This window comes from Hylobates moloch, unplaced genomic scaffold, assembly GCF_009828535.3.
Source record: "Hylobates moloch isolate HMO894 unplaced genomic scaffold, HMol_V3 SCAFFOLD_3, whole genome shotgun sequence".
In the NCBI taxonomy this organism is placed as follows: domain Eukaryota; kingdom Metazoa; phylum Chordata; class Mammalia; order Primates; family Hylobatidae; genus Hylobates; species Hylobates moloch.
The window spans coordinates 126,008,036-126,080,124 of record NW_026652278.1 but is presented as its reverse complement, the minus strand read 5'-3'; positions in this window follow the sequence as shown (position 1 = coordinate 126,080,124).

Here is a 72,089-nt window from a genome sequence, read left to right as displayed (position 1 = left end):
ATGAAATCACAGGGGCGTCAAAAACTGTCTTCCTGCAGCTTAGTCAGTTTCCAGGAGGAAGGTGATTCTTAGGACTAAGTGACATCTCTTCGTCTATTGAAATGCTAAATCTGAAAAGTATCTCAAAGATCAATTCTTTAGGCTTCACAATAGTGATGTTATCTACAGGAGTAGTTGGGGAAGTTATATATCTTGCAACCTCAGGTTATGTAACTGTGTGGCAGCAACTGACTTATAGGAAAACACACTAAGCAATGGCAGCTCATGTTTAATTGTGCTTATTCTTTAGCAAAGTTCAAGCCCCTAGCATAGTTCTAACCTTGTCTCATGAATGCAGCTTCAATCTCCAAACTAGGCCAGGTAGGGAGGGCAGCTTACCTTGCCTCGAAGTCTACCTATAAACTAAATTTCCTTCATAGTTATCTTGGCTTCCAGACTAGAATGGGCAAAACAAAAACCAACCAACCAACCAACCAAACAAAAAACAATTTAACCTGTGAGGTTAGAAGCAAGATGGAATCAGTCATGTTAGATTTCTTTTTATTTATTTGTTTGTTTATTTTTGAGAAGGAGTTTTGCTCTTGTTGCCCAGGCTGGAGTGCAGTGGCACGATCTTGGCTCACTGCAACACCTGCCTCCCAGGTTCAAGCAATTCTTCTATCTTAGCCTCCCCAAGTAGCTGGGAATACAGGCACATGCCACCACACCTGGCTGATTTTTGTATTTTTAGTAGAGGCGGGGTTTCACCATGCTGGCCAGGCTAGTCTCGAACTCCTGACCTCAGGTGATCCACCTGCCTTGGCCTCCCAAAGTGCTGGAATTACAGGTGTGAGTGACAGCCCCTGGCCTTTCTTATTATTTATAATTCTGCAGAGAAAGTTGAATTATTCTGTTTTATACATTTGCAGAAGGATACAGAACTTTGGAATGTTTGGAATTAAAGTTTTCTTTCCCTTTGTACATATTTATTTTTCTATACAGACTCATTTTTGCCAACAGCTAGTCTATTCGGTTTCATTGTGGTGCTAGGCTTCATCTACTTAAATGCTGGCTCTATTTCTACATCAAAGCTACTGTGTGAGAACATTTTCATGTACACACAAATCTTTAATTATCAGTATTCAACAAGAATTAATATGAGTTGTGAGAATATGGGCAAGTCACTCACCTCTTAGTGAGCTTCCCCATCTATAAATTGATGATAACAGTATTATCAAACTCCTAAATTTGTTGTGAGGAGTGAATGTTAATTCAATGAGTTGGTGGTCTGGCACCTGATAGGCACTTCGTTGGTGACTGCAAACTATTAGAGTGTTTCTACTTTACGTAGTGTATATCCTTGTTCTCTGATAATTTGAACTAATAATAAAGATAATCCCAAACATATTTTGCTAACAGCCCTTATCATTTTACTTTGGAACAAAATATTCAAAGAACTTGAGAACCCATTATGTGTGATTCCTTCTTCCTGACCTTTACCATTCAGGATCTTAAAATACTGGAACAATGGAGATAAGTAGCTGTGTACTCCCTTAACAGAAGAAGTTTAATTTTCAGTTAGTGTTACTCCTTGTACATTAACCTGTGATTGCAAATACACAAAACAGAAGTGCTCTTTTTTAATCCTTCTTCTGCCAACAGATTAGTTTGTTTCTGTTTTATGTGTATGGCCAACTCCTTCCTTATAGTAAATGAAAATTCTTTGAAAATTCTGATATATCGCTAATCCTAGTCTGGGTCATATTAGTGTCTGTTTTGGTATACTTAGGGAAAAGCTTAATAAATCTATATCACAGAAGGAGCTGCAAGCCAAACGCCATTTTATTTTATTTTACGTATTTATTTTTTTGAGACAGTCTTGCTTGGTCGCCCAGGCCGGAGTGCAGTGGCGGGATCTCAGCTTACTGCTACCTCTGCCTCCCAGGTTCAAGCAATTCTTGTGTCTCAGCTGCCCAAGTAGCTGGGACTACAGGCATGCACCACCACACCTGACTTTTTTTAATTTTTTTTTTATTTTTAGTAGAGACGGGGTTTCATCATGTTGGCCAGGCTGGTCTCGAACTCCTGACCTTAAGTGATCTGCCTGCCTCAGCCCCTCATAGTGCTGGGATTATAGGCATGAACCACCGAACCCAGCCCAAATGCCATTTTAAACTGGTAGTTTAATTGACTCTGTTTTTCCCGTGGTAAAATAATATTACCTGTGTTTTTAAGCTCCTAATGCTATAATGAGTTGCAATGATGTCACTGAAACCACATCATGTAAATTTTCACAGGGATATGTTTATAACATTTTATTTTCAGTACAGTTAAACTGCATTTTGTTTCTCATGTTTTCACATCACTGGAAATTAAGCATCTATAAAGAGCATCCTCATGCAACAACCTTCTATTTCTGGAAAATAGGTTATTTCATTTCTTAAGATCCCAAGATGAGATTTCCCTCTCTCACGCCATCTGGCAAGATAATAAGATAACATCTAAAATCAATAATTTAATATGATCCTGGCTAAAACCTAGCCTCAATGAGAATTAATGACATATGGCTGAAGCTTAAGAGGAAAAAAAAAAAGAAATAATGTTACTTTAAAAAAATGTACATTCAAGAAAAATTTTGTTTTTACAAAAACGGAAATAAAGTATAAAAAGACTGTGACATTTTCAACTCGGAAAATTGCTGATTGTATGTCCTGAAAATACTTTTGTAGTAATCTTTTCAAAAATAAAATAGTTTGTGTTTAGTTGGCAAAGCTTCAATTTTTAAAATTGAATAATAAAGCAATATTTTAATTAATTAAAATTTAAAGGTAAAATGAGACAAGTTTGTATAATAAATACATACTTTGAGTGAGCAAGGTAGTTTAAATGGAAAATATATTATAAAGACAAAGAAAATAAGAGCAAGTATGATCGAAATAAGTAACACAGATTCTGTATTTTTATTTCTATTTGACTTGTGCATATATTTTAAATCGAAATGAGAAAAGGGCATGTTTTAATGAATTTCTCAAGATGGATCCTAATCTCTAAACATTGTATGTATTCATTGTGGGTAGGGGTGTGAGTGGGACTGATATTATACTTAATCATATTGTAGTTGGAAATAACATCTTTATGATTTCAATCCCTTGACATTGATTGAGGTTGCTTATTTTTTAAAATTTAATTTAACTTAATTTATTAAAATGGACAAATACTAATTGTATACATTCATGGGTTATGTAGCCGTGTTTTAAGACATATATAGTGATTAGATCAGAGTAATTAGCATACCCATCTTCTCAAATATTTATCTTTTTTATGTTGGGAATGAATATTCAATATCCTCCTTCTAAAGCTATTTGACACTATAAAATATGTTTTTAACTATAGTCATCCTACAGTGGCATACAACACTAGAACTTATTCTTCCTTTGTAGCTGTAATTTTGTCTCCTTTGATTCAGTATATTGTCAATATTTCAGAATGCTCTGTTTATGAAAACAGTGTCTTCTGCAGCTGTTCAATGTGCAAGTTACATGTGTAGGTTAGATCGAGCTTGTTATTTCTGTTACTTAAATTATGTATATCCCTACTGATTTTTTTAATCTGCCTAAACAATAACCTTAACAGTATACTTGAATTTTTCACAAGAATTGTGGTTTTGTCTAAATATGCCTGTATTTCTGTTAATTTTCCTTTATATATGTCAATCTGTGTTATTAGTTCATACAAGATTGGAATTGTCTTAGCTCTATGTTAGTAAAAGCTTTTGCCTTTTTCTTATGTACTAATTCTCACCTATAGGAATTATGTTGCCTTAACCTTTCTAGGGTTAATATTTGTATGGCATATTTTTTCTGTAATTTTCCTTTCACACTTTCAGAAACCTCAAATTCTACATTTGTTTCTTAATAGTATAAAGCTATTTCTGTTTGCTTGTTTTGATTTTATCCATTGAAAAATTCTGTTTTTAACTGTAACATCCCATTTATGTCTATCATAATGACACAAATTTGGATTTAACCGTAAAGTGCTATCCTGTATTTCCTATTTGCTCCACTTGTTATGTTTTCTATTACATTATTTTAAAATCTTATTTACCAATTTTTGGTTCTGAAAATATTAGTATTCATACTTGTCTTTTTATCACCATAAACTCATGGTGAATTTATGTGTTGTCTTTTAATACAAGGATCTAAGAATATTTTAACAAAAAACAAGATCTTTTAAAAATTAGATACTATTCTTTTCAAATATTTAAATTTTCTTTCTGCTATATTTAGGTATAATTGACAAATTAAAGTAATTTATGTACTGTAAAATGTGATGGTTTGATATATGTATACATCATGAAATAATTACCATAAACTAGCTAGTTAACCTAACATCTGACTTTTACATTTCATGAAACATTTTTATTATTTTATAAAATGAGTGTTTGAGATATTTAGCTTTGTATTTGTAATCTTCTTTGGTCTTCATTTCTTTCTGTATCTCAGATTTTTCAACCAATATGAGATTCTGCCAGGGGCGAATAGTTTTTCCTTTTCTCAAACTGTATTTTGTCTGTTATAGATTCTATGTTTTCCAACTCCTTGACTGACTCTGCTACATTCTATTATTTTTTAGTTCTGTCATCTAAGTTCCTCTCTTCTTTCTGATTGTGTCTAACTTGAAATTAAATAGTAATTTTATTTTTATATTTTTAATTTTTAGAAATGGTACTTATTTTTTGTAAATTTGTTTGCTTTTAAATGATACAGAATTATATTATTTTATTTCTTGATGTACAATGGAGTTTGATACTTTAATAATTAATATATTTTAGTTATTTTGAGTTATAATTCGGCTTCCTATGTTCCTGCTGATTCTTGCCTGTTGTACTTTGGTTCCTTACTTAGTGGTTTTTAAAAAATGTTTTTCTGCCGAGCGCGGTGGCTCACGCCTATAATCCCAGCATTTTGGGAGGCCGAGGCGGGTCGATTGCGAGGTCAGGAGATCGAGACCAGCCTGGCTAACACAGCGAAACCCCGTCTCTACTAAAATTACAGAAGAATTAGCCGGGCCTACTGGCGGGTGCCTGTAGTCCCAGCTACTTGGGAGACTGAGGCAGGAGAGTGGCGTGAACTCGGGCGGCGGAGCTTGCAGTAAGCGGAGATCTCGCCACTGCACTTCAGCCTGGGCAACAGAGCCAGACTCCGTCTCAAAAAAAAAAAAAATGTTTTTCTATTCATTTTTCTTAATAATGTATCTATTTAAATTTTTGAGACCTGGGATAATAGTTTTTTAAGAAATTTGGAAGAACGGTTTTCTGTAACTACTTTACAGTAAACTCTTCACATGTGTAATGATAATATAAATTAAGGCTGCAAACTTGTGTAAGAGGTACAATAAGACTTTTCAGAAAGTGCTTTTTTCTCTTTTCCATGAAGTATCCTATGTGCTCTCTGCTACATGATCGGAGTTTCTCCATTACACTTAGGTATACCCTGGACTTGGTCTTATTTTTACCCTAGGCACATAAGGCCACAAAACTTGATATTAAAGTCTATTCAGGGTCCAAGAGTAGAATGTTCTTGTTTTGAAAAAATTTAAAGTGTGTATGTGTTGTTATCATAAAAATATATTTGTACTCTAATACCAAATTTAAACCGTTATAATATGCAAACTCTTCTATTAAATATAAGGGTTTTCCAATTGACTACAAAAAAAGGATAATTTAACTTTTTATTTCCAAAACCTATTTCTGTTTCCATGCATTATTGCAATAATAGCAATGGAGTGTACCAGCTCTGATGACTATAGAGGGTTCTTTTTTTTTTTTTTTTTTGAGACGGAGTCTCACTCTGTCACCCAGGCTGGAGTGCAGTGGCGCAATCTTGGCTCACTGCAAGCTCCGCCTCCCGGGTTCACGCCATTCTCCTGCCTCAGCCTCTCCAAGTAGCTGGGACTACAGGCACCCGCCACCACGCCTGGCTAATTTTTTGTATTTTTAGTAGAGACGGGGTTTCACCGTGGTCTCGATCTCCTGACCTAGGGATCCACCCGCCTGGGCCTCCCAAAGTGCTGGGATTACAAGCGTGAGCCACCGCGCCCGGCCTACACAGGGTTCTTTATGCTAAGAGTCCTTAGGTTAGTGGTATGATTTGATAGTCATGTTGGAAAAATTGTGTCAGCTGCAGTGTAACATTAATTGAAAATGATGCAGTAATAGAAGTATTAGTTAAATGCCTCTGGCTAAATAGTTACAGTCCACAAGAGGCTCTTACACTATTGAGTGTAAAAGTGTCACCTGAAGACCTAGTAAATCTGCCATTGCTGGATTCTAATTGGGTAGGTCTAAGGAGGGATCCTCAAATTTGCATTTTAAATAAGTTTCTAAGTGCTACTGGTCGCTGTCTTAGAATACAGTAACTTGTAAGAAACTGATCTTAACCTACTCCTTCATAAATATTAAAGAATGCGACTACTCATATGTACTCTCAAGTGGATGCACTGTCAGGGGCAACCACAGGAGGTACTGATAAAGAATTATATAAAAACCAACAGCAAAGTAAGGTTAACACACCTACTGATGCAAATCGAATAGCTGTTGATGCTTTACTAAGAGTATATAATAATACTAGACTTAATTCTAGATAAAAATACTGAAAATCACCTATAGCTTCAGAGTCACATGTGAGCTACCTGCACACATGCTCTTGGATTTATTTTGTTAATAATAAGCTTAACTATTTATATATTTATGAATAGGCATGTTTTCTTGGTTTTTGATTCCTCTTTCCCCTGAAAACTCTGTAGAGTATTACATAAGCAAAGAGATTATCTCACCTCTCTTGCTTTGTTCTCCTTGCCTGTGTCTCCCCTGTCTGTTTCTGGTTCTTTTCTGTCTCCTGTGTTCTTTTCGGTCTCAACACAACAGATAGCTCTTTCATTGGCTCTAACTACTTCATGGAGAGGTGAAGACAGTGACCCTAATGCTTCATACAAGCGAGTCAAGAAAAACCACAGTCTTGCACAGACCTGTCTCAAGGGAGGATAGAAAGCCATTCCTTAGTTCTCCAAAGACCAGGTTACATATTTATTACAAAACTTTATTTAACACTCAGTGCTGAAAGGCTGGAAGAGCACCACAAAGAGAAAACTTAACATTGGAACCTAGAAGGTAATTATACTAACCTTCAGAGCTCAGGGGCAAAATCTTCTGTAGCAATCGCTCGCTTCTATTTCCCAGCCCATTCCAGGGTACTGCGCTGCCTCAAGTTTTGCTTTTTATAATATTCCCAGCAGAATATCTCCAGTTTTCTGCCCAAAGGTACATTAATCTTTATTTTTCATTTTTTTTTTATATGTACATGGATCCTCTTTAACAGAAGGGCTTAATGGGTGTAGGAAAGAAAAGCAAAATTTAAGATGACTGTTGGTCAGAGATATATTGACTCCAAAAGTAATAAAGTTTGGCCTCTGGGCCCATCCCTTAATATATGCATGTTCCAAGGTTTTTGGAAGAATTCTAGCTCGTGTCTATAAGTTTATGTAAAAATTGAAAAAAATAAAATATTTTACCAGTAATTGGTTAAATCCACTGTTACTTTCCACTCTGTATTTTTTTTTCCCTCCACCAGATCTTCTCTTATTTTTGGCAGTATTGAAATCACCAGAGTTGTGTGTGTATGTTTACAAGGAATCCAGCCTGCAGCCTGGGCAAAATTGAGTAGGAGATGCACTGTTACTTTCCACTCCGTATTTTTTTTTCCCCTCCATCAGATCTCCTCTTATTTTTGGCAGTGTTGAAATCACCACAGTTGTGTGTGTGTGTGTGTGTGTGTGTGTGTGTGTGTGTGTAGAAGGAATCCAGCCTGCAACCTGGGCAAAATTGAGTAGAAGATGTATTTAGTTTGGACATAGTCTAACGTTACTTAAATGCATATTTACCACTGGCTGTCCTCAGGTAGAAAATATTTCTAGGAATATTCCATCTGCCATTGGGCCATGAAGGTACTTAGAGACTTGAACTTGTAAGGGAGAAGCAGATTTTTAGATGAACAGTGTCAGAAGGCAGTCAGTGGAAAATTATTTCAATCATCAGAAAAATCTGAAGATACAAAATCAGAGGATACAGTTCTTAATGACGAATAGCCAAACCTGCCAGGAATAAACTTGGAATTGCAAAGACAGGATTTAAGATTCAGTGTACATTATTTTCCTTTTTCTTTAACTAGAATCACATGAAATTAAATTATTTAGAAATCCTAGTCTTACTTTTTGTTTTAGGGAAAAAACTGATAGTGATACTATGGAAATAAAACCAGCCCCCAGAATAAGCATGGGCTTTTATTGAGACCTTACTACAGCAAGGGAATAAGCCATTATCAACTGTGTTTGTCAGGCTCAAAGACAGACAGAAAAGAGGGAAGATTTTAAGCAAACAAAAGAGTGGGAAGAAAAGGAAAGGCCTTAGTGATGCTCGGACTGTGGTTTGTTTGCAAGGAGAAGCTGTAGGTAAATAGAAGCAGGACATTCATTCTACATGAATGGTTAGGGGTGCATGCTTGGGTTTCCTTGGTTGGTTCTAAATTGGAAAAATGGGCAAAAATTATCTCTCAGTTATTAATCAGATCCTAGCCATTTGGGGCTGACTGATACAGGGGTTCTTGTTTTGTTCCTGAACTGTTGCTAGAGATAGTGGGTCTGACTCCCTGGACTGGTTACAGTAGACAGTAGTTTGGCTTCCTGGTCAAGTTGCTACAAATTATAGATTAGAGTTCTATTTTATATGTATAGTCTGGCTATTGTTCATTTGTATTTTTAATCTCTCAGTACTATAAAGACTGTTTATGACTGAGTACAAAGTCATCTTTTCTGTAGAGCCAAAAATATTAGAATATGTCTTCTGTATCTTATATATCTTGCACTAATGGCATCTGGCATTTTGGAATGCTTGTGGTGTTTGTCAACTTCTTTAAATTTATAATTTGTTGTGATTACTTTCTCATTGCAAATACCATTTTAAACTAAAATGTGTATTCGTAATTTTATATTTCTTGAGGAGCCCAATCCCTAGACTTAAAAGCTTTGAATCCAAATTTTTAGATCTGCTTCTGAAAGATTTTGGCTTGTGCAACTGGTCCATTTAGTGCTATTTATCTTTATGCAAATGACTGGTAGAAAAGAAGTGGAAGATCTTAATTTTCAATTTTTACTTTGACATTTTCATATTTAGCCTTGTATTAGGCACTTAAATGAAGATGTCAGGTACTTTTTTAACTTAAGAGTCTGAATATTTATGAAAGCATGGTATTGAACTAGATCACATTAGGAGCTAGAACAGATAGAACGGTGAAAATAGCCTAGGACCGAGATTTGAAGCCTGTCAACATCTAGAAGTTTGCTAGAAGGAAAAAAATTCATTTTAAAAAGAGAGAAGTTGGTAGAAAAGCACTGAAATTTTTCTGTATTGCTTGGATTCACCTTTAGAGTTAAGAGATCCCTTGTTTGAATCAAATATTTCAATGGGTCTTCTCTGTTCAAAGTTAAAATCAAGATCCCATTTAGGTTATGTTCAGTAGGGTGCTAACTGCTGTGCATGATAATATAAAAAGATTTCTTTATTGTGTGCCTGATAATAGGTAACATCTTTCAACTGTGATTGCCTTCAGGAGCTTTTTCTCCTTTATATAGATTTGTACTTTGCTGCCTGTGTAAATTGTTATTGGAAGCAATTGTATTGTCTCCAGGAGATTAGGAATAGATCCATAGGAAACAGGGCTTATCTGAAACTTGTATCATACAGGAACAGTGAAGTTGATCAGACTGATAATGTCAAACCATTCTGGACATTTTTACCATATTTCTTATATGATAGCAATCCAGATTGAATAACCCAAGCTTTGCAAATTGCACTATTGTCAGCATTCTCTTTTAGTGTTTTTTTTTTCCCTTTCTGAAAGAAATGATTATTTTACCTAGAAATTAAAAGGGATATTTACAATTCAGGGTTATGATGCCTTGATGGGAGAGTCATTTGGTAATGAAGCAGGACGAATGAGGGTAGAAGCATTTGGGAAGGAAGCGGCACATAGGAGGGGACTGCAAACAGGATGAGGGGTTTGAGGAAGCTTTCCCAAATAAACTGACTTCCAAACTGAGAGCTTAATTAGAAAAAAAAAAAAAAAGAGGGGGAACACAAGCACGTGGGTGATACTTCTAGCAGAGGAAATAAACATAGAAATTCTACAGAAAAGTGTGATTATAAGACTGTGTGAAAACGAGGAAAGGTAAGAAAAATAAAACTGGATCATAGAATTACAAAACACACTACCCAAAACAATGCAGCTGCCGAGGTGACAGGGTTAATATCAGGTAATCTCTGTAGGGATATAGCATACAAAGTGTAAGAATTTAAATTTTTCATTAAAATTTTTTTATTCTATTTTTAGTAATAATGATTAAATTACCTTGAAACATGAAACAACACAAAAATTCTGTTTGTCAAAAAATGTAATAAAATTGTTAAACTGTATCACATAATAATAATAAATAATAATAGCAATAATAAAATTGTTAATTGAAAAACAAATCTCTACATAGATAAGGAAAGACTTTATTCAAAGAGATTATTTCACAAAGCGGGGAAGTATAGTTGTAATAGGAACAATGCAAGGGCCAAGAGATGTGAGAGGATGTCAAAGGTAAGGCAAAAAGGTTTTTTCGTTGTTGTTTTGTTTTGTTTTTTAAATAGGGAGGAGTGAACAAGGTTGGAGGAAGTGGGTTAGGGGAAGTGAAGTGGAAGGGTCGTATGATTAGACAGTTGATCAGGGAACGTGTTTTCTTGAGGTCAGTCCATTCTCTGGAGGGGCTATTAAGGAGGAATTGAATATGAGCTCAGGCTAAGGGCTGAGGGGTGTCAAAGTTCAGGAAGCTGAAGGAAGGAGAGAAGCTTAATTAAATTTGGTTGAGTCAAGGTAGCAGGTATTTTGTCCAGATCGGTCAGTGTGCCCAAATAGTACCATTAATCATCTATGAGGCAAAGAATGGTAATTTGCGGTGGGGGGTGGGGGGGCTCTGTGTTTGGCTCTCTCATAGGTAAACAATGGAATCATCCTTGAGTTTTACTTAAGTAACGTGGAGAAGGGTAGCTCCTTGCTTTAAGCCATTTCTGGAATACAAATAGGTGGGGAGAGTTCTTTGAATGTCACTGATTTCCAGAATGACAGGGCTCAAGTAAAGTTCAATTTGTCATTCAGGGAGAAAAAAGACAGACAAATGTGAACAATATAAACAGAGTTTTACAAAGGCCAAAATTCCTACACTTAGGAAGTCTTAAACGCCTATGTTTAGGTGACAGACCAAAGCTATGAATCTCAGAGAAAGGGATGTGTTAAAAGACTAAATATCTCATCACAATCAAAGGACAAATGTACTTTTAGCATGGGATTCTACAAAAATAAATAAAAAATGGTTAGCAAAAGGATAGATGAATTTTAAGATTTCAGAAGTAAAACAAATATGGTTTATAAAACGGAGCAGTGTAGAGTCATGAGAATGGTTTTCTGAATGAAGACCAGTTTGTTGAATGGGTTATCTAATTAGATGTCAAGTATGTCTGTCAGGATAGCCTAGGATAAGCCAAGGTCGCCAACAGCCCCTGCATCTCAGTAACATAAAATAACAAAGCTTATTTCTTGCCCATGGTTTGTGTCTATTATGGTTCAGCAGAGAAGCTCCATTCATATGTCCACTCAGGTACACAGGCTAACGAAGCAGGAGCCAACAACAAAATTGTTGGTTACTGGATAAGAGAGGATTGTTTCAGCCCAGAAGTGACACAAATCTCTTCAGTTTATGAATCACAGGTTTTCAAATGGTCCCATCCCACATAAGAGATCCAACAGCACAATTCTTCAAAGAAAAAAGAAAGCTGGAAATATTTGGCGAACAGCTTTAATGGCTACTACAGTGCCCCACATATTCAGCTAACTTTGTTTCCTGTAGTTAGAAAATAAGGAGATACTTTCCAAGTGAGAGAAGCCGGTTCTTTCTGGTCAGGGCATCAAGCTCAAAGCCCAGGATTGTTTTATGATGTATCATTGTTTCTGTCTCAGGGGTTATGCTCAGCAGTCTCTAACTTCAGTCTGAATATAGCTTATTTTGCTCTGTACACCAAAATAACAAGTATTCTGACTGCATCCATCTGATATATGGGGAGAGAGCAGGGAGGGAATATCAGTAATACACACTGAGAGAGGAGAGTAATGGACGACACAGCAACCAACAAATGTTCTGTATTTATCTCTTTAGGCAGAAATTATGAGTGCCCACTCCTTGGGGATGAGGATTATCCCCTCTTGAGAGGAGCTCCATGGTCCATTGCTTTCATGGCTCTCAAGCTGCTCTCTGAAGAAGACTCTTTTTTTCCCCCCATTCTTTTACTTTGCCATATTTAAACAGGAAAAGTAGATAATATGGCTTCCTGGAGGTTGGGCATCTGGTTGTCTCAGCTTGTTTCAAGCCTGCACAAGTATCAGAGTGCGAGAATGATTTAAAGTCCCAAATTGTCACAACTGTTTTTCAGTCCAGTCAGTACAATCTGCTAAAACATAATGCAGACCACTTAAGCCATTTAAAAATATTCCATTAAAAAATTTAAAAAAATAAGCAGGTAAAATTCATTTTCCTAATCTACGTTATTTAACCCAAATGTGTAAAATGTTATATTTTACAGTCAATATTAAATGATCATGAATGAGATATTTTACTTTTTTTTTTTTACTAAGTCTGAAAGTGCAGGGTATATTTTACATGTACAGATATCTCAATTATGATGCTACATTTTCAGTGGAAACAGGCTTTCCAAAATATAAAATTGTGTTTAACAAAAAAATTTAACATGCTTCAGGATTTTAATTTAAATTAATCAAAATAAAATTTTAAAAATTCATTTCTTTCATCACATTAGCCACATGTCACACTCAATAGCTCCATGTGGCTGGTGGCTACCACCTTGGAGATCCCATATCCAGGACCATGATTTTCTCAGTAGTACAAATTTCTCAGAGCTATTCTTTGTGAGGTGCTGATAGTCATACTCACAGTCCATTGATAAACATGCCTTTCTTCTATGTCTCTTTCTCGACATAATCTGCCTCTGTTACCTAAGAAATTATACTTCTAATTTCTTTTCATTGGGCCATTTTGTCTAAGGGAGAAGTGTGCCGGATGGTACCTAAATTCTTTCACATGTCTTACCACCTGTTGTGGCAGCCATAACATTCATTTGAATCTTACAGCAAGGATGTATTCTAATCAGCCCTTACACTTAAAGGCCTTCTTAGTTTTGTATTTTATAAGTTGGTGATAAGAAACAGCTACATCTTTCAATCCTACCAGTCTCTGAAGTTCTGGATTATTTTTATTCTTCCTTCTGCTTTCAATCATGCAAATATTTTCTGAGCTCATCCCTTTTTTATAGTAATTTGTCAACTATAGCCAAAGCACACTGCTAGAATTTTGTTCTTCGATCTCTTTTCTAGATCTGTTAAGTTCATAAAATATATTTTGTCTTATAGTGGTGAGAATTTAACTATTTTGCCACTGTGTAATAAGGATTGTCATACTTCCACTTTACGATAACAGTTTCCAACCACAACCAGCCCACCCATTAGCCAATAACACATATGTTAATTCAATTTTATAACAACATATAAGTTACTCAGTGGCAGAGTAGGCTAATTCATGCTACATTATCAACACATCCATATCTCAGTGGGTTAAAACAAATGTGTATATTTCACTCATGCTGCTAGCCCCTCACTAGTCTGCTTAAGCATTCTATTTTTCATACCTATTTAGGGATCTTGGCTGAAGCAGTAAACACTACCAACAAGTATTACTTCTTGTCATGCCAGAGGAAAAAAGCACTCTGGAGCATCTCAAACCAGCAATTAAACTATCTGGCTAGAAAGTAACACAGAACATTTCTGCTCACAATGCTTTTGTCAAAACAGATGAGTCTCACATGTGATCCTAACATGTCAAAAAGAAAGTGGTAAGTCAGATATACTTTGTGACTAATGTTAATGACAGTCATAACAATTATGATAACAGAATTCAAGAAAAAAAAACCAGTAAGACAGATGTCTATGACCTCAATTATTATGGAAAATAATTCGAATAGACATTAGTAGAATAAACTAGTCTAGACGGAATGGGCTTCAAAAACATTGTGGCCTTGTACATAAGAAGATGGAGGTCAAAGGTCTGGAAGTGACTCAAAGTAACAAAAGTAATGCTGACTCTTTTCCTTCTCCTCAATCAACTCCTGACCTGGGAATTCCAAATGACATGGTGAACAAGTATTCTCCACCAGAGGGCTTAGGGGATTTCTAGTACTCAATTAGGAAAGAACAGAGAGATATTTTCTGTTACAAGCTTTTATAAGGAAATTATTTGCAATAGAAAGAGAGTTTCAAAATGCATGCTGAGGTGATTTTGGGTGGAAAGCATAAGTGTAATTATATAAGATATAGAAAGAAGCACAGAACGGCCACTGAATTTTGTTTATTGTCTACAGTTAAGAAACATGGGTGATACTAATTGATTCCAGGATTCCACATAATAGTAAGAAATAAAGTAAACTTTTAAGTTATAATGTTCACAAAAATTATAAAAAAATTTCTTGTCTATAATTTCTGATGCCTTTGAGGAGATTAAGCTACAAGCTCCTAGTATTGATCTCTTTTAATATTTTTAGGGTGGAGGTAACTCAAACTCTTACTCTTTGTAAACCCACTAAAGGCAAATGTCTCATTGACCTATCCACTAGTTAGGCACCAAAATTCAATCAATAGTACATGACAACTCCAGAGTAACCTCTGTCAGAAAGTTTTCCTGACTTACTCAGGATGAGAATCATGACCTCTGAGCTCTTACAGCTGTATGGGCCTACATCACTTACCTCTCCTTCTCCTTGAACTGCTCAGTTGTCTTTCAACGTAGCAGCCATTTAAAAACAGATATTAGTTTGCACCACATCTTTACTTAAAACTCTATGATGGGTTCCAGTTTAATCTCAGGAGATGCAATGCCAAAGGCCTTGCAATTGCCCACTAGTTTTTACATGATCTCATCTCCTTTTTTTCCCCCTTGTTCATTCTGCTCCTGTTACCCTGACCTCTACATTTTTTATTACATTCATTAGGTGCACACTTGCCTTAGGGATTTTGCACTGGCCTTTTCTTTGCCTGAAATACTCTTTCCTGAGATATCTATGTAGCTAACTACCTCATGCTTTTCAAGTCTTGCTAAAATCATCTCTTTTCAAATAAATCTTACCAACACAGTTTAAACTGCAGTGTTTATAAACTGGAACACCTTTATTCCATTCTATTTTTTCCCTATTGTAATTTTCAATTTCTCATATGCAATTTAATAATCTTATATTATTGTGTTATTCTTTTTTTTTTCTTTTTTTTTTTTGAGACGAGTCTCGCTCTGTCACCCAGGCTGGAGTGCAGTGGCGCGATCTCGGCTCACTACAAGCTCCGCCTCCCGAGTTCACACCATTCTCCCGTCTCAGCCTCCCAAGTAGCTGAGACTACAGGCACCCACTACCACACCCAGCTAACATTTTGTTTTTGTATTTTTAGTAGAAACGGGGTTTCACGGTGTTAGCCAGGATGGTCTCGATCTCCTCACCTTGTGATTCGCCCACCTCGGCCTCCCAAAGTGCTGGGATTACAGGTATGAGCCACTGTGCCTGGCCTGGCCTATTGTGTTATTCTTGTATGGTCTGTTTTCCTTATTATAAAACAACGTTTATAAGAACCGTTATTTTTGTATTTTTGCCTCGTTTCTTTCTTTTTTTTTTTTTCCAGGAATGGGTAAGAGGGCTAGTTACTTAATAATTATTTGTGGAATGAATGATCGTAGCTTAACATTGATTTACTCCTCTATCTTCCCAACCAGACTTCGTCCAGGAACAAAATCAAATCTTATTTACCTTGTTTTTCAACTGGGTTTGAACAAAGAGACAAAGGTCAGAAACAAATTATTCCAAAAAGACCTAAGATGGTGTATAAAGTATATGACATACTTATCTTTGGTGCTTTTAAAATGAGATTTTTATAAAGTGTAATATTTTTAAAGTAATGCACTCATTACTAACTTTAAGTAAAATTGAAATTTAACACATTTTTGTAACACTAGAGGTGTGATTTACGTTTTATTTAAAATAGAGATGTTAAGTAAGAGACAATACAATTTGTCCAATTTACCTTTAGTTATCTATATGTGCAAGATATGAGGATAAAAATGATCTACTGAGTATAAAATAATCTACACTAAACTTGTTTTTGGAAAAATCCTAGTGGAGATACATAATCACATATATTGTCTAAAAATGAACACTGATCTTTTCATTCTTTCTTTTCTTTTTCTTCCTTCCTCTATTTCACCCTTCCTTCCTTCCTTCTTTCTTCCTCTCTACTCCATTCCATCCATAAACATTGACAACTGATTTTTCACAAACAGACAAAAGTAATTTGATAAAGAAGGTATAGTATTTTCAAGCAATTACCCTGGAATAGTTGGACTTTCATACGCAAAAAATTAAGCTTAACTGATATTTTAAACCTTGTATAAAATTAATTCAAATAAGATTATACACCTAATATTAGAATGGAAAGTTATGAAACTTTTAGTGGAAAATGTAGTAAAAATTATTTGTGGCATGCTGTGTCCAGAATTGGTGGGTTCTTGGTCTCACTGACTTCAAGAATGAAGCCGCCGACCCTCGCTGTGAGTGTTACAGTTCTTAAAGATGGTGTGTCCGGAGTTTGTTCCTTCTGATGTTTGGACGTGTTCAGAGTTTCTTCCTTCTGGTGGGTTCGTAGTCTCACTGGCTTCAAGGGTGAAGCTGCAGGCCTTCGCGGTGAATGTTACAGCTCTTAAGGTGGCGCGTCTGGAGTTGTTTGTTCCTTCCATCCGGAGTTGTTTATTCGTCCCGGTGGGTTTGTGGTCTTGCTGGTCTCAGGAGTGAAGCTACAGACCTTCGTGGTATTACAGTTCATAAAGGCAGTGCAGACCCAAAGAGTGAGCAGCAGCAAGAGCAAAAAAACAAATCTCCCACCATGTGGAAACCCACCCTAGCTGGTTGCCGCTGCTGGCTCTGGAAGCCTGCTTTTATTCCCTTGTCTGACCCCACCCACATTCTGCTGATTGGTCCATTTTACAGAGAGCTGATTGGTCAGTTTTGACAGGGTGCTGAATGGTGCATTTACAAACCTTGATCTAGACACAGACTGCTGACTGGTGCATTTGCAAGATTTGAGCTAGACACAAAAGTTCTCCATGTCCCCACCTGACTCAAGGGCCCAGCTGGCTTTGCCTAGTGGATCCCGCGCCAGGGCCACGGGCAGAGCTGCCCGCCATTCCCATGCAGGTGCCTGTACTCCTCAGCCCTTGGGCAGTCCCTGGGACTGGGTGCTGCAGAGCAGGGGCAGTGCCCGTCGGGGAGACGCGGGCCACATGGGAGCCCACTGGGGGAGGGGGAAGGGGGGAAAAGTGGGGGGAAAGGGGGGAAAGGAGGGGAAAGGCAGGGGGCAGGGGGAAGGCAGGGGAGAGGAAGGCAGACAGAGGAGGGGGGCAGGGGGAGGGGGTGGGGGAAAGGGGGGCAGGCGGGGAAGGGGGGCGGGGGTGGGGGGGGAACCTGGGGCCAGGTGGGCTGCAGGTCACCAGCCCTGCCCCGCAGGGAGGTGGCTGAGGCCTGGTGAGAATTCCAGCGCAATGCGGGTGGGCTGGCAGTTCTGGAGCACCCAGCGCACCCTCTGCAGCTGCTGGCCCGGGTGCTAAGCTACTCACTGCCCGGGCCGGTGGTGCCAGCCGGCCGTTCTGAGTGCAGGGCCATGGAGCCCGTGCCCACCTGTAACTCAGGCTGGCCCGTGCACAGCCTTGATTCTCGCCTGCGCCTCTCCCTTGACACCTCCCTGCAAGCAGAGGGAGCTGGCTCCGAACTCAGCTAGCCCAGAGAGGGGCTCCCACGGTGCAGTGGTGGGCTGAAGGGCTCTTCAAGCATGGCCAGGGTGGGCACCCAGGCCGGAGAGGTGCCAAGCAACCGACAGCTGCCAGCACGCTGTCACCTCTCAATGCTATATATAAAATAAATAAGAATTAAGCATCATCAAAATTGGTTCTGTGAAACACTCTGTTAAGAGGATTAAAATATAAAAACATGAGATGAGAAGAAATATTTGAAAGTTACATAGCTGATAAATAACTTCTATCTGTAAATATAAAGAACTCTCAAAACTCTAAGAGAATGAAATAACCAAACATAATAATTGTCAGAAGATTTGATCACACAGTTCATCAGAGAAAATGGCTAATGAGCATATCAAGAGATGCTTAATATCATTAATCATTTGGGAAATCAAAATTGCAACCATACTAAAATACCACTACATAGTCATTAGAATTAGTAGGAAAAAACTGACAGTACTTAGTGCTAAGTGTTGGAAAAGAATTCAGAACAGCTGGAACTGTCATATATCACTGATCAACTTAGAAAAACAGTACAGCTGCTATGAAAAAGGCTATGGCAGTTTTTATACAGTTAAACATTCACTCACTGCATTACAGCAATCCACTCCTATGTACTTTCCAAGGGAAATGAAACCTATGTTCACACAGATAGCTGTAAGTACATAATATCTTTATTCATAATTATCTACAACTCGAAAATCCCAAGTGTCTCTCACTTGAGGAATGAATAAACAAATGATGGTGCATCTATAATGAAATTATATTCAGCAACAGAAAGGAATAAAATATTGATATACAAAATAAATTGCTCATAGTTATAGATTGTCGGTGTTTTTCTGAAAAGATAAAGATGTCTTTTGATTTTCTTTGTGGGATTAAGTGTACTTTGTAAGATCATGATCTCCTGAAAATAAAATTATGTAACTTCAATTAATAAACAAAAAGAGTCATAACATACTAAATTCTGTACAACTTTGGTGAGGTGGCAGTTTTTTAATCCTTGATTTAAAAAATAGAAATTCTGAAACTTTTGGAATTCTCCGAAACAGAGGATACTATGTGCTATATAATGAATGGCAGTTGCTTAGAGAGAGCTCACAAATTAACTGTAGCTTAATCAGCACATTCATGTTAATTTGGCCACCTATGTGAAGCTGAGAGTATTTCTCAGTTTTGAGGGGAAAATCAGCGCTTACTTAAAAGCAGTCTCTTATTTATTTGGGTAATGTATGCGGATACCCCAAATTTAATCATATCTGCCTATAATATTTAATAATAGTGTAGTAAACATGTAAACGAAGGACCTTAACCATGTCACACTTCAGAAGTGGTTGATGCCCATTATTAGGATTTTCAATTACCATCCAGATTATAATCAACAATCATGATAGGAATAGAATTCACTATTAAAAGCGCCTAAGCCTCTTTTTCTTAGATAATAGAGTCACTCACTTGTATTCTCATCCATTGAAGGGGAGAAGGAAACCTCCAGTGTATACTATGCAGTAGGTTCTATGTCAGAGGTATTGACATTACCTAATGCAATATACATATATACATATAACATTTTATGCAGTAAATTGATTCTCTATTTCTAAAATGTGGAAGTTGAGTCTCAGAGGGATCATCTTATCCAAAATCACATAGTTCGTGAGTGTTGCAGCTTAAAATGTGTACTTTTTTTTTTTTTAATCTTGGAAATGCCCACCTCAATTTGAAGACTGAAAAATATCTGCACAGGGTCTCAGCAAGTCAATTTAGTCAATTTATGTAGCCTAGAAGGCAATGGTAGTAGAGCAGGGTGGTAGAACTTTCTGACAGCCTAGGTATTAATATATAATGAGAAATGCTCTTTAGCACCTTTTAGCTAAATTGTATTGATAAAATTTAGGCATAGCCTATCTAATCTACATATAACATATATATATATACACACACATTCGTATACATACATATATGTTTTCAAAATCTAACTCTTTTAAACACAAATTTTAAGCCAGATAATATACTCATTGGATGAATTTTAAGGAAAAGTTTGAGTAATTATTAGTAATTAACACTAAGATTATTTTATTTAATTTTAGAGAGTATTGTATTTTTTGTCTGATTTTATCACGTATTGCTGATGTCTGTCCCTTTTTCATTGTGAGAGACTGAACTGTCTGCCAAGACAAAGAAGAGAAATTACAAAAAGAAAAAAAAAGAATCTTTATAGTCTTATAAATAGCATTTATAAGCCCGAGTTTTAACATTAGTATGAAGTAATTACCTAATGGAAAGGAGTAATAAAATATGTCAAGTGATAACTCTAAGCTATTACATCTCCTTTTAAGAGTTTATATAATCTGGCTAAGCTAGTTTAATTTTTTATGTAACTATTCAAAATTGAAGGCTAAATTAGCCTCTTCTTACAAACTCCAAGCTGTTTAAGAAGGTTGTTTAAAATTGAAGCATAGTAAGACACCTAATATCTTTAGATCTACCACATAGTTGAGATATTTTTATTTACTATGCTTACATTTAGCCTTTTTCTTGATTAATAAAAGTGGTAGGGGAGATTCCAGCATGGATATGAATGATCCCATCCTCACAGGAGTCAAATACATACTAATAACATTTAATGAGAACTATGTACCAAGAGCTGTAAAAATTGTGCTAAGTGTATTACCTTATTTCATATTTACACCAACTTTATAGGCACGTGCTATTTTTTGTTGTTGTTTTTGAGACAGGGTCTTGCTCTGTCACCCAGGCTGGAGTGCACTGGTGCAATCACAGCTCATCACAGCCTCAATTTCCCGGGCTCCAGTAATCCTCCCACCTTAGCCTCCCCGGTAGCTGGGATCACAGGCACATGCCACCATGTCCAGCTATTTTCTTTTCTTTTTTAGTAGAGACAGGGTTTCATATTGCCCAAACTGGTCTTGAACTCCTGAGCTCAATTGATCTGCCCTCCTCGGCTTCCCAAAGTTGTGGGATTACAGGTGTAAGCCACTGCGCCTTGCTGGTATGTGCTATTTCAATCTAGTTTGTTTGTAAGGAAACTGAGTATTATTAGGTTAAACCATTTACATGTTCGAACTTAAATGTAAACTTGAGGTCTGCTTGACTCTATTAATTGCATTCTTTGACTTTTCTATCCTCAAATACAATCCATGTCATCTACAGACAATTTTTAACATAAGGATTTCAAAATTGTCTTCAAATGCCTACTTCCTATTTAGCCAAGTTTTTCAAATGTATAAGGCTCTGATTTCACAGATACCAGTTATTTTAAAGATTCACAAAAGCTCAACAAATAATTGTTACTTGGATGAATCTCTCTTCCTATCCTGCAATTTTAATCATGAAGCAATTTGTGGCTATAAAGAAATTAAAAGTGTATTCCACATTCACACAGTAAACTATGGAGCCAAGTTTTGAAATCATAATTTCTTGCTTCAACTGCCCTACTTCAGTTAACTTTATTAATGATCAAGAAAGACACCACAAATATACATGAATATAATAAAGCATATTGCTCAATTTAGTGGAAAAAAATGTTAAGATAAATAGAAATCAAGAGGTGAGTGGCACATCTCTGACTTAGAACAGTGCTTCATAGATTACGACATCAAAAGAGACATAGAAAATGACATTTCTGTGGCCCAGTGAGGTGACTTGACCTAGGCTGTTAGTGGCTATAGGAGAATGGCCCCATCATCCTAGCCAAATGAGGCAACTGGTTACTCAGTCTCCACTTGACCAGCCCAAGCGCTGTAAGGCCAGTATCTCAGCACACCTGTAAATAGGCTGACATACATTCAGCCTGATTTTTTAAAGGCACTTAGTTTATTAAAATATTAAAATACTCCTGTTTCTTTTGGTCAGTAGCTAGTTCACCCAGTCCCCCAAATACCCTTACCCACAGGTCTTTCCATTGTCCTACAACAGAACGGGGAAATACCAGCACCAGGATGCCTCCAGCACTCCTCTTCCTTTTCGGCCCTCTACCTGTGACCCAGCAGTCTGTTCTGACACACTAGTTAGAAACTGCAGTCTTAGAAAATTTACTTTAATGGTTAAGTGTTGGATTATTTTCCTGGAAATTTATGATTAATTAGTTATTTAAAATCCTGTTTAGGCACTCTAAAACAATTAAATGTTATTTGAAGTAATTACCTAACCATTGAGCATCTCTTAATAACACCATACAGTTATAAAATATAATCCGTTTTTTTAAAAAAATCTACTGCTATAATAGAATTACTATATGTATCATCAATGGTGAGATTATTACCACATTGCTGGTAGAAATGTAAAATGGTATAGCCACTCTGAAAAACCATTTGACAGTATCATGTAAAACTAAACATACAAACCAGCAATTGCACTGTTGGTCATCAATGCCAGAGAAATGAAAATTTATTTCACTCAAAAACCTGTATAACAGTTCTCATAGTAGCTTTAGTTTTTATAGGCCCAAAACTGGAACCAATCCTTCAACAAGTAAATGCCTAAACAAACAGTGATACATCCATAGTATGGAATATGGAATACTACTTAGCAATTAAAAGATATAGACTATTGATACTCTCAAAACCGGAGATGACTATTCAGAGAATTATACCATGTGGAAGAGGTTACAAAATTTATGATTACATTTATATAACACTTTTGAAATGACAAAATTATAGAAATGGAGATCACATTAAAGATTGCCAGGGGTCAGGGATAGGGAGAGAGGGGTAGGGTAAGAGGGAGATAGGAGTGATTATAAAAGGACAATGTCAGGTATCCTTGCAATGGAACTGCTCAATATGTTAACTGTATTAATGTCAATATCTCGGCTGTGATACTGTATTGTAGTTTTTCAACATCTTATCATTGGTGGAAATTAGGTATCAAGTACATAGAAACTATTTGTATTGTTTCTTTTTTAATACATATGTTACATATTTATGGGGTACTTGTGAGTGTTTCATGTATAAAATATGTAATGACCAAGTTAGGATGTGTGAGGTATATATCACCTTGAATATGTATCATATCTTTAAGTTGGTATCATCTGAGGACCTCTCTTCTAGTTATGTTGAAATATAAAATATATATATATATAGTTGCTTAGTCACCACAGTCTGCTATTAAACATCACAACTTATTACTTCTATATTATTGTATGTTTGTATCCATTAACCAATCTTTCTTCATCTCAGCTTCCCTGTCTCTGGTATCTATCATTCTATTCTCCATGTTTGTGTGATCAAGGTTTTTATCTGCCACATATGAGTGAGAACATGCCCTATGTTTTTCTGTGCCTGGCTTATTTCACTTAGCATAATGGCCTTCAGTATAATCCATGTTGTTGCAAATGACATGATTTTATTCTTTTTTATGTCTGAATAGTATTTCATGGGACATAGACCACATTGTTTTTTATTCATTTGTTCATTGACATACACTTAGGTTGATTCCATATCCTTGCTATTGTGTATTGTGAATAGTGCTGCAGTAAACATGCAAGTGCATGTTGCAGGTATCACTTTGATATATGGATTTCTTTACATTTGAGTAAATACCTAGTAGTGGGATTTTTGGATCATATGTTTGTTATATTTTAAGTTTTTTGAGTAATCTTCATTCTGTTTTCAAGTGGTTATGCTAATTTACATTTTCACCAATAGTGTATATGAGTTCTCTTTTCTCTACATCCTCTCCAATATCTGTTATGCTTTGTCTTTTTTTTTTTTTTTTTTTTGAGACAGAGTCTCACTCTGTCACCCAGGCTGGAGTGCAGTGGCACAATCTCGGCTCACTGCAAGCTCTGTCTCCCGGGTTCAAGCGATTCTCCTGTCTCAGCCTCCAGAGTAGCTGGGACTATAGTCACATGCCACCATGCCCAGCTAATTTTTGTATTTTTAGTACAGATGGGGTTTCACCATGTTGATCAGGCTGGTCTTGAACTCCTGACCTCAGATCCACCTGCCTCTGCCTCCCAAAGTGCTGAGATTACAGACGTGAGCCACCACGCCTGACCACTGCTTTGTCCTTTTAATAATAGCCATCCTAACTGGGATGAGATGATACCTCACTGTGGTTTTGACTAGCATTTTTCTGAGGATTAGTGATGACAAACATTTTTTTCATATACCTGTTGGCCGTTTGTATGTCTTCTTTTGAGAAATGTTTATTCACGTCCTTTGCCTATTTTTAATGGGATTATGTATTTTTTAGTATTGAGTTGCTTGAGTTCCTCGTATATTCTGGACATTAGTTCCCTGTTGGATGAGAATTTTGCAAATATTTTCTCCCATTCTATATGTTGTCTCTTCACTCTGGTGATTATTTTGTTGTGCAGAATATAAATTTTCATTTGTTTATTTTTTATATTGATGCCTATGCTTGTGAGGTCTTAGCCATAAAATATTGCCTGGCCCAGTGGTCTGAAGAGTATTATCTATGTTTTCTTCTATTAGTTTTGTAGTTTTGGAACTTTTTTTTTTTTTTGAGACAGAGTCTCGCTCTGTCGCCCAGGCTGGAGTGCAGTGGCGCAATCTCGGCTCACTGCAAGCTCCGCCTCCCAGGTTCACGCCATTCTCCTGCCTTAGCCTCCTGAGTAGCTGGGACTACAGGTGCCCGCCACCACGCCCAGCTAATTTTTTTTTTTTTTTTGTATTTTTTAGTAGAGACAGGGTTTCACCATGGTCTCGATCTCCTGACCTCGTGATCCGCCCGCCTCGGCCTCCCAAAGTGCTGGGATTACAAGCGTGAGCCACCGCCCCCAGAACTTATATTTAAATCTTTAATCCCTTTTGAGTTGACTTTTGAATACGGTGAGCAATCTGAGTCCAGTTTCATTCTTCTGTATGTGGTTATCCAGTTTTCCCAGCACCATTTATTGAAGAGGGCGTTCTTTTCCCAATGGATGTTCTTTTCTGCTTTTTCAAAGATCAGTTGGCTGTTGGCTGTGAATATGTGGCTTTATTTCTGGGTTGTCTACTCTGTTCCATTTGTCTGTTTGTTTTTATACCAATATCATGGAATTTGGTTACTTTACTGTAGCATTGTGGTATGTTTTGAAGTCAGGTGATGCTCAGGATTGTTTTCACTATTCCGGTCCTTCTTGGTTCCATACAAATTTAAAGATTGTTTTTCTATTTCTGTCAAAAATGGCATCAATATTTTAATAGAGATTGCAATAAATGTGTAGATTTCTTTCTTTTAGACATATTTTAGACATATTTAGTCATATTAATTCTTCCAATCCATGAGGATGAAATGTGTATTTCATTTGCTTATATCATCTTCAGTTTTTTTCATCAATGTTGCAGTTTTTCTTGTAAAGATCGTTTACTTCCTTGGTTAAATTTAATTCTAGCTTTTTTAAAATTTTTATTTTTGTAGCTATTGTAAATGGGATTGCTGCCTTGATTTTTTTCCATCAATTACACTATTGGCATTTAGAAATACTACTGATTCTGGTTTGTTGATTCTGTATCTTGCAACTTTGCTGAATTTATCAGTTCTAAGAGATTTTGGTGAAGTATTTTGTTTTTTCTAAATATAAGATAACATTGTTTATGAAAAGGTATGTTTTGACTTTCTCCTTTTTAATGTGGATGCTTTTTATTTCTTTCTCTTGGCTAATTACTCTGCATAGGACTTCCAGTACTATGTTGAACAGGAGTCGTGAAAGTGGGCGTTCCTCTCTTGCTTCAGGTCATAGAGGAAATGCTTTCAACTTTTCTTCATTCAGTATGATGCTGGCTGTGATTTGTCATACATGATCTTTATTATTTTGAGATATGTTCCTTCTATGCTTATTTTGTTGACAATTTTTACTATGAAGGGGTGTAGAATTTTATGAAATGCTTTCTTGGTATCCATGGAGATGATGATATGGTTTTTGTCCCTCATTCTGTTGATTTAATGTTCTATATTTATGATTTGCATGTATTAAACCATCCTTGCATCCTTGATATTAATCACAATTTATCATTGTGTATTATCTGTTTGATACACTGTTGGATTTCATTTGCTACTATTTTTGAACATTTTTGCATCTGTTTATCAGGGATATTGGCCTTCAACTTTCTTTTTTGGTTGTGTCTTTTTCTAGTTTGGTATCAGGGTAACGCTTTCTTTTTTTTTTTTTTTTTCAGGGTTGGAATTCTTTGTTTTATTTTCTTTTTTTTTTCATTTTTTTATACTTTAAGTTTTAGGGTACATGTGCACAACGTGCAGGTTTGTTACATATGTATGCATGTGCTATGTTGGTGTGCTGCACTCGTTAGCTCGTCATTTGGCATTAGGTATATCTTCTAATGCTATCCCTCCCCCGTCCCCCCACCCCACAAAAGGCCCCAGTGTGATGTTCCCCTTCCTGTGTCCATGTGTTCTCATTGTTCGGTTCCCACCTATGAGTGAGAACATGTGACGTCTGGTTTTTTGTCCTTGAGATAGTTTGCTGAGAATGATGGTTTCCAGCTTCATCCATGTCCCTGCAAAGGACATGAACTCATCATTTTTTATGGCTGCATTGTATTCCATGGTGTATATGTGCCACATTTTCTTAATCCAGTCTATCATTGTTGGACATTTGGGTTGGTTCCAAGTCTTTGCTATTGTGAATAGTGCCACAATAAACATATGTGTACATGTGTCTTTATAGCAGCATGATTTATAATCCTTTGGGTATATACCCAGTAATGGGATGGCTGGGTCAAATGGTATTTCTAGTTCTAGATCCCTGAGGAATCGCCACACTGACTTCCACAATGGTTGAACTAGTTTACAGTCCCACCAACAGTGTAAAAGTGCTCCTATTTCTCTACATCCTCTCCAGCACCTGTTGTTTCCTGACTTTTTAATGATCGCCATTCTAACTGGCATGAGATGGTATCTCACGGTGGCTTTGATTTGCATTTCTCTGATGGCCAGTGATGATGAGCATTTTTTTCATGTGTCTTTTGGCTGCATAAATGTCTTCTTTTGAGAAGTGTCTGTTCATATCCTTTGCCCACTTGTTGATGGGGTTGTTTGTTCTTTTCTTGTAAATTTGTTTGAGTTCTTTGTAGATTCTGGATATTAGCCCTTTTTCAGATGAGTAAATTGCAAAAATTTTCTCCTATTCTGTAGGTTGCCTGTTCACTCTGATGGTAGTTTCTTTTGCTGTGCAGAAGCTCTTTAGTTTAATTAGATCCCATTTGTCAATTTTGGCTTTTGTTGCCATTGCTTTTGGTGTTTTAGACATTAACTCGTTGCCCATGCCTATGTCTTGAATGGTATTGCCTAGGTTTTCTTCTAGGTTTTTTATGGTTTTTGGTCTAACATTTAAGTCTTTAATCCATCTTGAATTAGTTTTTGTATACAGTGTAAGGAAGGGATCCAGTTTCAGCTTTCTACATATGGCTAGTTTCTTCACAGAATGAATTACGGAGAATTTTCTCCTCTGATTTTTTGAAATAGTTTGAGGAAGATTTGCTTTAGTTTTTTATGTCTGTAGTAGAATTTCCTAGTGAATCCATCCAGTCCTGGGCTTTTCTTTGTAAGGAGTTTTTTTTTTATTACTAATTCAGTCTCACTACTTGTTATTGGTCTGCTCGGATTTTTTGTTTCTTCTGATTCAATCTTGGTTGCACATTTCCAGGAATTTATCAATTTCCTCTAGGTTTTCTGTTTTGTTAGCATATAATTGTTCATCATAGTCTCTGATGATCACTAATGATGTCTCCTCGTTCATTTCTTATTTTGCTTATTTAGGTCTTCTCTCTTCTTGGTTAGCCTACCTGGTAGTTTATCAATTTTATTCATATTTTCAAAAAAACAAATTTTCTTTTTATTAATCCTTTTTTTTAAGTTTCTATTTTGTTTAGTTCTTATTGCATCTTTATTGTATCTTTTTTATGCTGATTTTGGATATGGTTTGTTCTGGCTTTTCTAGTTCTTGAGGTGCATGATTAGATAGTTTATTTGATTCTTTTTCCTGTTTCTTTGATGTAGGCGTTTATTGTTATAAACTTCCCTCTTAGCACTGCTTTTGCTGCATCTCACGGGTTTTAATAAATTGTGTTTCCATTGTTATTTGTTTGCAGTCTTTTTTTGTTTTCCATCTTAATTTCTTCATTGGGCCAATGGTTTTTCAGGACTATGTTGTTTGGATAGTTTCCAAAGTTTCTTTTGTTTTTTGATTTCTAGTTTTTTCCATTGCTGTCTGAGAACATTCTTGACATAATTTTGCTGTTCACAATTTTGTTGAGACTTGTTATGTAGCCTAACATGCTGTCTACCCTGGAGAATGTTCCATGTGCTGTTCGAAAGAATGTATATTCTGTAGTCATCGGATAGAATGTTCAGTAAATATCTGTTATGTTCATTTGGTCCTAAGGTCCAGTTTAAATCTCATGTTTTCTTGTTCATTTTCTGTCTAGATGATATGTCTAATGCTGAAAGTGGGGGTGTTGTGGTCCCCCACTATTATTGTATTAGAGTCTATCTCGCTCTTTAGATCTAGCAATATTTTCTTTATGAATCTGGGTGCACCAGTGCTGGGTACATATATATTTCTAATTGTTGTATCCTCTTGTTAGATTGATCCCCTTATTTTCATATAATGACCTACTTTGTCTTGTTTTACTATTTTTGGCTTAAAGCCTGTTTAATCTAATGTAAGTATAGTTACTCCAGCTTGCTTTTGGTTTCTGTTTCTGTGGAGTATTTTTTCCCACCTCTTTAATTTCAGCCTATATTTGTCTTTATAGTGCATTTCATGTGCAAGCCTGGGCATAGAGTCTACACTGCCAGTGGGGGTGTGGTTACTACTCAGCCCCAGACAGGCAGCCCCCTAAATGCAGCAACAGCAGCTGCAGCTGTGGTGGTGTGCAGAGTGAGGTAAAGGGTCATACTCTCTATGTGTCAGCCTGAGCATAGAGGCCACTCTGCCAGTGGGGGCAGGGTTAATGCCTTCAGCCCCAGACAGTGAGCTCTGAGGCTTGCCCACCTGAGATCCTAATGGCAGCAACTGCTGTAGCAGTGTGCATGAGGGAGGAGGGGATTCTACATTTCAGCTGGAGCCACAGACTGTGCTATTCCTGGGGAGTAGGTCACTTCTCAGAGTCCCAGACAGGGAGCTCTCATGCTCTATTAAGCACACACTTTGGGTTTCTTTGTCCTGGGGGCTGCCTCCTTGGTATGCTGCACCATCTTTTCCATGGGAAATAGTACTCCATGAAAGTTAGGGTACTGGGGACATTGCAGTAACTTTGGGTCCAGCCCTTGCTGTGCCACTGTAGCCCCCTGGGTGGGCACTGTGATATGTCAGTGGGGTATCCTGGGGTGTGGAGATATGGGGGCTGTGATTTCCAGGATAGAATGCAGTTCAGTGATGGCTGTGTTCTCATGATGGCACTGTGCTGCAGCTGCTTTGGTCTCCAGGGCTATGTGTCTTAGCATGAGTTCCTGATTGGGTGCAATGCCCTTGCAGGGAATCCACATCACTGCACAGGCTAGTGTCAGGATTCATGTGGGTAGCAGAGTTCTTCCGTGGTTAAGCTTAACAGCAGTCATTGGTGAGGACATGAACTGCTTAGGGTCTCTAGCTTACTCTCCAGGCTCTCAGCCAATCTTGGCTGTGCTGGCCACTCACTTCCTTCCCTTTCTGTGTCTCAGGTGTTTCGTGTGACTTCTCTGGTGAACTCCAGTGCTCTCTCCTAAATGTTCTATTCACAGTGTAATTATCTATTCATAATTTCGGTTCTTCTTTCTGGAGAGGGCAAGTGTTGGATATCTCTAGTCAGCCATGTTGAACCTATCCTTTTCTGTATTATTTCTTAAAACTGCATATGAACCTATAATTATTTCATAATAAAAGTTTAATTAAAAATGAAACATTGATGCCCCGTACCAGACCACAGATCTTTAAACTATAATCACATTCCACTTCCTATTCTCAAAGGAAAAAGATATTTTCTTCTCTTGAAGCCTTAACAATTATCTTTCATTTACATTGGTTTTGAATAGTTTTTCTTTGTCAATCCCTGGACCAGTTATTGGTTCTGGGAGAATGGAATGTTCTGATTAGGTGAAGCCAGTCAGGGCCTACTATTCAAGAGGAAGTGGAGCCCATTACTTATAAATCATAATGGTAAGAAAGAAGGAGAGATGGTTTCCAGGAGAACTAATTTTTAAAGTAAACAAACAAACAGTAAGTGCCCACTGCCATCCTAATCTATTTAAATAATGCTCTGTATTTGAACCTTTAGATGATTTCTAATATTGCTTTATTTTAATGTCATTATAAACACAACTATGTACACTTTTCTGATAGTAAGGATTATATATTTTGGAAAGTATCCTAGAATTGATAATACTATGCCAAATATTCCACATTTCATGAATTTTCATTGATTTATTGATTGATTGATTCATCAAATGTAATTGTACTGCAGACACCAAAGTGAGCAAAATTTCAAGAATAAGAGGTAGGTGCCATCTGCCCATATGTGATGAAGGTTGCAGTAATAGGATAATAATAGGTTTCTAAGTCAGTAGACTAGAAGATAACGGGTTGTGATGATGGAGGAAGTGATTGATATTAAAACTATGTTTTATATTTGAATGCTTAAAAGTTAATCGGGCTACAGGAAGCATGTTCTACAGCAAGAACAAATGGGCTCACATGAAGATGTAAGAAAGAGCCTGGGAAAATAGAAGGTAGAGCTGCATGGAACTTAGATTTGAGGGCCGTGGAATAGGAGATGGAGTTAAGGGAAAATTAACTTAATGAGTAATTGAACAGTAACGGAAAAGTAACTAAAGGATTTTGAAAACATTTCAAGCAGTTTGACCTTAAGTGAGAGCAAGGGGATATTATTACAATGGTTTTAAGCAAAGAAGTGACATGATAAAAATTACTTTGTGGCTTAATGAATGTAGCAAGTGGAATAAGAATGGAGGCTGAAGGACAAACATAAGGTAATTGTGGGAATTCAGATAGCTATAATGTTACACTAAGTTAAAGTGATGTGTGTGGACAATGGAGGAGAATGGAGATTGGAATAATACTTGATAAGGCAGAATGAATTACACTTAGCCACTGGAAGAGAAAGCCTAGGGAAAGAGAATAGAAAAAAAGTAATTCTTAAAATTTTAGATGCTTTCCAAAAGAATGCTGTCATCATTACCAACATGTGGGATTTTTGTTTTAAAAAGCATTTTAAATAACATTTCATTGTTGACTTAATTTGCATTTTCTTGTTCTGGCACTAAGACAGAACATTTCCAATATGTCTGTAAGCTGTTTTTTACTCCTTTATAATATGAAATCTATTGTAACTTTCTCAGGGAATGTCTGAGAGAGGAAGAAGGATTATATAATTTTTCATTTTTAAGATATCTAGTTTCTATTAAATTATCTATGAGTGTTTACTCAATACTACCATTTCCCATCTAAATTTATATTTTCTTTTGATCTAATTTCCCTTAGAAATCAAGTTAATCTTTTATTTCAGATATTTTCTAACATATCTAACTGGAGAAAGATTTCCAAGTTTTAATTTGTATTTACTTCATTCATACATTAAATCAGCAAATATTTGTTGAGTGCCCGTTGTGTGCCTGAAACTGTTCCAGTCCTTTAGACTATTTACTGTCAATTAAGGAATCTCTACGCACAATCAAAGCACCTTACCTTTTGTCTATCAGGAAACTTTAGCAATCTCTTCATCTTGACATGTTGTGTGTTCAATTAAAATAGTCACTTTACTCTTCCAACTACTTCTTCAGGTAAATTGAGAGTTAGTAGTAAAATAGTTTTTACTAATTTAATGACTGTAATTCTAAAACTATGCATGCTTATTTCAATATTTTAAACTGTTTTTAATGCTGATCATCAGAAATTTTTCCAACACAATGACCCTTATCAGTCATATCAAATTTTTATTTATCTCTCCATGAAATAGAAAATAACTTTCAGTGAGACTTGTGTACCTGAGAATTATTTTGCCCTTATAAATGTTTGACAAACTACTTGGTAGAATTTTTTATTTAAAATTTCTAAACTGAAATTGCTGTGGATGTTGCTCTAATTTGGTATTACTTTAGGTTCTTTGGTTGCAAAAATAAAAACAATTTAAAAAGATTAAGATTCTGCTAACTTATACATTATTCAAACAAACAAAAGGACTTCTATAAAGGATAGGAAGTGGCTAAAGGTAAACCCTGAAGTTTAGGAAAAGAGATAAAGGCAATGCCTGGCCGATATCAGCAGGAGTTCAGAAACATTTTACCAGGGTGCAGCCTCATAATAATGTATTTTAATGATTTCTTACTTCTCCATTATAGATTAATATTCACAGAGGAGATCAACTGAGTATCAGGGACTTGAGATATTTTGATCAAGCCAGTCTGTATCACATACTCTCTTTGTTGCCATAGAGATTGGAATCTGCTCCCAGAAGAAGGGGTAATAGGCAAGCAAAGAAAATTGAAATCACTGTGCATGCCCTACCTGACCAAAATCATAGGTAAGTACTAATCTCCCACTCAGTTTTCAATTCTTAAAATGCTCCTGTTTCACATAATGTGTTTACCTCACATATAATTGAAAATTATCTTATTACATTTAATTAGGAAAACCAAAAGCGATTTTTGGCTACTGCTGCTAAAGATGATTGACACCAGTATGCTCTGTGCCATGGTTTGAATTGTGTTCCTCACAGTTGATGTTTAGGAAACTTAATCTCTAAAGTTATATGTTGATAGTATTTGGAGGTGGGTATATGATGTCTTTCCATGTGATGCCTTCCTCCTTGTTATGAAGCAAAGAAGGCCCTCACTAGATGTCGTTGTTTGATGTTGAACTTTTCAGCCTCTAGAACTGTGAGAAATATTTTTTTAAAATAAATTATCCGTGTTTGGTATTCTCTTATAGCAACACAAAATTAACTAAGACATAAAAATTGTACAAAGAATGGGGCTGTTACTGCAAACCACAACGTATCTGAGACAGGTCACAATCAATTTAGAAGTTTATTTTTCTAAGGTTAAGGACATTCTGCGGAGGGAGGTCTGTGCCTTTCTCCAAACATGATTTTAAAGGCTTCCATATTTAAAGAGGAAGAGTGGGCTGGATGGGAAAGAGGAAAGGTATGGTAATCCATATGTTGCAAAAGAAAAGGAGCAGATAGGGGAATAGTCGATTAAGCATTCCTCTAGGATCAGAAAATTGGCACTTTACATAAGATAGGGTGAACATAGAATAGCTACCTGTGGAGATATTTAACCTTTTACCTATAGCTATCTGCTTAGGAACAAAAGGGAAGGCAGTTTCTGGCGTGACTCAGCTTTCAGCTTAATTGTTTCCTTTTGGCATAGTGAATTATGATCCTAAGTTTTTATTTTCTTTTCACATTGCTATAACAATTGCCCAAAGATGTGAAAGTGGCTTTAGAAATGGGTAACGGGCAGAGACTCGGAAGAATTTCAAGGAACAGGCTAAAAAAAAAAAAAAAAAAGAGTATATTTCCCTTGTATTTCCCTGAGCAGAGCATTAAGGGCTATTCTGGTGAGGGCTCAGAAGAGCACTGTAGGCAAAGTCTGGATGCCTTAAAGAGTACTTAAGTGTTTGTGACCAGAATGTTGGTAAAAATAGAGACAGTACAGGCAATTCTAATGGGGTTTCTAATGGAATCGAAGAGCAAGGTATTGGATACTTGAGTGAAGACCAGCCTGTTACACAGTTGCAAGGAACTTGGCTGCATTGTGTCCATTCCCTAGGGCTTTACATAAGGAAGAACTTAAAAATGATGAAGCAGGATATCTGACAGAAGAAATATCTAAGCAACGAGCATTCAGGCTGCTGCCTGGCTACTTTTAGAGATGCAAAAGCAAGGAGATATTTTAAAGGCTGAATTTAAAGGGAAGCAGGTTTGGGAGACAATCCTAAGTGGGTGGCCACCCAAAATTTTGTTACAGAGATTCATAGGGACATAATACAGCCAGGTGGTATTCATTAAGACAATGGGAGAATGACCCAAAGCCATTTCAGACATATTTGAGGATGCCCCTCCCATGACAGGCTCAGAGCTTTAGAATGGCAGGATGATTTCCAGTGACAGGCCCGAGAAACTTCCACAGGCTCACAGTCCACCTCAGGTTTCTGCTCCTAGCATTTCAGCACAGCACTGCCTGACTATTTCAGCTGTGGCTCACATGTGCCCATGTGCAATGTTAACCTTCTCTTTGGAAGTACAAGCAGCAAGAGTTGTCCAGTTTAGGTATCAGATAAACTGGGGCTAAATTGTGCTCAGCTCCTTTTCAGTTATGACTGGAAGCAAGTTACTTATAATTCCTGTAACTCTTTCTCCTCAGTTGTAGAAATGAAAAATAGTAACTCTTTCATAAGGCTTATGTTGAGAGTTAACTCAGCAAATTAACATATGTAACCACCATAAATATTAGTTGATGTTGTTGTTATTATTATTATTATAGCTTAAGACTCTATCAATAATACAGTGGAAGCATATGACATCCTATGGAACAGTGAATCATATACATTCATTGAAAACTTTATATAGCACAGAACTAGAAGGGAGCTATATCCCAGAGGAAAAGATACATCACAAAGGCAGTTCCTGCCGGCAAGCTTCACTTTTACCCTGTGTTCAATGGAAATGTAATTGCTACATCGGTAAACGCATACCTATTGCCAAGGCACATATTCGCATGCACATCTGGATAGCAGACACAGTCATACTTATTAAGTGACAAGTTTACAGTAATTGATTATTACTTCTTTTCTAATAACCAAAGTAGTCAAATGAATAGGTATATACTATGAATCACAGGGCTAGGATTTTTCCAGTTTTTGAAGTTTACACCAATTTTCATATTCCTCAGGGATGAAAAATAGCAACAATGTGTTGTTTTTATTATTCACTGGATGAATGTGTTTATCCTATCATAATTTGAGCAGGCTCCAAAAGTCAAGTAATCAAAGTGAGAATGATGCTATATAACAAACACCCATTCCTCTTACATATTCAAGAACTGATGGGAAAAAAAGTAACTTGGATTCAGGAACTCACTGCAATTAACATGAGGCAAATTTTGTTAGAATTTTAGTGATCACCTACTTCCCACAACACCCATTCTGTAAATTAGAATTTGTGGTGGACTTCATATAAACTCTAATTCCGCAGGAAGTAGTATTAGCTTTAAGCTTATGTCCAATTACCCTGTAAATATTTTCTTTTCCAATTAAATGGAGTAAAAGCCCCCAGTTTTTTGGAGAAGTTCAGAAGAAATGCTAAAGGAGAATATGCATGTGTGTTGTCCTAAAATTTTTATTTTCAATTCCTATTTTTTTTTAAATTCGTCTTTCTCAAAGCTTTATGACTTCCATTTACTTGGCAAATTTTCACTGATTAATTGTTAGTGTCTAAAGATTTGGTTATAGTGACTATTATGAATACTCAAATTAGGCCTTTGTAATATTTGAGCAAAAATCTGAATAAGTGAGTAAGCTTCATGGCTAACTGCGGACAGAGCCATTGAATAGAGGAGATCACTTCTGAAAAGGGCCTGAGGCATGTTCTAAGAATCAGTAATAAGACCAAGGTGGCTTTAGCAGATTAAAAAAACAAAAAAAAAAACAGGATAACAAGAGATAAGGTCAGAGATATAACAAAGGTACATATTGCATAGGACGTGTAAGCCTTTATAGAGTCTTTTACTTTTATGCTAAGTGATAGAAGAAACTAAACAGGATTCAGAAAATAGCTTTAATAGGATCAAATGTATTTTAATTGGATAAAACTAGCTATTGTGTATAGAATAAATTATGGAGTGAAATAAGAGGAATTAGTTAAAAGGATTTTGCCTGCAATTCATTCCTGAAGTAGGTAAGTCCCACTTGGTTTTAAGCAACATAATTAAGCTTAATCAAATACAAATTTGGAGTAATTTAAATTAGTTTAAAATATAATACATGCAACAGATATATAAATAATTGTATAAGGTTTATGAGCAATATACTGGAGTAGCTCAAAAAACTATTTAAAGACATTATCTAAACAAACATTGCAAAAGACAGATATCAGTACAGCTTTGGAGACCTCTGCAACCGGGGTTTTTAAATCTTCGCTTTCTGGTGCACTGTGAAATAAAGAACATTTCAATCCTGAGTCTCCATTCATAAGCCAAATTGTAGAAAGTGAAAAGCAATGGTTCAGCTTGGGTCAGGAATGCTCCACAAGTCTATTACTGTGTATGAAAATGTGAGTAACATTCATTTGCCCAGCCTCAATTACATGTCACCACTTTGGCAAGGCAAATGGGGCTTGATTCCTAAGGAAGAGACAGAAATCATGGCAGGCAGGCAAAACAAAATATAGTATTAATATAACATACAGTTGTGTACTGCATAACATTTCTGTGAACCTTGAACACATATAAGATGGTGGTCCCATAAGATTATAATGAAGCTGAAAAATTCCTATTGCCTAGCTTTGTAATGTATTAACCTTTTCTATGTTTAGATATAAAAAATTTACTACTGTGTTATAATTGCCTACAGTATTCAGTACAGTAACATGCTGTATAGGTTTGTAGCCTGGAAGCAATAGGCTATACCATCTAGGTTTGTATACATGTACTCTATGGTGATCACACAATGATGAAATCACATAACAACACATTTCTTTTTTTTTTATTATACTTTAAGTTCTAGGGTACATGTGCACAACGTGCAGGTTTGTTACACATGTATACATGTGCCATGCTGGTGTGCTGCACCCATTAACTCGTCATTTACATTAGGTATATCTGCTAATGCTTTCCCTCCCCCCTTCCCCCACCCCACAACAGGCCCCAGTGTGTGATGTTCCCCTTCCTGTGTCCAAGTGTTCTCATTGTTCAATTCCCACCTATGAGTGAGTACATGTGGTGTTTGTTTTTTTGTCCTTGTGATAGTTTGCTGAGAATGATGGTTTCCTGCTTCATCCATGTCCCTACAAAGGACATGAACTCATCCTTTTTTTTTTTTTTTTTTTTTTTTTGAGACGGAGTCCTGCTCTGTCGCCCAGGCTGGAGTGCAGTGGCGCAGTCTCGGCTCACTGCAAGCTCCGCCTCCCGGGTTCACGCCATTCTCCTGCCTCAGCCTCTCCGAGTAGCTGGGACTACAGGCGCCCGCCACCACGCCCGGCTAATTTTTTGTATTTTTAGTAGAGACGGGGTTTCACCATGGTCTTGATCTCCTGACCTCGTGATCCGCCCGCCTCGGCCTCCCAAAGTGCTGGGATTACAAGCGTGAGCCACCGCGCCCGGCCTGAACTCATCCTTTTTTATGGCTGCATAGTATTCCATGGTATATATGTGCCACATTGTCTTAATCCAATCTATCATTGATGGACATTTGGGTTGGTTCCAAGTCTTTGCTATTGTGAATAGTGCCACAATAAAATGACAACATATTTCTTAGAACATATTCCCTTCATTAAGCAACACATCATTATAAGATAATATAAAATAATAGATTGTAATATATCTTATAGAGGAGGAAGTTAAGAACAAAGCTATGTTTATTTTTAAACTGATGCATACAAAATTGTATATGTAATTATCATATTTATACAGGAATCTTTTAAATTAATTTCTTATTTAAAAGAAGTAAATCAAAATATTGACCAAAAAACTTTCAAAATAATTTTTTGTTTGTTAATCTATAGTGTTTACTCTGTTTTAGTTTTGAGAACACCATTATTTTTTGGCTTGATGTGTATTAAACACCCTCCTTATATTTTAATATTGTTTTTAATCACTTCTTTTTTTATAGTGTTGGTGTTTCTTAAGTTTTATGTTCCTACACACTGATGTAATATTGCAAAGGGCTGCATCTCCTTACTATCTCTGAAAAATATAGATTCAACTATTGGCTGATATTTTTTCATCGTAACTATATTCTATGACAGGGAAATAGGTAAATATTATTTTAGGTTATTTTTCTATCCTATAATAGATATATTTATATACCTGGAGGGAACAACAACAATAATATCAAACTTTAATACATGATCCTCAAATAATAATTTTTGTTTATTCATACTTGTATAAAAATACATTTATCTGGTAATACAGAACAAATGTGATATCCAGATTGCTCTATGTTCACTAATAATCAGTATTGATGTCAAAAGAATCCAACAGATATTTGTAAATCACTACCTTGCTTTCTAGAAAACCCACCTCTGGAGACAATAGAGCGTATTTTTGCCACTAAAAGACTTTCTTCTTCTAGTACTGTTAGTGTTAGCTTATTAGTATATTCTCTACATTCTTTTGAAGTTCAGTTTTTAAACTCTGGTCTCAGGAATAATAGAAATTTATTTTTTTCTATTTATGAGATTTTATGAGAATTATAAATGTAAGTTTATAGAATAGGTTTTAAACACTGACCCATAAATTGTCTCTCTTTTAAAGCAGTTTTCTCTTATACTATGGAAAGAAAATGAGATTGTAAAATCTGTTCAATATGTTGGTTGAATGGTGTAGTAAATGTTCTACAGACCTATGAGGCAAAACCACTGGCTTATTCCCTAGAAACAGGTAATAGGTCATTTTACCTTCAAGGCACAAGTAGAAAAACACAAAAAAGTAAACTATGAGCATATGTTATAAAGCATAAAGAATTCAAGCAAGTCAGTCAGGACTTGAGGAGCCTCAAGAGTAAAGAAACGTATTGAGGTGAGGTTAAACTTCTGTGGCAATTTCCTTCTGGAGGCTTGTCAACTAAAAGTGGTAAGGAATTGAGTGGTGGAAAAATTAAGCAGGAAATAGAAGATAAGTGATTGAGAAACTTAAGTGAAACTTCAGCAACCTCACAGGAATGAGACAAAATTAAATCTTCATGGCTACTACAGCAGTTAAAACATGAAAAGCCATGATCAATAAATGTGATTCATCACATAAACAGAACTAAAGACAAAAACTATATGATTATATCAATAGATACAGAAAAGGCCTTTGATAAATTTCAACATCCTTCATGTTAAAAACTCTCAATAAACTAGGTATTTAAGGAGCATACCTAAAAGTAACAAGAGGCATTTATGACAAACCCACAGCCAATATCATACTGAATGGACAAATGCTGGAAGTTTTTCCCTTGAAAACTGGCACAAGAGAAGGATGCCCTCGCTCACCATCCTTATTCAGCATAATATTGGGAGTTCTGGCCAGGGCAATCAGGCAAGAGAAAGAACTAAAGGGTATTCAAATAGGAGAGGAGGTCAAATTGTCTTTGCAGATGTTATGATCCTATATCTAGGAAACCCCATTATCTCAGCCCAAAAACTTCTTAAGCTGATAAGCAACTTCCGCAAAGTCTCAAGATACAAAATCAATGTGCAAGAATTGCAAGCATTCCTATACACCAACAACAGAAAAGCAGAGAGCCAAATCACAAATGAACTTATATTCACAATTGCTACAAAGAGAATAAAATATCTAGGAATACAGCTAACAAGGGGAATGAAGGACCTCTTCAAGGAGAACTACAAACCCCTGATCAAGGAAATCAGAGAGGACAAAAACAGAGGAAAAAAACATTCCACTCTCATGGATAGGTAGAATCAATGTTGTGAAAATGACCATACTTCCCAAAGTAATGTATAGATTCAATGCTATTCCCGTTAAACTACCATTGACATTCTTCACAGAATTAGAAAAAAAAAACTATTTTAAATTTCATATGGAACCAAAAAAGAGCCTGCATAGCCAAGACAATCCTAAGCAAAAAGAACAAAGCTGAAAGTATCATGCTACCCAACTTCAAGCTATACTACAAAGCTACAGTAACAAAAAGAGCATTGTACTGGTACAAAAACAGACACATAGACCAAGGGAACAGAATAAATAACTCAGAAATAAGACTGTACATCTACAACCAACTGATCTTCAAAGAACCTGTCGAAAATAAGCAATGGGGAAAAGATTCTCTATTTAATAAATGGTGCTGGGATAACTGGCTAGCCATATGCAGAAAACTGAAACTGGACCCCTTCCTTACACTTTATACAAAAAATAACTCAGAACAAATTAAAGACTTAAATGTAAAACCTAAAACTAGAAAACCCCTGGAAGACAGTCTAGGGAATATCATTCAGGACATAGGTATAGGCAAAGATTTCAGGATGAAAACATCAAAAGCAATTGTGACAAAAGCAAAAATTGATAAACGGCATCTAATTAAACCAAAGAGCTTCTGCAGAAGCAAAAGAAACTATCATCCATGTGGACAGACAACCTACAGAATGGAGAAAATTTTTGCAATCTCTCCATCTGACAAAGGTCTAATATCCGGTATCTACAAGGAACTTAAACAAATTTACAAGAAAATAAAAACAAGCAACCTCATCAAAAAGTGGGCAAAGGACATGAACAGACAATTCTCAAAAGAAGACATTTATGTGGCCAATAAACATATGACAAAAAGCTCAAAATCACTGATATTAGAGAAATGCAAATCAAAACCACAATGAGATACCATCTCATGCCAGTCAGAATGGAAATTATTAAAAAGTCAAGGAACAACAGACGCTGGAGAGACTGTGGAGAAATAGGAACACTTTTACATTGTTCGTGGGAATGTAGATTAGTTCAACCAATGTGGAAAATAGTGTGGCAATTCCTCAAAGACCTAGAACCAGAAATAACATTTGACCCAGCAATCCCATTACGGGGTATATTTTCAAAGGAATATAAATCTTTCTATAATAAAGATACATGCATATGTATGTTCGACACAGCACTATTCACAATACCAAAGACATGGAATCAACCCAAATGCCCATCAATGATAAACTGGATAAAGAAAATGTGGTACACATACACCATAAAATACTACCTAGCCATAAAAATGTAACAACATGGAGGGAGCTGGAAGCCATTACGCTCAGCAAATGAACATAGTAACAGAAAACCAAACATTGCATGTTCTCACTTAAAAGTAGGAGTTAAACAATGTGAACAATGTAAACACATAGTCACAGGAGTGGAACAACACACACAGGGAGAGGGCTGGGGAAGGGAAAGCATCAGGAAAAATACCTAATACATGCTGGGCTTAATACATAGGTGATGGTATGGTAGTTGTAGCAAATCATTATGGCACACATTTACCTATGTAACAAAGCTGCACATCCTGCATATGTACCCTGGAACTTAAAAAAAAAAAAGAAATTTCAATTTTGTGCACCAACTTCTTCCTCAAGTCATTATCCAATTCATAAGCATTCAGGAATTCAGTGGAGTTTCAAATTAGTTATATAACTTTTTAATATACAGTGTCCAGACAAAAATATAACTTTGAGGAATTCTAGGAGATGGGACTAAATTTATGAAACACAAAAGAAAAAACTGTAGACTTGTGGGTACTTCAAATGTTGGAGTTACCAGGCACTTATTTTAAAATAACTGTGATTAATACAGAAAAATAAATGTCAAGATATAATATTTCATGACAGAAGTCTAAAAAAAGGAAACAATAGTTCAAAAACTAAAAAAGAAATAGTACCGGTAATTGAAAATTGAAGAAAACACTTAATAACAGATGAGAAGTGCTAGAATAGAGGATTACAGCACTAGAAGATATATGGATGGAAAATCTACAGATAGAGGCATGGATGGAAAATACGAAACAGGCCAAGTGCAGTGGCTCACATCTGTAATCTCAGCACTTTGGAAGGCTGAGGCAGGAGGATCTCTTGCGCTCAGTTGTTTGAGACCAGCCTGGGCAAAATAGTGAAACCTCATCTCTACTAAAAATAAAATTGTAAAAAATTAGCCCAGCATGTTGGTGCACGTCTGTAGTCCCAGCTACTCAGGAGGCCAAGTGGGAGGGTCACTTGAGCCCAGGAGTTCATGGCTGCAGTGATCTGAGATCATGTCACTGCACTCCAGCCTGGGGGACAGAGTAAGATGCTGTCTTAAAAAAAAAAAAAAAAAGAGAGAGATAGAGAAGAAAATACAAAACAAAATGAAAGACATTGACTGTGAGACACACATAGTAATGACACTAATTATTTGGAAACCCATAAAGACAGGGGTAAATATATGGGTATATACGGGTTACTGTCAGTATGGGATGAGAAACTGCTCTGAATATTCTGAGAGTGAAGAAAGACACTAAGCCACAGATTGAAAAACATAATAAATCTGAAGTTCAATAATACAAAGAAAGTATGCCTAGGTATATTAGAATATAACTGCAGAAATTCCAAGACACAGAAACTATCTTAAAGCAGCCACATTAAGAAAAGACACATTACCCTTAATAGAGCAACAATGAGACTAAAAAGTACTAATTCAGCAGAATGTTTGAAGAATATAAACAAAACAAAGTAGACTTATTTAAAGAAATAGACAACAATCACTCAAGTGATAATCTACTTTCTGAAGTGAAAATTTTAAAAAAAAATTGAAATAATAACTGTCGGCAGATCTCCCCTTAAAAATTGCCAAAGTGTGTATTTCAGACAAAAGCATAATAAACTGAAGAGAAAGCAGAGACATTCAGAAGGTAATAAAAAACAATTCTTTGAGAAAAGCACATATTTGTGAGTATGTTTTAAATAATACAAACTGTATTATAGAAAATTAACCATGCCTATGGTGTGTAAATTCTATGTAGAATTAAACTATATTTAAAAAGCTGAAGGAGTAAATTGAGTTAAGGGTTCTCATGAACTTGCACTGTTTGGAAAGTAATAACTATACTAATTTATGTTAGATTTCTCTAATTTAAAATTTTTGTTAAAATTTCTAGGGTAACCACTCAAAGAAGAGTAAAATAACACTAACAAGCTAAAAGAAGAAAAATATCAAATGGTAAAATACTTTAATAACACAAAACAAGGAATTAAAGGAAGGAAAATAAACATAGACTTGGTGGTACAAATACAAAAAAAATAATGATAAGGTGGTAAATTCAAACCCATACGTGAATATATCATTATTTCCATTAAATGTAAAACCAGTAAATACTCCAGTTGCAATATAGTGGTAATAAACATTAAAATTAAATTATTGTCAAAATGTACTTTACAAATGAAGTCCAACCATATGCTGCTTACAAAATAATATAAAAATAGAAATACAGAAAGATTAAAAGTAAAAGGATACAAAAAATCCAGCATGTAAATATTAACTAAAAGGAGCTTTAGCTATATAGCAATTATCAAATCAGAACAACATAAGGCAAGCAGGATTAGTAAAGATGAACAGAAATCACTTCTAATTGTGAAAGAATCAACCCAGGAGAAAGATTTAAGTCTAATTTTTCAAAAGACGTTTTTTTAGAGACAGGGTCATTCTCTGTTGCCCAGGGTGCAGGTGGTATGGTGCAATCATCTCTCAAGGAAGCCTCAAACTCCCAGGCTCAAGGGATCCTCCTGCCTCGGGCTCCAAAAGTGCTGGGATTACAGGCATAAGCCACCACATTGGACCTGAAGGTTTTTTTTTTTTTTTAATGTATCTAAATAAGATAGTCTTAAAATTTATGAAGCAAAATTTCACAAAATGAAAAGAGAAATGGATATATAAAAAATCATAACGTATTTAAATGAGTTTGTCCAGTACTTTAGAATAATCAGGCAGACAAAAACAGGAAAGGATATAGAGGTGGGTTTGCCAAACTACGGCCCATGGGTCAATCTGGACCACTCACCTGTTTTTGTATGACCCATAAATTTAAAAAGGTTTTTATATTTTAAGAGGTTAAAAAAATAAAAAGGACAACAATATTCTGTGAAACATGAAAATTATATGAAATTCAAATAGAACTCTCCGTAAATAAAGTTGGGAAATTTATACTACTGCAGAGCAAGTCTTTTTTTAAAGCCACAGTAATTAGGACAGTGTCTTGGTACAGGCTTGAAAAAATAAAGACATGGGAAAAAACATAGAGTCCAGAGATAGCTCCTCTCAGATACAGACATTTGATTTAGGACCAACTTCAGAAAACTGGAAAAAGAATGATCTCAAAAAATGATTGAATGTATACATAGGGAAAGAAAAAAATCTAAGTACAACATAAAATTTGGTTTTGGGAGGCTGAGGTGGGCGGATCATGAGGTCAGGAGTTGGAGACCAGCTGGACCAACATGGTGAAATCCCCTCTCAACTAAAAATACAAAAATTAGCCGGGCGTGGTGGCATGAGCCTGTAATCCGAGCTACTCAGGAGCTTGAGGCAAGAGAATCGCTGGAACCTGGGAGACGGAGATTGCAGTGAGCCAAGATCGCGCCACTGCACTCCAGCCTGGGTGACAGAGCGAGATTCCGTCCTGAAAAAAACAAAAAATAAAAAAAAAATCTTCATGTAAAAGGTGGAAATGCAAAAATTAGAATAGGATTGCTCAACAGCAATATTATTTACATTTTACATGGAATAATTCTTTAGAGTGAGAGTTGCCCTTTGCATTGTAAGCTATTCAGTATCATTCTTGAACTGTACTCATTAGATGTCTCTAACATGAATCCCCACTTGTGACAGTCAAACACATTTCCAGCACAGCTGAATAGGTGTATATTTAAGTGTGTGTGTGAAATCGTCCCTGGTTGAGAAGCACTGTTTTAGAAGTTATGAGAATACAATGACTTTTGAGTAGGTAAAATTTTCCTATACTATACAGGAAAAAAAAAAGTAAATGATAATCGAATATATTGTTAGAGTACATTAAATTAAAACCTGTTCTTCCAACAACCCCATTAAGTGACTATGCAAACTACAAAAATCAAAGATATTGACAACATATATAAAACAAAGTACGTATTCAAGATTACACAAAGAATTTGTACAAATAAATTGAGTAAAGAAAGATAACACAACACTCTTATTTCTCACACATATACACATTCATATATACATACAAAAGCAAGTGCCCAATAAATTACAAATTATATGAAAGTGTTTCAAAGTCATTAGTAATCAAGGAAATGTAAATTAAAACCAAAGTAAGATATCACTAATATTATTATCACTACCTCCCTATGTATTAGTGATTATTATCATAATATTATTATCACACACCAAGAATGGCCACAATTAAAGACTGACACCACCAATTGTTGCCAAGAGTTTGAATCAAATGTTGTCGTACAGTGCTGGTGGGGATGTAAATTAAAACTAAGACTTTGAAAATCTTTTTGAAATTATCTACTCAAGCTGACCTTGTAGCAGCAATTTTACTCCTAGTTATATACTCAACAGAAGGCTTACAAGTGAATGTGTAAATTCATGTACAAGAATCTTCATAGCAGCATTATTTATAATAGTTAGAAACTAGGAAGAGCAGAACTGCTCATCAACAATAGAATAGATGTGCATTATAAATGAAGTATGCATCAGCAGTTAAAAAAATTAAATTCTGATAAATTCAATAATATGATTAAACCTCAAAAACAATGCTAGTCAAAAGACACAAATGTAGAAGAATAAGTCTGTATAAAACCTGAAAACCAAGCTGCCAGTTCCCGATAGAGTCCCTGACTGGAGTGAGAACTTTCATCCCCATCTTATCTACTCTCACTTGATTGCTTCCTTTGGAATGACGCCTTTTAACCAACCCAATGGTGCTTTTTCCAAGACCACCCATAGACCAATCAGCACACACTCTTCCATTCTAAGCTCATAGAAAGCCCGGACTCAACCTCATAGACAGCTACCAGCTTTAGAGTCCCCTCTCACAGCTGACAGCTTTCTTTTTGTTGCTCAATAAACTTCTACCCTGTCTTACTCACTCTCTGGTGTCCACGTACCTTATTTTTCTTGGTTGCAGGCCAAGAACCCAGAACTCGCCAAACTGCAGGAGCGAAAGAGCTATAATGCTCCTGCTCACCAATCTGCAGGCAGCACGAATAAAAGAGCTGTCCCGCCTGTCTAACAATGGGAGAGAAGCCGCTGGGCACCGCTCCCCCGGCTTGCTGGACTACGGAGTGAAAAAGCTGCAACAATTCTAAACATTCAACATTATTTAAATTTTAACATAGTTATAAATAAGCATTTTTTTTCTCAGTTCAGAATCAGGTATTGTGCTAAAATTCCATATCTTAAGTTCAAAATTATAGAATTGTTGTCAAAGGAGAACATTCCTTACGTAAAATATAAATGGCATTCTCATTTTATTATAATGCATCAACTGCTCAAAAGCCATGTCATATTTTATTTGCTTTATATTTGGACCATAACTAGATAGTAAATATATAATATGTATTTTTTCAGTGGCATTCCATTTGACTTGCTTTTTCCCTGTTGGGAAATGAAACATAGGCCTTTTTCACCATAGTATGAAGATCTTCCAAGATCTGACTTTAGTCTATTCAATAAAATTTATTTTATTGTACTTTTTTTTTAACGGAATTCTCAGTCTGTTTTAGTCTAGTTCTAATTTAGACTAATTAGTTTAAGGATGATATCAGAATTTTCATCCTGGGATTTCTTTTTATTGTATTCTTTGCTCAGGTTCTCTATTTTTTGGAGCCCACATATTCTATTTTCTAGTATCGATTTCTCCTGTTATGAACAGTCCTTTAGAAATTAATTACTTGAGTCCTTACATGTCTGGTGATATCTTCAGTTTTCACATGTCTAATTGATAGTTTTGCTGGGTATCGATGTTTAAGTTCAAAATAATTTTCTTTTAAACTTTAGCTCATTGTTTTTATGGCACTTACTATTCCTGGTAACAGATCTGATGCCACTCAGATTCTTTTTCCCTTTGAATGTATTTTTTCCCCCATCTTTGAGGGACATGGGGATTTTCTTAGTCATTGATTTACTGAAATTAAACCAATATGTAAAAAAATCAGTCTGTTTTAATTTATCCTTCTTGATACAGCATGTCTTTTCCCCTAAAGATTCAAGTCTTTCTATATTCTTAGAAAATATTATTAGAAAAATTCTTAAAAAATATTCTTCTATTATTTGTTTTTTTTTTAAACTACACTTATCATTTCTTTCTGGAACTCCTTTTAAGTGTATGTTAGCTATCATAGTTTTATTCTATATATATTTTATATCTTTTCTGTTGTGCCATTTATTTTAGGTTTTTCTCAACATTCTGAGCAAAACCTAAATCTTCTAAACATGCTGAGAAGATAATCCTTCCTCAACATTCTGAGCAAGAACCTAATCTTTCAGAGTTTTTGCTGCTACTTTTATTACTGTATGCATTTTTAAATTATAAGTTACTTATAAAACTTGTCACTTATTACTTAAAAGATAAATAACATTTAAAATGCCCTCTTCAAATATTCCAACTGAAAATAATTAAAAAATTGACTTACAATGCTCTTTTCAAATTTTAAGTTATGTTTCACAGATGATAAATGACATATACTAATTTTAACATTGTTCAGAAATAACCTATATTTTAACATTTTTAGATTGTAATCCATAGAAAAACTATATGTGAGATCTTAAAAAGGTATTCCATGAAAAACGGTCTTGTGGGAAAAAGTTTTTCAGACATGTTACATCAGACATGTTTTTCAGACATGAATGTCTATATAGTCTTATTTTTTTGCAAAATATTTATTAATATTTTACAAACATATTTTATGCTAGGTCATTTTTCAATGCTTATTAATGTTTTCTGATATACTGGATAGAACCGTTCGAATAATCTTTCCCTAATATAGTTAAGTGTAGAAAAGTGAGTAAAAATCCAAGTGAAATTGTTTTGCAAAAGTGTAGTTGTGATAATATGAAAAGAAAATAATAGGCCAGGCACAGTGGCTCACACCTATAACCCCAGCACTTTGGGAGGTTGAGGCGGGTGGATCATTTGAGGTCAGGAGTTCGAGACCAGCCTGGCCAACATGGTGAGACCCCATCTCTACTAAAAATACAAACATTAGCTGGGTGTGGTGGTGCATGCTTATAATTCCAGCTACTGGAGAGGCTGAGGCAGGAGAATCACTTGAACCTGGGAGGTGGAGGTGGCAGTGAGCCATGATCATGCCACTGTACTCCATCCTGGGAAACAGAGTGAGACTCTGTCTAAAAATAAAGAAAATAATAAAAGAGATGTATTCTGATATTAAATAGTGTGTTCATTAAAGTGTTTATTGAGCTTTGTCATACTGTCTGGAAGCATTTAGGAAAGAAATCTTTTCTCGTATTTTAAGAGTTTTTTGGGCAATGGAATATATTTAACATATTTAACAATAAGCAATAAAATAGAACCTTTTTGACAGAGATATTAAATGTTAAGTTTGAGTCACTTTGTGTCATTGAACACTTAATTAAGAAGAGAGCTCAGGCCAGCTATTCTTGGAAAGTTGTAGGTGTGACTCATGAAGCAGAGTTAAGGATGAAAGAAGCCATTTCTTTTAAAAGAGTTGATGTTTGTAACAGTTAAAAAAATTTCTTTCTTTTCTCTTTCTCTCTTTCTTTCTTTCTTTCTTTTTTCTTTCCCTTCCTTCCTTCTCTCTCTTTCTTTCTTTCCCTCTTTCTTTCTTTCTTTTTTTTCTTTCTTTCTTTCTTTCTTTCTTTCTTTCTTTCTTTCTTTTTCTTCCTTCCTTCCTTCCTTCCTTCCTTCCTTCCTTCCTTCCTTCCTTCCCTTTCTTTCCTTCCTTCCTTCGTTTTCTCTTTTCTCTTTCCCCTTTCTTCTCTCACCTTCCCTCTTTTTTAAAAAAACATTTTAACAGTTCTTAATTTTCTAAATTTGAGACAAGTACAATTGATAAAATATAGCAGTTACTATTTTTCAAGTAGCCATTGCGAAAAACTTGAAATTGACTATGCATATATGAAAATTAGTCCTAATATTTTCATACTGTTTTACTTTAATTAATGTCCAGTTTTTATCACTTATTTTTGAATTGCATTGCTGTTCACAGTTTCATAGAAAATGATGCTATGACTTCTCAGTCAAATACATGATTATTGAATATACGTAGAGGCACAGAAATAAAGTAACAGAATGTAATTTGATATATCAGTAAAGAAAATACCTGCCAAGGAAGAAGAGCTACAATTCCATATTTACTTGCAAAACAGCAATGTGTTTCACAAGACTTACAAAGAAAGGTGCTGAGAAGTAGTTGAAGCTCTGGTATATTTTGTTACTGAGATAACTCTAAGTGGATTGGCTAGGACAGTGAGGCAATGAAACTGGAGGCAGAACGATAGAAAAACTCCCTGGAAACTTTAGAAAGGAATTTCAAAGCAACAATACGCTGGAGTGAGAGATCTTGTGAAAGCATTACTAAGACATTGTGTCATTGCTTAGTTGGCAATGTTAGAATTATTTTGTGGTGGTACCTATGAGAGTGAGTCATCTCTTAACTGGGGGCAGCTCAGATTTGATTAAGTATAGTAATTATTATACATTGCATTTTTAAAAGTCTCTATTTCTTGTGTCCATATTTTGAATATTTTTGGTATAATAAATTTGTAAATGTAACATTGATTCAATACTCTAATTAACTTTGTCTTTCCTTCAAATCACTAATTACCTAAACTGAAGTACCATATCTTTCTCTTTATATTTTATAAAGGGAACAATTTTAACCATATGCATAAAGATAACATTAATTAGGGTATATGTAATAGACATTAATATAATCTATTGTCCATTTTATTTGGTATGTGCAGAAATATGAACTGAGGAAGAGCTTTATACTTAACTTTACTTTTTCCCCGTATCTAAATGGTAGCAGTCTGTTCAAACGACCAATGGACATGTCTGAGTTTTTTAGATGATATGGTAAATTATTATTTTAGTACATTTTATTTGAAAATCAGTTTTGTCAAAATTATATTGAATAAGCTATCAGCAATGATTAAGGGAAAGGAATATTAGCAGTAAAAGGAGAAAAAGTTCAGGCACGTTTTAGAGAAACAATGTATGTTAGATTTAATAGAGTATAGGGAATTGTGTGATTTTTGAGTTTATTAGATACTTATTATATTTTATTTAAAACCTAAAATAAGGTTCCACCATCTTTAGCTTCCTGCTTTCGATGTTTAACAAACACAGGAAGTGAACAACAATGAACAGATTTTCTGTCAGTTAACTGAAACAATGGCTGGATTTAGAATCAGAGTGCTTGGGTGTTAGTTTTTCTTTGTCATGTTTGATTTTGCCTCTCTTACTACCCTGAGATCTCAACTCTGATGTGGATTTAATAAGGAAAACAGTACTGACCTCATAAGGCTATTGTCAAGATCAGAATAGGGCAACGTGTGCAAAGGGGCTTTGTGAACTTTATCAAACAATTACAAGAGAGATGTTGACCTGTGACAACCATGAAGTCGTTAATGTAGTTGTTGCTGCCACCAAGTGGCTCGAGGGTGAGGAAGGGGAAAGGATAAGGGACAGACAAGATTCAGAAATGTTGAGCCTTATGTGCTATCCTAAATAATTTGGATTTTATCCATAGGACAAGGAAAAGCTACCAAAGAGTTTTAAGTGGAGGATTAATATAGTGTGATTTGCTTAAAAAAAAAAACAAAAACTTTACATGACTTACTGATGTTATTGGGATATTTGCAACTACCCGTCTGAACTGGATTTCTCTAATACAAAATAAAGGTAGAAAAAGTTTAGTGTCAGCAAAGAACAATTGAGAACAGCTATGCCAGTGAAATAAAGATTTGGATTTATCAAGGGAAACTCAAACTAATTTTTTAAATGTGCCCAATTGTATACATGGAACACTACCTATTTGCATTATCCTAATTTTAAACTAGGAGATTTTTAGAAATCAATGAGTATATCTAATAAACAAGATTTAGAAAAGCAGTTACATCTTTATTTTCATATCTATATACTTATTTATTTTTATTTATCACAGAAATAAGTTTAAATTTGATTGCCTTTTATTGGTAAATGACTAAGTTAAGTGGCCATGTTACAATATCCTAAAGATGCTTCAAACTATGCTTTATGGGGCAACTTATAAAAGGCCCAGGACTATCTCTAGCATTTGGAAATATCTTGAAATGTTTATTAATGGCCTCATAAACCATGTTCATCCTGTTTTTCTGCTGAATTCTTGGCAATTGGAAAAAAGACACTCATTTCATTGCTAGATGTGATCACAAAGGATTCTAAAAGCATATACCTTGCTAAATTCTGATACATATGAATTATGAATTTTTAAATCATCAACAAAGATCAGTATACAGAATTGACTATAAATCACTCTCTCTGGGATTGAGAATACATAATTTTTATGTCCACAGGTAAAGGGAATTTAAAAATGAAATCAGTGGCAATGTTTGAATATGTTGTCAGCATTTGTTTATTTAGAAATTGCAAATCAAATTTTTATAATCATCATGTTCTTCTAATGAGATGAAAAGCTGTATTTACATTTTACTGAAGCTAAAAAAATAGACATGTGTAGATAGAAAGAATATCGATACTTTATTCCTATTCTTGTTGGATGGATAGCTACATCACATATAGGCAATTAATTAAGCAATTAAATAATTATTCACTTTATTTGTAATGGCTATTTTTGGCTATGGAGTGAGATACTATGGATGCAACATTGAGCAAAAGTAGACATGGTCCTTCCAGTATCACAACAAGGTCTACACTTAATGGCGCAGCAGATTTGGAGAACATTTTTGAAAATTTTTTCAGTAGTTTATGAATTACTACACAAATGACAGATGTTGTTAGAATCTCGGAAGACTAGAAACATCATAAGCACAGTGATGCGTTAATTAGACTTCTCATATGTAAATAATAGTATTTCAGTTTCTAGGGAGAAAATATGTAATTTTTATGAAGACTGCATTCAGTCTATAGATCAATTTTGGGAAAATTGACATCTGAACAATATAGTCTCATGCAATGTATTGACATGATATATTTATATATTTCTCCATTTATTTAGGTGTTTTTAATTTCTCTCAACTATGTTTGGTACTGTTAATTTTACAGGTGTTATACTTATTTTGTTAAAATTACCACAAATTATTCCATGTTTAATGATGATATTGCTTTTAAATTTTATTTACCCACTCTTTTTTTTGCTAATATATAGAAATTCAATTGCTTTTGCATATCAATCTGGTATCCAATAATCTTTCTAAACTCACTGGCTATTTCTAGGATATTTTTGTAATTTTAAATATTTTAAAAAATAGATGATTAAGATATTTGTGGATGTAAATTTTACTCAATCATTTCTAGTTTGTATATTTTATTTATTTTTCTTGAATCACTTCTCTACCCTAGCAACTTCATTTTAATCATTTCTTTTTCCCAATATTTTCCCAATATTCTTGCCTTCCCCAATAGAGAGGAAAATAATTCAGTCTTTCAACTATGTATTTTGTTTCCTCTTGGATTTTAGTAGATGTTTTATATACGATTTCATGTGGCAGAATTCCAAGATTTCCAGGATGATCTCCACACCTTAATGTTATAACCAATACAATCTTTTTTTTTTTTTTTTTTTTTTTTTTTTTTGAGCATAGGCAGGACTTGTGGCTTGCCTCTAATTAATGGAATATGGCATAGATGATGGGATATCACACCCATGATTGGGTTATAATGTATTAGTCCCTCTTACTTATAAATGGTAGAAGCTTTCCAATGGACCTTGCAAAGGCAAGGTGCTATGACATTAACTGCCTACAGACAGGGCCACATGTCAGGCAAGCAAGAGTGACCTGCAGGATCTGATGGCCTCAGTCCTAGACTGTAAGAAACTGAAATCTGCCATAACAACATGAATTTGAAAGAGAACCCTGAGCTCCAGAATACACAACTGACACCTTGATTGAAGCTTTATGAGATACTGAGCAGAGGACTCAACTAAGTTGTGTACAGACATCTGACCCATGGACACTTTGATATAATAATTGGTGTTGTTTTAAGCTGCTAAGCTTGTCATAATTTCACACACAGCAATAGAAATTAAATATACAGATAAAATATTTTTTCTTGTATTCTCTTTTTAAAAATTAATTTTGGAGATGATTTTCTATTTTCCGAAATATTTTGTATGGGATTATATTATTTAATGTTTAAATATTTGAAATGAATAACCAGTAATGACTCTGGGTCTAGATTTTTCTTTGTTGGAAGGTTTTCTGCTACAAATACAATTAAAATCTAGAAAAATCAGCATTTTAATTAATGGTGTTGGTAATTTGTGTTCTTACTCTTTTTTCTTTTATTGCAATAGCTAGATAATGAACAATTTGGCTGACGTGTTCCAAGAATCTGCTTTTGGTTTCATCAAATTTTTCCCCATTATTGTCACTTTTCTGACATCAATGTCTGCTCTTTTTTTATTATTATCTTACTTTTACTCACTTTGGGCTTAATTACTACTTGTTTTTCTAGATTCTTAAAATGGAAGATTAGATCAAATAATTAAGACCTTCCTTCTCTTTACCATAAACATTGAAAGCTGTAAACTTCCAACTCAGTGTTGGGTTAGCCACAGAACAGTTTTTAAGATGTTTCATTATGTATTATTTCATATTTTTACATTTCCCTTTGATGTTTTTCTTGGACTTCAAGTTATTAACCAGTGTATTTTTAAATTTTAAATATTTAGGGGTAACCTAGTTATCTGTCTATTTTTGATTACTAATTGAATCCCATTATAGTCAGATAATTGCTATTTTATGCTGTTTGTTTTATGACCCAGCATATGGCATATATTTTAAAATATTCTACATAAACTTAAAAATTATGCATAGTCTACTGTTGCAGCATAGCATATAATACAAATTAAGTCAACATAATTGGTGTTATCACTCAAATTTTCTATGTATTTATTGATTTTGGATCTACATAGTCTATCAATAATTGAGAAAAGATAGACAAAATTTCCAACTGTAATTCTAAAATGTGTCCTCTTTTCTTTCTGATTCTAACAACTTTTTTACTTTTAAAAGTATTGTTGTTAGTGCATACTCATTTAGGATGTGTTTATGTCTCTTGATAAATTAACTTTCCTATAATTACATGTCCTTCTTTATCCATGTTATTATTTTTAAGTTTCTCATTACCTGATATTGGTATTCCCACTTACATTCTTGATTATTAGACTTTGTATGGTATATTGACTATATGCATCCTTTCTTTTTACCTCAATATTTGAAATAATTTTCATATAGACAACGTATAATTGGCTCTTTCTTATATAGACCTACAACTGGAATGTGCATATCATCTATATTTCATATAATTTTCAATATATTTGAGCTATGCATACAATTGTATTTGTATTCTATTTGTCTTCCTTTTTCTTTGTCCTTTTTTTCTTTTAAATATTTTTTCTACTCAATTATATATCTAGTATTGACTTAGCCGTATTCTTTTGTTTTATTTTTAGTGTCACTGTTATCGAATTTTAAAATGCTTTATCTTATCATATTTGTCCAATATTTATAGTTCACTGCTTGATGTATAATACAATAATATGTATAACATATATGTTTAATATGTATAACATGAATTTTACAACTTCCCTATCTGCCCTTGTTCTTTGTGTTATTTTTACCATACATTTAATACATGTCTTGAGAGGCCTACAATACAGTTACTATGTTTTGGTTTTAATAGTCATCTTTTAATGAACTAAAAGATGGGAAAAAGTCTTTAATATTTATTTACCTGCACACTCAGAAATAGCATTCTTCATGGTCTACTGTAGATCTGTGTTTCCACCTGGTATGTCTTCTTCAGCCAGGGAAGAACTTTCCTTAACATTCCTTCTAGTGTATGTCTGCTGGCTCTGAATTCCCTTAGGTCTTGTTTGCTTGAGAAATATTTCACTTTTAGTTTTGAAAGATACTTTCCTATATATAAATTAAGGTTTGGTAATTTTTGTCAGCAACTTAATTAGTTTGTTTCACTCCTTGTTTTCTTCATTTCTTTTTTTTTTTTTTTTTTTTTTTTGAGACGGAGTCTTGCTCTGTCACCCAGGCTGGAGTTCAGTGGCGCAATCTCAGCTCACTGCAAGCTCCGCCTCCCGGGTTCACGCCATTCTCCTGCCTCAGCCTCTCCGAGTAGCTGGGACTACAGGTGCCCACCACCACGCCCGGCTAATTTCTTGTATTTTTTTTAGTAGAGACGGGGTTTCACCGTGGTCTCGATCTCCTGACCTCGTGATCCGCCCGCCTCGGCCTCCAAAAGTGCTGGGATTACAAGCGTGAGCCACCGCGCCCGGCCTGTTTTCTTCATTTCTAATGAAATGTCTATAACCATTCTCATTTTTGTTCTCAAATGTTTAGTGTGGCTGCTTTAACATTTTTCTTTTTTAGCACTGTATATCAACAGTTTGATTTAGATTTTTCTTAGTATAACTCTATGTTTATTCTGCTAGGGACTTTCTGAGATTCTCAACACAGGGGATATAGTGTTCACTAAATTTGGTATAGTTTGGGCACCGTTTTTCAAATGCTTTTTGACTTTTTACTTTGCTCTCCTCTTCTTCTGGAATACGAATTACATATAAATTAGAATACTTGTTACAGGCCACTGTGGCTTGGTTAATTTATTTGTCTATTTAAAAAAATATATCTTTGTGCTTCAGTTTAGATATTGCTAGGGACTGAATTTTATCTCCTCAAAATTCATCTGTTCAAGGCCTAACTTCCAATGTGACTGTATTTGGAGATAGGGTTGAAAAGGAGGTCATGACGGTGGGGGCTGGATACAATAATGTCAGTGCCTTTCCGGGAAAAGACACCAGAGAGCTCCATGTCTCCACACATGCATGCAGGAAAGAAAGGCCATAGGAGGACACAATGAGCAGACAGCTGCTGCAAGCCAGGAAGAGGTTCCTCACCAGAAACTGGCCAGGCTGGCTCTCTAATCTTGAGCTTCCAACCTCTAAAACCGTGGGGAAATACATTTCTCTTATTCAAGCCACTCAGCCTGTGCTGTTTTGTTATGGCAGCCTGAGCTGGCTAATATAGGTATGCTCTATTGCTTTTTATTTGAATTTATTGGTGATTTGACCTACTGTGTCTAATCAGCTGCTAAAGTTACCCGGTGGATATTTTAATTTTGATATTATAAATTTTATCTCTAGAAGTTCCATTTGGTTCTTATTTAAATATTTTTATGTATCTTTTGCATTATATTCTTCTATAATAGTTCGAATGTTGCAGTGGCTTAGTGATGTGTCTGTGCTGCTGAGCTAAGCTACATTTCTCAGAATTCCTTTCCTGTATTTTCCAGTTAGAATAGGCAACAAGAAAGTTTCCTGTGGGGAATTGAAAGGTAGAAGTGAAGTGGCAGTCTTTTTGCAGTTCGTACGCACCATTGCTTATCCATTGCCTCACCTCCTTTGTGGAGAGAAGTGGTCAGGTTTGCAACTGCCCCACCTTCTCTGTCATTCTCCTAAAGTTTCTTTGGCTCCTGGGCCAGAATTGTGTATGTTTAGATCTGTGGTAAAGGGTCCCAGCTTTTTCAGGACATTTACCACTTAAGGTCAGAGTCACCAAGAATTGATGACGGTTTTAGTCCATCTCATTCATTTCTTGACTTCCTGCTCTGTGGACTACATACAGCATCAGACCTGAAGACAACAGTCAGGCAGAGACTGCTTAGACAGCTCCCACCATTGCATACGTCAATCCCTAAAATAAATAAGTATATAAGTAAACTTATACATACTTATGTGTGTGTACACACAGTTATATGAAACAAATATTTAAACATTTCTAATAGTTCTATTTAAGTTCTTGTATGGTAAATCTATCCCTTTTTTAATTTCCTTATTTTACTTTATTTTTAATGATTTTTCTCATGTGGCTCACAGGTCTTTTTGCCTGGCTAGTGATTATTTTACTAGATCCCAGATATTGTATATGCTTTTTTGTCGAGTGTTTAGATTTTGTTGACTTCTTTTAAAGACTATTGAGGTTTGCTTTGGGAGGTAGGTAAGTTATAAAAGGAGGCTTTTGTGTTTATTTTTATTGTTATTTTTTATTTTTTGGATCTGAAGTGTAATTTACTCAAGGGCCAATATAGCTCTGTTAGCCAGTTGTGAAACATCTGAGGCTTCTATTAATTTTCTCAAGTATTCAACAAGATTTGTTTACTCTCTCTGGACACTGAATGTCTTCCATCCTTGTGTGTGGCCTGGGAATTAATATTCTTACAATTTGTTTGCAGTTGATATTGCTTGACTTTGTGGAGTTTCACCTGTGCACATGCAGATTAACACTCAGTCAAGAAAAACAGGAACCACTGTAAGTATTTTTGAGTTCCCTCCTTTCTGTTACTTTACCCCGCAAATTGCAGCATTCCCAGTCTTCCCAAACTACAGTCTGTGTCTCTTCAAGACGAGACTGTATTGCATGCTTTGCTTCTCTTCTCACTCTGTAATCCAGAACTTATCTTCAGACAAAAAGACAGAGCAATTCAGTGTGGATCTGTCTCTCAGGAAGCATAATGCTGCAATTCATATCATTCCAATGAGTGAAAACATTGTTTCAGACCTTTAGTCCAGATTTTTAGTTGTTTACATTGGGAGAAAAGCTGTATACCAGTTACTCCTTTATAAAATTTGTAATAAGCATTGATTGGGGAAAAATAAAAAGGCAAAGAATATTTATTTCTGTATTTTTTTTTGCTCTGATTCAGAAATAGTATTAATGTAGGATGAAATTGAGAAAACAGGCATGAACACGAGAGAAAAAAATTTTCTAAGAGGCAAGCGAGTTTTGCCCATCTAAGAGGTGGTCAGTTAAGTATTTTAAAATAACAAAATAGGGATTAAAAAACAGGTGGCTTATGCACAGACATTAACCACTTTTCTCTCAACATCCCACAAAAATTATGGTACAGAAATATAGAAAATACAAGAGTTTATAGGAAAGAACATGAAAGCAGATAAAGAATTCGGCGATTTTTTTTGAATTATACAGTGCAGTAGAATCATTAACTAATTTAACTAATAACTATTTTACTGTAAGTGTATTTTGAGAGAGATAAACAACCAAGCTTATTTGTCCTATTGTACTTCTGAAAACCTTAGCGCTTTAAGAAACATTTCAGTGGTGATAGTTTGGAGACAATGAGGTCAATTTTTTGTTGGTTTATTAGCTTTTGCTATAAGAAAGACATTTAAATGCATTTGGCAAATTCTTTAAATATAAACAGAATATTTTATTTCTAAATCTACATGCAAAATTGTCATTTGTACAAAAAAATTTGACACTCAACGTTGCTAGAACTGGTCCACATATTTTCATTTTTCCTCAAACTGATTCTGTATATACAAACTAAGAGATAATTCATATAACTATTGCTATGTTTAAAGATGTGTGGGTGAGTACCAAAATGTCTTCTGACTACTTTCTTTAACATTTCAAAATTAATATTTACTTGTTCTCTTTTTATAGCATGCACAATTTCTTTCAATAAGCAGTATTTATAAGCAATAGCAAGATTTTATGAATTAATTACTTTAGACTGATTCATGCTTTGTAATAGCCTGATTATAGGTTTTTAAAACTATTTGACTTCCAAGTTGAGCCACCGAAAAGGGAATATAAAGCAATGGTTGTTAACTTGAAAACCTAGGTCTTAATTTTCTTTTCAGATATAGTTAAGAACATTGATCAGAGGAAATATCCCATAGTTTGAGAAAATATATTCCTACATTTTCAGTTTATAGCTATAACCACCACAGTCAACTCTCCCTCCTTCCCCACTGGAATGGAACTGCAAAATATATTTCTGTAGCTGCTATAAAATTATTCACTTATAAGAACAAGAGAGCTTTAATATAATGCTGTTCTCAGAATCCTGATGGGTGGTACAGTGTAATGAAGGGAACTTCTGGTGTTTGTGGTAATCAAATCCCTTGGAGAGCATCCAAAGTCCATTTGCCTAATGCTGAATTGTGTTCAAAATGCTTTTATACTGGAATTTTAGTCTATTCCACAGGAACGGATGCCTGCTGTTTTGTTTTTGCAGGTTTTCATAGGAGATTGGCTATATCTACTCATTAAATGGCAGGACAAGTCAGAAAATATCTTTGGCCATAAATTCTTCATTTAAATTGATTAAAAGTAAACTCAATATAGTAACATAATCAGAAATATGTATAATTCCAGTCTTTACAAATTGTTTTGGCAGATTGATGAAGACTCTGAATCTGAATTTGACTATAAGTCAAAACCAGAACAAATTTTATAGTATTTTATGCAACCATACATGCCAACACAAATGAATTCATTATTTTTAGATTATATTGAGAAATAGATATTAAAATTTGCCATCTAGAATGCCACATTTATATTTAAATCTATATTATGACTGTGTTTCAATATATCAATGTTAAAATATTTCTGTATAACTATGATAGTAATAATTTCTGATTCAAATACCAAAAAAAGATAGTTCATTTTTATTTAGTCATCAGTGATAGATTGATAGATAAGTATGATAGGTAGATAGAAAGTTTCTGCTAGTAACTTGAGATTTTCTTTCTGATCAAAAAGAAAGGCATAGATCTTTTGGAAACAACAATAGCCCATGTTGATGTTATATTTTTGCTGAAAGAAGTTGAAAAACAGTGCAAAAGTGATCATAACATATTCAATCCTGTTCAGTTGTGCTCTTGCTGATGTTTATCAGGCTATAATTAATTTGTTTTTGATTCCTTAGCTAATTCACCACATGGGATTTTCTCTCTTTCCTCTTCAATGGCCTAAATTGATAATCACTTTGCCTTTTATGCAGTTTAAACTAGTAGATAGACCATTCAGTTTGGTTTCAGAAAATCAGGATTTTAATTAAGACTTTTTCATTCATTAGCTATGTTGTTTGTTTAAGTCACAGCCCTATGTCTCTCTGTTTTAATCTATAAATAATAATAGTGCTAACTGTATTAGTCTGTTTTCACACTGCTATGAATAAATACCCAAGATTGGGTAATTTGTAAAGGAATTATATTTAATTGGCTCACAGTTCTGCAGGACTAGGGAGGCCCCAGGAAACTTACCATCATGGCAGAAGAAGAAGTAAACACCTCTTTCTTCACATGGTAGCAGGAAGGTGAAGAATGAAAGCCAAGTGAAGGGGGAAGCTCCTTATACAAGCATCAGATCTCTTGAGAACATACTCAGTATATCAAAAGTAGCATGAGGGAAACAGCCCACATGATTCAATTACCTCCCACTGGGTCCCTCCCGCCACACATGGGGATTATGGGAAATATAATTCAAGATGAGAATTGTGTGGGGACACTGCCAAACTGTATCATTCTGCCCCTAACCCTTCCAAAATCTTATGTCCTCACATTGCAAAACACAATCATGTCTTTCCAACAGTCCCCCAAAGTCGAAGCCCATTCCCGCATTAACCCGAAGTCTAAGTCCAAAGTCTCATCTGAGGCAAGGCAATCCCTTCCACCTATGAGCCTCTAAAATTAAAAGCAAGTTAGTTACTTCCTAGATACAATGGAAGTACAGGCATTGGGTAAATACACCCATTCCAAATGAGAAAAATTGGCCAAAATGAAGGGGCTACAGGCCCAACCCAAGTCCGAAATCCAACATGCAGTAATTACATCTTAAAGCTCCAAAATAATCTTCTTTGTCTCCATGTGACACATCCAAGTTATGCTGATGCAAGAGGTGGGCTCCCATAGCCTTGGGCAGTTCTGTCCCTGTGGCTTTGCAGGGGACAGCTCCACTCCTGGCTGCTTTCATGGGATGGTGTTGAGTGTCTGCATCTTTTCCAGGTGCACAGTGCAAGCTGTGGGTGGATTTACCATTGTGGGGTCTGGAGTATGGTGGCCTTCTTTTCACAGCTTCACTAGGCAGTTCCCCAGTGGGAACTCTGTATTGGGGCTTCAACCCCATATTTCCCTACCACACTGCCCTAGCAGACATTTTCCATGAGGGCTCTGCCCCTGCAGCAAACTTCTGCCTGGACATCCAGACATTTCCATACATCCTCTGAAAACTAGATGGAGATTCCCAAACCTCAATTATTGATTTCTGTGCACCCACAGACCCAATACCACATGTAAGCCACCAAGGCTTAGGGATTGCATCCTTTAAAGCAACAGCCTGAGCTGTATGTTGGCCCCTTTTAGCCACAGCTGGAGCTGAAGCAGCTAGGATGCAGGTCACCACATCTTGAGGCTTCATAGAGCAGAGGGGCCTTAGCCCTGGCTCACAAAACCATTTTTCCCTTCTAGGCCTCCTGACTTATCATGGGAGGTGCTACTGTAAAGGGACATGCCCTGGAGACATTTTCCCCATTCTCTTGGTGATTAATATTCAGTTCCTCATTACTTATGCAAATTTCTACAGTGGGCTTGCATTTCTCCCTAGAAAATGGTTTTTCTTAGGCCTTTGACTAAATTCAACAACACTTCATGCTAAAAACTCTCAATAAATTAGGTATTGATGGGACTTATCTCAAAATAATAAGAGCTATCTATGACAAACCCACAGCCAATATCATACTGAATGGACAAAAACTGGAAGCATTCCCTTTGAAAACTGGCACAAGACAGGGATGCCCTCTCTCACTACTCCTATTCAACATAGTGTTGGAAGTTCTGGCCAGGGCAATCAGGCAGGAGAAGGAAATAAAGGGCATTCAATTAGGAAAAGAGGAAGTCAAATTGTCCCTGTTTGCAGATGACATGATTGTATATCTAGAAAACCCCATCATCTCAGCCCCAAATCTCCTTAAGCTGATAAGCAACTTCAGCAAAGTCTCAGGATACAAAATCAATGTACAAAAATCACAAGCATTCTTATACACCAATAACAGACAAACAGAGAGCCAAATCATGAGTGAACTCCCATTCACAATTGCTTCAAAGAGAATAAAATACCTCGGAATCCAAGTTACAAGGGATGTGAAAGACCTCTTCAAGGAGAACTACAAACCACTGCTCAATGAAATAAAAGAGGATACAAACAAACGGAAGAACATTCCATGCTCATGGGTAGAAAGAATCAGTATCGTGAAAATGGCCATACTGTCCAAGGTAATTTATAGATTCAATGCCATCCCCATCAAGCCACCAATGACTTTCTTCACAGAATTGGAAAAAACTACTTTAAAGTTCATATGGAACCAAAAAAGAGCCCACATTGCCAAGTCAATCCTAAGCCAAAAGAACAAAGCTGGAGGCATCATGCTACCTGACTTCAAACTATACTACAAGGCTACAGTAACCAAAACAGCATGGTACTGGCACCAAAACAGAGATATAGACCAATGGAACAGAACAGAGCCCTCAGAAATAATGCCACATATCTACAACTATCTGATCTTTGACAAACCTGACAAAAACAAGAAATGGGGAAAGGATTTCCTATTTAATAAATGGTGCTGGGAAAACTGGCTAGCCATATGTAGAAAGCTGAAACTGGATATCTTCCTTACACTGTATACAAAAATTAATTCAAGATGGATTAAAGACTTACATGTTAGACCTAAAACCATAAAAACCCTAGAAGAAAACCTAGGCAATACCATTCAGGACATAGGCATGGGCAAGGACTTCATGTCTAAAACACCAAAAGCAATGGCAACAAAAGCCAAAATTGACAAATGGGATCTAATTAAACTAAAGAGCTTCTGCACAGCAAAAGAAACTACCATCAGAGAGAACAGGCAACCTACAGAATGGGAGAAAATTTTTGCAACCTACTCATCTGACAAAGGGCTAATATCCAGAATCTACAATGAACTCAAACAAATTTACAAGAAAACAACAAACAACCCCATCAAAAAGTGGGCAAAGGATATGAACAGACACTTCTCAAAAGAAGACATTTATGCAGCCAAAAAACACATGAAAAAATGCTCATCATCTCTGGCCATCAGAGAAATGCAAATCAAAACCACAGTGAGATACCATCTCACACCAGTTAGAATGGCCATCATTAAAAAGTCAGGAAACAACAGGTGCTGGAGAGGATGTGGAGAAATAGGAACACTTTTACACTGTTGGTGGGACTGTAAACTAGTTCAACCATTGTGGAAGTCAGTGTGGTGATTCCTCAGGGATCTAGAACTAGAAATACCATGTGACCCAGCCATCCCATTACTGGGTATATACCCAAAGGATTATAAATCATGCTGCTATAAAGACAAATGCACACGTATGTTTACTGTGGCACTATTCACAATAGCAAAGACTTGGAACCAACCCAAATGTCCAACAACGATAGACTGGATTAAGAAAATGTGGCACATATACACCATGGAATACTATGCAGCCATAAAAAATGATGAGTTCATGTCCTTTGTAGGGACATGGATGAAGCTGGAAACCATCATTCTCAGCAAATTGTCACAAGACAAAAAACCAAACACTGCATGTTATCACTCATATGTGGGAATTGAACAAAGAGAACACATGGACACAGGAAGGGGAACATCACACACCGGGGACTGTTGTGGGGTTGGGGGAGCGGGGAGGGATAGCATTAGGAGATATACCTAATGCTAAATGACGAGTTAATTGGTGCAGCACACCAACATGGCACATGTATACATATGTAACAAACCTGCATGTTGTGCGCATGTACCCTTAAACTTAAAGTATAATAATAATAATAATAATAATAATAATAATAATAATAATAAAAGGATTTTCACACTAGAGCACTTAAAAAAATGGTTTTTCTTTTCTATTGTATCATCAGCCTGCCAATTTTCCAAATTTTCATGCTCTGCTTCCTCTCGAAATCTTTGCCACTTAGGAGTTTCTTCTGCCAGATACATTAAATTATCTCTCTAAATATCAATGTTCTACAGATCTCTTGGGTAAGGGCAAAATGCTGCCAGTCTCTTTGTATACCAAGAGTGACCTTTACTCTGTTTCTCAAAAGTTCCTCATCTCCATCTGAGACCACCTCAGCCTGGACTTCATTGTCCATATCACTATCAACATTTTGGTCAAAGCCATTCAAGAAGCTCCAGAAAGTTCCAAACTTTCCCACACTTTCCAGTCTTTTTCTGAGCCTTCCAAACTGTTTTAACCTCTGCCTGTTACCCAGTTCCAAAGTCACTTCTATGTTTTGTTTTTTTTAAAAAAAATATTATTATTATTTTTGAGATGAAGTCTTGCTCTTTCACCCAGGCTGGAGTGTAGTGGCACAATCTTGGCTCACTGCAACCTCCACCTCCTGGGTTCAAGCCATTCTTCTGCCTCAGCCTCCTGAGTATCTGGGACTACAGGCACACGCCACCACATGTGGCTAATTTTTGCATTTTTAGCAGAGACGGGGTTTCACCACATTGGTCAGGCTGGTCTAGAACTTCTGACCTCAGGTTATCCACCTACTTCAGCCTCACAAAATGCTGGATTTACAGGCATGAGCCACCATGCCTGGCCCATTTTTGGGTATCTTTACAGCAGTACTCCACTGCCTCTGTACCAATTGATTGTATTAGGTCATTCTCATACTGCTATGAAGAAGTACCCAAAACTGGATAATTTATAAAGAAAAGAGGATTAATTGACTCACAGTTCACAGGGCTGGGGAGGCCTCAGTAAACTTACAATCATGGTGGAAGAGGAAGCAAATATGTCCTTCTTCACTTGGCCACAGAAAGGAGAAGAATGAAGACTGAGCAAAAGGGGAAGCCCCTTATATAACCATCAGATCTCATAAGAACTTACTCTCATGACAATAGCTTGGGGGAAACTGCCCCCATTATTCAATTGTGTTCCTCTGGGTCCCTCCCACCACAAGAGGGGGTTATGGGAATTACAATTCAAGGTGAGATTTGGGTGTGGACACAACCAAACTGTATCACTATCTCTCAGGAATAACGTGAAAAGAAAATGTGAGCATTTATGTTGAAGCCTGGGGTGAATAAATCATTGTGTGAAACAGTGGTTCTCATTAGATTCACTGGAAACTTGTTAGAAATGTGAAGCAGTCAAACACCATCCCAAACCTACTGAATCAGAATTTCTAGGTATGGGGCCTTGTAATCTGTGTTTGAACAAGCCCTGCAGATGATTTGTGTGCTTAGTAAAGTCTGAGAACTACTGGTGTAAGGAATGTCATCTGTTTGTGTTTCAACACAAGGCACTAGAATCTTGCCTCCTATAGTTCTTTGACAATTCCTCGTCTTTTATATTCAAGGATTTTTCAAGGGGTCATGGGTAAAGATACTAATTTTTCACACATGGTTTTATGACATGAAGTAACTATTTGATAAGTAATGAAATCATCTCCACATATAATTTTAAAAATAATTACAAATAGCACTATAACTTAGGTAAAGGTCAAATTTGTTACTAATTTTAATTTTCACCTGTCTATGGAATTGAAGACATTATATTGTGTTTGGATCTAGGAAATACTGCTGCTTTGGTCTAATTCAGAATTCTCTTCTTATATTGCTCAAATTCTAGTTACTTTTTTCCTTCCTTCCTTCCTTCCTTCCTTCCTTCCTTCCTTCCTTCCTTCCTTCCTTCTTTCCTTCCTTCTTTCCTTCCTATTTTTCTTCTTTTCTTCCTTCAGTGTCTTATATCATCATGTTTGTTATCTATCATGTCATGTTTGCTCACCTTAAATAATGTCATTGGTACTATTAGTACTGTTCAAAATTTATTCACGCATTTTTTTATTCACTTTAGATAAAAAATCTGTTAGAATAGCATAGAAGACAAAGGAAGGGAAGAGGAGGAGAGGAGAGGAGACCATCTAATGAAGGTATTGTGTTATAAAGTTTTTGTTGATTTTTGTGCATGCATATTTTTAGTTGCAATGTGGAATATTTTCTTACTGTCAGTTGAATGGAAAAGAAAACGCTTTGCATAATGCATACCTTTAGTTCCCTCATTCTCTCTCTCTCTCTCTTTCTCTTTCTTACATCTTATGCTTCCATGTTCCTGTCTTCTTCCAACACTGCTTTCATGTTAATGGTTTCATGTTTTATGCTTCATTTCTTTGGACAAAAAGAGTAAACCCAAATTGTTTACAAGCTAAAAAATGGAATCCTTGTTACAAAGAGATCATCTTCATTACAGATCTCTAGCTGAAGTTGTTCAGGGCTTTCCTATCAACTATTCCTATTTCACTGGTGGTTTGCAAAAATATTCTCACTGTATAAAATGGTATGTATTTTTTCACAATTCTGATTTCTTAATCTCCTATTTTAATGGTACTTTTGATAGGAATATAATAACTTATTGTAAGTATGTTATTTATAAAATTATGCACCAGGCAAAAGCTCCACGTGCTTTAATTCATTTAATATTAATTATAACTTTATAAAGTAAGAACTATCATTATCTCCACTTTGTAGAAGAGTAAACTGAAGAAAAGAGAGTTTAAGTGACATGTTCAGGATCACAGATTAATAAGTGGAAAAGCAGAGATTTAAGTGACGGTAGTCTTGTTACAGAACCCTTTGTCTTGACCTGCTACAAGATAACACTGAACACATGACTTAAGGGTAGCAGTTACCCACAATTCCATTACAAAAATCTCAACCTGTTTCTTCTATTTAGCAATGCTAAGGGAAAGTGTAGATATTATCCTTCTCTAGGATTTTACCCAGTTTGGAATTTTAAATTTTGAATGTTTGAGGGAGATGGATACACGAGACTCTGAATTGTCAAGTTATTACTATTTCTGAAGAAGAAAAAGCTACTTTTCATGAAGAGCTTTAGGAAAAAATAAAGCAGGAGTTGGTTTACTTCTCTTTTACTCCCCAACCCCAACTTCCAGGCATTCAAGAATCTTCAGTGCTCAGAATTTCACAACAGAAAAGTACCTGAACTCAGAGGTATCTGCTAGGAATGCAAGAGAATTCCCTATTACATTAGTTTCAGTTGAGTATATATTTGACCTACTCTTTCCTTTTAAAACATTCATATCCTTGGAGGATTTTATTTTACATTATTTTACTAGATTAAAAAATAGTTCATGTTTAAATTCTTACCACATTTTATCTTCTTTCCCTTTTTTCCCCGGTTTTTGATTTTACTTATTTGGCTTTCTCTTGTTTCCCTATTCCTTTTTTTTTTTCTTTTCTTTTCCAAATCTGATGTTTTCCAGAGTAGGTGGGGAATAGGCTGAGGCCAGTAAGGCATTTTCTTTTGGAGGCAACATTTAACAGGGCACTGAAACACAGTCTATCTATCTATGTATCATCTATCATCTATCTATCTATCATCTATCTATCTATCTATCTATCTATCTATCTATCTATCTATCTATCATCTATCATCTATGTATCTATCTATCTATCATCTATCTATCTATGCATCTATCTATCAATCGATCGATCGATATAATATTTTCATGCACTATTTTAAAAAAATCCTCGGCAAATCATGGCACATGGATTAACTTGTTGTAAATAAATTTTTATTGGAACAAACACCAGGATTAGAGTGAGGTAAGGGAGGAAGATTTGTACAAGTATAGGATCAAATCCTGTCTTTATTTTAAGATGTTCTATTTTGTATTTTACATTTTACATTAAAATATTGCAGTAAATATGTTTATATTGATTATGTAGTTTTTTTTATTATACTTTAGGTTTTAGGGTACATGTGCACAAGGTGCAGGTTTGGTACATATGTATCCATGTGCCATGTTGATTTCCTGCACCCATTAACTCGTCATTTAGCATTAGGTATATCTCCTAATGCTGTCCCTCCGCCCTCCCCCAACCCCACAACAGTCCCCGGAGTGTGATGTTCCCCTTCCTGTGTCCATGAGTTCTCATTGTTCAATTCCCACCTATGAGTGAGAACATGCGGTGTTTGGTTTTTTGTCCTTGCGATAGTTTACTGAGAATGATGTTTTCCAGTTTCATCCATGTCCCTACAAAGGACATGAACTCATCATTTTTTATGGCTGCGTAGTATTCCATGGTGTATATGTGCCACATTTTCTTAATCCAGTCTATCGTTGTTGGACATTTGGGTTGGTTCCAAGTCTTTGCTATTGTGAATAGTGCCACAATAAACATACGTGTGCATGTGTCTTTATAGCAGCATGATTTATAGTCCTTTGGGTATATACCCAGTAATGGGATGGCTGGGTCAAATGGAATTTCTAGTTCTAGATCCCTGAGGAATCGCCACACTGACTTCCACAATGGTTGAACTAGTTTACAGTCCCACCAACAGTGTAAAAGTGTTCCTATTACTCCACATCCTCTCCAGCACCTGTTGTTTCCTGATTTTTTAATGATTGCCATTCTAACTGGTGTGAGATGGTATCTCATTGTGGTTTTGATTTGCAATTCTCTGATGGCCAGTGATGATGAGCATTTCTTCATGTGTTTTTTGGCTGCATAAATGTCTTCTTTTGAGAAGTGTCTATTCATGTCCTTTGCCCACTTTTTGATGGGGTTGTTTGTTTTTTTCTTGTAAATTTGTTTGAGTTCATTGTAGATTCTGGATATTAGCCCTTTGTCAGATGAGTAGGTTGCAAAAATTTTCTCCCATTCTGTAGGTTGCCTGTTCTCTCTGATGGTAGTTTCTTTTGCTGTGCAGAAGCTCTTTAGTTTAATTAGATCCCATTTGTCAATTTTGGCTTTTGTTGCCATTGCTTTATCAAAAAGCTTATCCACCATAATCAAGTGGGCTTCATCCCTGGGATGCAAGGCTAGTTCAACATACGAAAATCAATAAATGTAATCCAGCATATAAACAGAACCAAAGACAAAAACCACATGATTATCTCAATAGATGCAGAAAAGGCCTTTGACAAAATTCAACAACACTTCGTGCTAAAAACTCTCAATAAATTAGGTATTGATGGGACGTATCTCAAAATAATAAGAGCTATCTATGACAAACCCACAGCCAATACTGAATGGGCAAAAACTGGAAGCATTCCCTTTGAAAACTGGCACAAGACAGGGATGCCCTCTCTCACCACTCCTATTCAACATAGTGCTGGAAGTTCTGGCCAGAGCAATCAGGCAGGAGAAGGAAATAAAGAGTATTCAATTAGGAAAAGAGGAAGTCAAATTGTCCCTGTTTGCAGATGACATGATTGTATATCTAGAAAACCCCATCATCTCAGCCCAAAATCTCCTTAAGCTGATTAGCAACTTCAGCAAAGTCTCAGGATACAAAATCAATGTACAAAAATCACAAGCATTCTTATACACCAATAACAGACAAACAGAGAGCCAAATCATGAGTGAACTCCCATTCACAATTGCTTCAAAGAGAATAAAATACCTAGGAATCCAACTTACAAGGGATATGATTATGTAGTTGTTTTGTACCTCGTTGATTTTTCCAACCTGATGCAGCTATCTCACTCACCTTACTCTGGTTCCAAACTTGGAATTCATAAGATTAAAAAAAATCCTAGAATCCACTCCCATACTACAATTATTGTTTATTTCATGAGATCCACAGCTAAAAATTTTCCAAAAAGGAAATGCTTCTCTTCTTATAGATCATATATAAGGATTAATAGACTTTAGTAAGTATTCAACATATACCATACTACATAAAATATGACTGGATGCAAAAATTTCAAGCACAAATTCCACATATCTATTTTAGTTTTCAAGTAAAATAAAATAAATGTTTGACATTTCAAACTGGGATGAATCCCAGTATCTAACACTTGGTATGCTCTTCAGATTTCCTAAAACTATAGAAGCTTATGCAATCCATAATGGTGGTCTGAATGACTTTCACACTTAAACTATTAAGTGTTCATCTAAGAATAAATACCACTAAACTTCTCTTTTTTGCCTTTACTCTTTGGTGTTACACACTGGCTTTGTTGAACTCCAGTCCTCCACAGAACAAACACTGATGGTATATTTCATAATATTTTCTTGGAGTAAGACCTAGTACAAACTGCCATAATCCTACAAAAGAAAGGGATCTTAGTCCCTCTTAGGTCAAGCACAATTAACTTTCCTCAAGCTGGCCTCAGTTGTCAGTCTATATCTATTATGAAGTGAATGTTTATATCCTCCCAAATTCACATATTGAAATAAGTTCCAACCTTCAATATGATGATATTAGGAGATGGAGCCTTTGGGAGATAATTAGGTCATAAGAGTGGAGCCCACATCACTGTGATTAGCACCCTTATAGGAAGTGACAGGAAAACATCCTCTTTTCTTGCTCTCCAACATGTGAGATTAAGTCAGGGAGGCATCTGCACATCAAGAAGCTGACTCTCACCAGACATTGCTCTGCTGACACCTTGATCATGGACTTTTAGGTTCCAGAACTGTGAGAAATAAATGTTTATTGTTTAAGCCACCCAGTCTATGGTAATTTGTTATAGCACCATTAACTGACAAAGACATATACTTATGCTCAGGCTTTATTTTGAGAGCTCTAGCAATCCACTAGGTCTTCTGAAAAAGCTTCTGACATCAGCCTCTTGCAAGGCAGATAATAGTTGTCTTCCACAGAACCTGTACTCCTCTCCTTGATACTAGTTCAGTAGCCTAGATGCCACTGCCTTCAGGTAGCATAGCACCAGTACTTTTGCTCTTGCACTATTATGCTCTGAGCCAATTTGCCCATTCATACATGTCTCCTAACTGTAACTACCAATGATCAGGTATAGACTTGTTTCTTTCCTTCCTGAAGGTACTCATATTCTTATGTATATTAGATCCCCTTCCTCTCTTATGATTTGTTTTATATTTCAGCAAAGCCAAGTGATGGGTACTTTTATAGTCATAATGCCACATTTATTCTAAAATAGTAGTTTTCAGTAAAGATTTACAAGACCAAGAAGGCAAGTTTTTTCAAAAAGAATACGTGAATGAATAAATAAATGAATGAAAAATGGCTTTTCCCTGTGGTGGGGCAATACTATTTTTTTCTTCCTTCTATTGTTTACTTACCTTAATCCATAGAGAAGAAAACTTCCTACATTCTGTCTTCTTGAAGATATTATTTTTCCTGAGGTAGTCAGAGCATTCAAGTTGACACAGGGCCTGACATTGAGCCATATTTTCCAGAGGAAGGCAGTCACAATGTAAAAATTTCTTCTACTACATACCTTGACTTCTACTGTTATCCTTTCCTTGAGAAACAGTAGACTCCCACTACTGGCTCTTTCTTTTTATCATTCTTTTTTTATATATATACTTTAAGTTCTGGGGTACATGTGCAGAATGTGCAGGTTTGTTACATAGGTATACACATGCCATGGTGGTTTGCTGCACCCATCAACCCATCTTCTACATTAGGTATTTCTCCTAATGCTATCCCTCCCCCATCCCCCACCCCGCAACAGGCCACGGTATGTGATGTTCCCCTCCCTGTGTCCATGTGTTCTCATTGTTCAACTCCCACTTATGATTGAGAATGTGCGGTGTTTGCTTTTCTGTTCTTGTGTTCGTTTGCTGAGAATGATGGTTTCCAGCTTCATCTATGTCCCTGGAAAGGACATGAACTCATGCTTTTTTACAACTGCATAGTATTCCATGGTGTACATTTGCCACATTTTCTTTATCCAGTCTATCATTGATGGGCATTTGGGTTGGTTTCAAATCTTTGCTATTGTGAATAGTGCTGCAATAAACATACATGTGCATGTGTCTTTATAGTAGAATGATTTATAATCCTTTGGGTATATACCCAGTAATGGGATTGCTGGGTCAAATGGTATTTCTAGTTCTGGATCCTTGAGGAATCACCACACTGTTTTCCACAATGGTTGAACTAACTTACAGTCCTACCAACAGTGTACATTTCCCTACACCCTCTCCAGCATCTGTTGTTTCCTGACTTTTAAATGATCACCATTCTAACTGGCATGAGATGGTATCTCATTGTGGTTTTGATTTGCATTTCTCTAATGACCAGTGATGATGAGCTTTTTTAAATATGTTTGTTGGTTGCATAAATGTCTTCTTTTGCGAAGTGTCTGTTCATATTCTTGGCCCACTTTTTGATGGGGTTGCTTTTTTTCTTGTAAATTTGTGTAAGTTCTTTGTAGATTCCTGATATTAGCCCTTTGTCAGATGGATAGACTGAAAAATTTTTCTCCCATTCTGTAGGTTGCCTGTTCACTCTAATGATAGTTTCTTTTGCTGTGCAGATTCTTAATGTGTTTGGCATTTTCTCCCAGTCTCCACCCTTTCA